At 39.8% G+C, this 72,089-nt stretch overlaps 2 protein-coding genes across 2 annotated transcripts; one reads left to right on the forward strand and one right to left on the reverse strand.

Moving 5' to 3' along the window:
* Window positions 1-11,264: 11,264 nt before the first annotated feature.
* Window positions 11,265-15,274, forward strand: LOC121995514 (disease resistance protein At4g27190-like). Its single transcript, XM_042549238.1, has 5 exons — window positions 11,265-12,701; window positions 12,748-12,819; window positions 13,339-13,811; window positions 14,948-15,089; window positions 15,269-15,274. Exons 1-5 carry the CDS (start codon window positions 11,265-11,267, stop codon window positions 15,272-15,274), a joined length of 2,130 nt encoding a protein of 709 aa, XP_042405172.1.
* Window positions 15,275-18,837: 3,563 nt separating this feature from the next.
* Window positions 18,838-50,881, reverse strand: LOC121998805. The gene is made up of 4 exons (XM_042553868.1): window positions 50,773-50,881; window positions 47,457-47,586; window positions 45,900-46,018; window positions 18,838-19,204 (listed from the first exon to the last, which is right to left on the reverse strand). Exons 2-4 carry the CDS (start codon window positions 47,572-47,574, stop codon window positions 19,064-19,066), a joined length of 378 nt encoding a protein of 125 aa, XP_042409802.1. The 5' UTR covers window positions 47,575-47,586; window positions 50,773-50,881; the 3' UTR covers window positions 18,838-19,063.
* Between the last annotated feature and the right edge of the window lie 21,208 nt (window positions 50,882-72,089).

Raw genomic sequence — 72,089 nt, forward strand, 5'->3', positions numbered from 1 at the left:
GCTGCCCGAGGCTCCTTTTATAGCCTCCACAGATCTGATCCAGATTCTTGAAACTCAGGATCAGGTTTGACCAGAAGCGGATAGGTCGACCGATCCCCATGTTCGGTCGACCGATCAGATGACCTCATCCGATCTGATCACCCCAGCTTCGATCAGGTCACCTCTTACCCTCGGTTCGGTCGACTGATCCCCAGGTTCGGTCGACCGATCTCTCGATTGAACCTGGTCTACCATCTGGAAATCTAATCTTGTTGTACTGGTGTTCGGTGGACTGATCAAGTCGTTCGGTCGACCGATCAAGGCTGAGTCCGAACCTACAGAAACGTTAGTTTCCTACAAAACGGAGTTTAGACAAATAGAAAATATTATTAAACAAATAAGTTGACAACCTTCAGACTGTCCTATTCTGACTTTGAATTTTTTCCGGAAACCGTAGGTCGAACCGACACCTACTGTTCCCTCCCCGAGGAATGTGTCCTCACCTACTCCTCTCAAGAGAAGTTACCCGTTGCCAGTCCGGTCCTCCAGACTGATTGGACTTTTGCTTAGCGCCCCGAAACTTCCGGTCTTCATGTTGGACGTCCGCTTCCCGACCCGTCTAGACTTCCACCTGGTTCGCGACGCCAGGATTGTAAAATATCGAACTAGATAATAATTAAATAATAAGGTTTAATAGGCTAATAGCTTAATGGAATTTTTAGGAATTTTCTGAAATTTTCTGGAAATTTTTCGGAGTTCGTATGGCATATTTAGAGGGGATGTACTTATGGGCTAGAGGAAAAGGTCTGTTTGGAATACCTGGAGGTGGGAGTTGATTGAGGAACTTATCTAGTGTTTAATAAAAAAAAATCCCTAAGTTATAAATTTTCCCCGTGCCCTAGCTTTCCCTGAGCCGACCTCCTCTTCCCCCATGCCCGTGCGTTCCGCTCCCTCTCGCGACAAGCCACAGATGCCGCCCCTGCTTCATCGGTCTTCTTCTTCCCAAGCCATCGCCGATCTTCTTCCCTCTCCCTCGCACGAGGACCCTCAGACGCCGCCGGCCTCTCCTCACACGAGCCCCTCCTCGCGATTTCCTCACCAAATCACTGCCTGTCCTCAGCACGAGATCGCACCGCCGACCCCCGGCCGGGAGGGAGAGCGTCATACTCTTCTTTAACCTAATCAAGCTATTGGTCGCCAGCCCTCTCCTCTACCCCAACTCGGCACCACAGCAGCCACCGGCAGTTCTTCTTCCTTCCGAATCATCACTGTCATCTTCTCTTGCTACTGTACCCTAGAGCCCCATCCGTGCTTTGTCCGGATTCAGAGGGGAGGATGATCGACAGAGACAATGTTTTCTCTTCAGATTTGAAGAGGAGAGCCTCAATTCCACCACAGTATCAGTTGGATTTCGTCCTAGAGGACTTTTGAATTCTGATGTATGGTAAGTTGTTAATTTAGATGTTGCGGATTAAGAAATTGGGTGATGCTTAGCTGTGGATATGTTGATTATGTTCTAGGATTTGTTTGGAGACCTGCGGCTGCACTGTAGCTCCGGCTATAATTTTTTATAGTAGGTTCTCTGGCTGTGAGTCCTACAGCGGAGCATCCAGATCTAGGTGAGTTTTAGAGTTAATTTCATTACTTATTGAATTTCATTTGGTGTGATGATTAGTGGAGATTGATTAATGAGTTAGATTAGTTAGCGGATGGATAACTAACAATTGATTTTGTAGATGCACTATGTATGTTGGGTTCATAATGCTTAATAGTTGATGTGTTGGATTATTCTGTTGTGATATGCGTGTTTGGGTAGATCTTGAATTGATTGGTGGATTGAAGATGAACTTATCATCTAGTTGGATTTGGATTATTGGGTGAAATTAAACAGTTACCTAATCGAATTAGAATTGGGTTTTAGGTTTAGCTAGTTGTTGTATACATGATTAGCTAAATTGTACATCACGTGATTTGCAGGGCGTTCATTCGAGACGAGCGTCACGACGTGGGCTCAGCCTTATACATTCGACAGATAAAGGCGAGTACTTCTTACTTTGATTCTTTAGTTCTTTGAACTTAGTGCATGAACTATTTTGGATAAAAACTACTTTACCTTGACTCCACTCATAGTTTTCCTATGCTTGATACTTCCACTCAAAACCTTTGAGATATTCATTTTTATATCCATACAGTCTCTTGTTGATATCAATGATATTTAGCAGATACTTTATACCAACCTTGTATGTTTTGTTGGTTGTTTACTTATGTACCATATTTAGCATGTTGGCTTCATGTAGCATACCTTATACTAGATTTTAGCTTATGTTTATACGATGACTGCTGCATTGTAAGCATCATGTCATTGCATGCATACAGACGACCACTTCTTCCTTGTGGGGGAGTGAGCCGTTGGGCTGCGCCGCACACTCGGTCACTCATGGGTAGTGGTAGCTGGAGGATATGTCGCTTGTCCTGTCGTGCCGCACTCGACCACTCATGGGTAGTGGTAGCTGGAGTTGTGAGCAGCAGGGATCTCCTTCGCTTGGTAGCTAGATAGCTACTTAACACCTGTCCATCCGGTCACTCGAGAGGAGTGACGGCCTTTGGGTGGTACAGTTGTCATCGATCCGGCCTCTCGACCATACAGGAGTCGTGGTGCTGAGAGGTGGGCGGGGTGACCATCCGTGCATACGCTGTTATTATACTTGTTGTGGCTGCTGCTGTTTGCATATGCTGTTATTGCTTACTTATGCTGCTGTGATATATTTATGCTGCCGTTGCTTCTTGCTGTTGTTCACTTATGCTGATATGCTGCCTTATGTTGAGATATACACTCGTTGTAGGGTTTAGACTGTCGTTTATTTATTGGTAAAATGGATGCATCTCACTTATTACCTCTGTAGTTATGAGCAATATTGTAGCAGGTTAGTACTACTTCTGTCCTTCTATTACCTAGCTTAGGATATGATTTCAGGTATGAGCATATGTTGATTATGATTTATTTTAGTATCTGCTATTTTCTTTATGAGACTGTATACTTTTGGCTCACTTTCTAGTTGTATTTTATGTTCATGCACTATCTTTCCTTACCCGTTGAGTTCCAATACTCACCACCCCACAAAATGGTTTTCTTTCGCCAGGTAACAGGTAGATGAGTCATGGATACTTGGAGAGATGTCGGCTGCTAATCCTGGGTCCCGCGTTATATCGGTTTTATTTCCGCTTTACTTGTATTTTTAGTATACATCGATTGTGGTATTGTATGAATTGGTCTGTGTTTGGAGTTTGATTCGTAGGGTTTTGCTTTCGCGATCTTGTGGTTGTGTAAGCCTAATTGGCTAGTAAACTATAGTTGTGGATTGTGGGTTTTCTCTTCGTTTTTTCGCTGCGTTTTTGATACAGTCGTGTGGGTTAAATATTAACTGCGTGGTTGATTTATTCATTTATGTCCAGCTGGGTAGGCTGTGTATATTAACTGCGTGGTTATGTTGTTCTATTTTATGTATGTTCCAGCCATGTGGGCTGATGTTTATGTTTATATGTTGTGATGTATGTATGTATTGCTTCAATTGTCACCCATACAGTGGAGATGCTGTCGGATTTTTGTCTGGCGGGGACTCCTCTGGGGCGTGACAAGGATTTCAACCTAGGGTTACCATCCCCTAGGATTTTGCCCGAAGCTCTCGACCCGCTAAGACTTTTCGCCTAAAGTTACCACCCCCTAGGACCTAAGGTTACAATCCCCTAGGGTTTTCCCTTTGCCTAATCGCAACTAGGACTTTTCTTCACCTAGGGTTACCACCCCCTAGGACCTAAGGTTACAACCCTCTAGGGTTTTCCCTTTGCCTAATCGCAATTAGGACTTTTCTTCACCTAGGGTTACCACCCTCTAGGACCTAGGGTTACCTCCCCCTATGATTTTTTGCCTGCCTAACCGTAGTTAGGGCTTTTGCCTAACTACACTTAGGACTTTCTTGCAATCTCATTCAAACACCTTAGATCATAAATACCCTTAACTTTGAACTCTTTGCCATTATCAAAACTTAGGTTCGATCGTCGGATGCTTCTCGCACCAACACATAATAATTCATTTAGCTCTTATAAGGTAAACACATATGTAGAAAAAATAAGAAAATACATATACATAAATAGATTCACCAGCTTAGTTTAAAGTCATCTGGTCTTTACAAACTGGTCAAATAATCAGATTTACCATGAAAGAATGTAAGGAAAGTATAATTAATTAAAGGGTAATAATGCAAGTCATACAAAATGCGGAAGAAATTAACATAAACCCATCATCAAAAGGTTCAATAAAAAGTATGGTTACAATTTATTAGTAATTACATCAGCTTAGGGAATAGGTGCGGGGGGTGATTTTTTATTAGTCTCCTTCGAACAGGAAAACTAGCTGGAGAATCAGAAACCAATAACCCCAATTCCTTTAATTGTTCCACTCCACCATCTACCGCATAGTTGATAGCCCTCAGGAGAGAATCTACAATAGGACTAAGGAAGGTCGGGGATTCAAGGAGTGCATTCTTGCGTTGCTCAAAACGGGCTCCTCGTTAGCTTTGTAATATGCTAGTTCTTCTTGAGAAGCCTTTAAAACAGCCTCCTTAAAGCTCAGGGTGGATAAGTATCTTTCAGTGATTGTAATTGGGAAGATAGTTGATCAATCTCAGAGGCTTGCTTCTCCAATTTGGAAGATAACTCATCACTGCGGACAGTGGCCAACCGTAGTTGAGACTAGAGGCTCTCTATGTTAACTTTATACTGGTTGGATTGCTCAGTCTCAGCTTGAAGCGATTGACGGGTCTCTTGTAATTGGGCAGATAGATCATTTATTTTCTCAGTAACTTGGGTAGAGGATAATTCTGAAACTTGCATTATTAGTACCTCATTCTCTTGGACTAAGGTGTATAATAGGTGAGCTATGCTCATATTGGTTATCCAACACTGTAAAAACAATAAACATTAGGAAAACATTTAAGAGAGGGTGATCATAAATATAAGTAGTTTTACCTTAGTTTCATCGAGAGAAAATCTATCAGCCAATTCAGAAGGACTAAGTCCTTCAATCAATTGGGGAATTTCTTCCCAGGCTATGGTGAAAGACCCTCCCAACAGCATAGGGAGAGTAGAGGTAGAGGAAGAAGAAGAAGATAAGGTAGTTTGGATTGAAGGGGGACAAAAAATCAAAAAGGGTGAATCTTGGACTCCTTCCCCTCGAGGAGGCATGGTCATTTGTTCAGGAAATGTCATAACAAAAGCAGGTGAGGAGCTATCACTCTGAATATGTATGTTTACAGCTGAAGAAGGAGCAAGAGTGGGATAAAGGGTAGAGAGGGGAAGATCAAGAGAAGAAGGAGTAATATCTACAAGATTAACGTCTTCAGAGAAGGAGGCAGTCTTTTGTTTGGGAGAAGGAGTGAGAGTTAATTTACGTCATTTCTTGGTGGGGGCTTCTTCAGGGGATTTCTCTGAAGCCACTAGAGAGGTAAGTTTGATGATTGGAGGAAGATCGGTGAAAGTTCATTATAGAGCCACATCCTGAGAACCAGAAGCATCTCCTGTGCCAACAGGAACTTCTGTTAAAGAGGGTTGACCCAATTCAGTGAGAAGTTCTCGCTCCTTGGCACGGACTGTTTCCTCCTCTAGACATAGCTTCTCATCAACTATAGCTTTAAACAAAGCATCCACTGCACAAAGAAAAAAAAATCTTAGTTAGTAAAAAAGAATTTTAACAAACAAATTATAACTTACCAAGAGAGTCGTGAAGCTCTATCTTGACGGGGCTCAAACCAAAAAGATAGAGCAGGTCATTGCGTATCTATTTTGGATAAATAGGCGACAACCTGACAATTTCTCTGAGTAAGTAGTAATAGAAGAGTGTCGATGTAATTCCTTCACGTCTGGGAGAGTAGGAAGAGAGGATTTCCAAGAAGAAGACCAAGGAATGGGTTCAGGAAATTTCATAAAAAAGAAACACGATTTCCATCCCTTGATGGAAGAAGACATCTCCTCAAAAAAGGTCATCTTAGACCTGGATTGAAATAGAAAAACATCAGGATCCGACCTCTTAGGATAGGAAAATATAAAAAAAATCTAAGAGGTTGGAGGAATATCAAAAAGACGAAAAAGCATGAACAAACCACATAGATAACAGAACGCATTAGGAGCAAATTATTGCAAGGGAATATCGAAGTATTGGTTGATTTCTATCAGAAAAGGGGGAATGGGGGAAACATAAGCCGACTGTTAATTGATCTTTGAAAAAGGTAATATAATTGTCAGGGGGAAGATGAGGGCGAGCATCAGGATTAGGAATTGCAATACGATATGCCTTGGGAATTTCGTATTGGGAGCGAAGGGCAGACCTATCAGTTTTACGAAAGGTGGAAGAAGTTCGAGCATACCAAGCGGCAAAAGATTCTTCAGCCATAGAATGATACAAGAATAAGGGAGAAAATAACTTACTGAAGCCTTAAGAAGGAAGAACGACAGAGGGAGACTGGAGGAGGAAGATAAGTTAGCAAAGATTGAAGAAAGGCTAAGTAACAGCACCAGGGAAAAGCGTGAGGAGGAAGACGAAGAAGGTAAGAATATAAAGGGTTTAGGGTTTTTCCGAGAATATTGATAATAAGGATTGTCATTGGATCTTCACGAAGAGAGCCATTGATTTATCAATAGAAGAGATAAGACGCTGTTAAAAAGCTTGCAAGCCATTGCGTCACGAAGAAGAAATAAGTGACACGTGGTGCAAAACCATAAATAGGCATTTATGATGGGCATAACAAAGCAAATCATGCTCGGGTTAATGCCACAACGCCATGCGCCTCTAATAATCTTTTTCCGTTGAAGGGCCAATTAACAGTAAGAGGATTTTGAAGAAAGAGGTTCAGTTTTTTAGGTGTAATAAAGAAAGGAATGAGAAGAAGATATAAAATGATAACAATAAATTATAACTTAACCGAACTCAAAATAATCCCGTCCAATCGTAATTTCAATCGGTCCTATATACAAAATGGAACCTAGAAGCTCAATTGAGTTCATGTTCGCTCGAGCCTATACATAAAATCTTTTGCTTAATCATTTTTCGCACAGTCAATTGCACACTTTCGTATATCATTCTCGGCTCTGACTTTAGATAATCCATTATTTTTCCTAGTTATTATTGAGGCATATTTATGAGTCAAGAAGAATAGCATAATCAAATATAAACACAAAACTCTGATATTTTACAATCATAACTCTGGAACTTCCATAAAATAAGTACATTCCATTGAGCTCGTTTTCTAGAATTATTAGATTGTACTATCCCTCCCAAATAGGGATATATGATATAATAACATCCTGAACAAGTCTTAGGAATACAAGGGATGCATAAACTGATTTATTATCATATTCCTTAAGGGGGAAAATAAGTTTTCCTAGGAGGGTAAATATTCTGCCATGTACTGTTGTCGATTGGAAAATCTGTTATCCAACGAAAGAAATTCCTCTTGTATCCACACGGTTCACCCTCTTGGGTGGGTGTTGAAAAGGTTGACTCTGATTTGACCCTATCTAATTCAGCTTGCAAGAGATTTACCTTAGCTCTCTGATACTCTGATTTGAACTGATCTGGAGCATGTTAAGCCTTTATATCATCTAACCCTTTGGCCTTCTGCTTTAACGCCGAGTAAGCTTTGTTCCTCGAAATTACTTCAGATAGAACTTGAGATTGAGTTACTAGTAGGTGTGCCTCTAATTCTCTTTGGTGTGGATGAGAAAGATCCAAAGCTTGTATGGTTTCAGTTAGAGATTTCTCCCTCTCAGACAATAGTTGATCCCAAAGAGGAAGATGTGGAGCCATAATTCTCAACAATACCTTTGGGAGAAGGTAAAGTGAGATAGGAGATTATGGTCATAGAAATGGGGATTGCAGGCTTATTTAACTTGGTCACGGAGTCTGTGGTAAAGGGATCACAGGATTACTGTAGCAGATATGAGCGGTCCAGAGAAGTTAATATTTAGCAAAAGGACAAAAATGAATTTAGGTCTAGCCAATCGATTACACCTTCTTCGACTAGACTTGAAGGGGAGGCTAATGATACGGGTTATGATAAATGGATTCTTTGTGGTAAGAAGAAGAGGAGGCAAAAGGACAAGGGAAGTAAGATAAACAGAGTAGGATGAGGGCATAGTTATATGCCCGGCAGGCAAAGCTCGGCCGAGTGTAATAGGCCGCTCGAATGAAACGACACTCAACCTTGTGCGATATATGGTCAACCAAGAGAGGTCCAACCGAACATAAGGGTTTAGATACGCTCGGTAGGTACAACCCAGCCGAGCATTAAGGATCGACCGAGCACAAAGGCATTTAGCCTTACACAACTCTTAGCAAATAGTTAGCCAAAGGGCGGCCGACCGAACAAAAGCGTTCGTATACAATCAGTAGGTATATCTCGACCAAACGTGAAGAACCGACCGAGCACAAAGGCATTTAGCCTTACATAACTCTTAGCATATAGTCGGCCAAAGGGCGGTCAACCGAACAAAAGCGTTCATATACAATCGGTAGGTATATCTCGGTCGAACGTGAAGGACCGGCCGAGCATAAAGACATTTGATCTTACATAACTCTCAACATATAACCAACCGAGGGGAGGCTGGCCGAACAGAAGTGTTCGTGTACGCTCGATAGGTAAATAAAGGGCGAGAATAAATGACTGAATGAGTATAAAGATATTTTATCTTATGTAGTCTATAACCTATTACCGACTGGGCGAAGGTAAGTCAAGTAAGAATATTCACACACGCTCGGCAGGCAAAACCCGACCAAGTGTAAAAGATTGATCGAGCATAAAGACATTTAGCCTTATATGTTACTTAACATATTATCAGCCGAATAAGGGTTGACCCAGTACAAGTGTTCATATATGCTTGTTAGATAATCTCGACCGAGTATAAGGGATCGATCGGACACAAAGGTATATATCTTTATGGTAGTCTTAATACTCACTCGGTTGTGTAAGGGCGGATCCAGTGCCAATGCTCGTAAATGTTTAGTAAGTAAATCTCGGACGAACATAAAGAGTCGACCGAGTATCAAGACCTTTAAACTTACTAGATCTCTTGAACATAGCCAGTCGAGATTGATGTAGCAGGAGGTATTCTCAATACGTATAAGATGGGCTTGAATGATTAACTAAATACATGTGATATATGAATAATATGTGGTTATATGACAGCTTGGCTAATTTGGCGGAAAATAGCTTCTGGAAACTTCTGTAGGGATGCTAAACGACAAAGAAGGTACATCTGGGGTAAAAAAAGATTCCTTAAACTATTATTGTAAGTGATACTTACGTCATCTCCTAACAAACTATAATAAACCGGGGTCCACCTCATGACTGTGGAGGTTAAATAAGGTGGTATAAAAAGGAGAATCCTCTTCACTGGCAAGGTACGTGCAACATCACCACTGAAACCCTAGTTCCATTTCAGTTTTACTATTCCTCTTTCTTCTTCCTTTTGTCTTCTTCTTCCTTGGAGTGAGATAACTGACTTGAGCGTCAGAGGGGCTAGCCAGGGATTCCCACCCCGGTCTTAGGTCACTAACACTTTGTTAATTGGTCTCATAGTGCTCAGGAGGAGAGATCGTTCCTGGGAGCATTGATCCACAGTTTTCTTGGTGGTGTTCTCTTCACTAGAGTTTCTTCCAAATCTATTTTGGTTTTCTCAGATCTATGATTGTTCTTCTTCCTAGAAGTCATCACTCATCATCACCCAGTGCTTTATCCCGTAACTTTCAGACAGGATCAATAACCTTAATAGAACAATAATTTGAAATGAGCTTAGTAGTGAAACTAATGTACATTTTAGGTTTACAAATTAAACAAATTAATGAAGAAAATTATGTTTACCAACAAAAGTATATCAAGAAATTACTTAAAAAATTTAGAATGGAAAACACCAAGGAAATAAAAAGACCAATGACAACGAACACAACCTTAGATAATGACCTTAATGAAAAACCCATAGACCTAAAATACTATAGAAGTGCGATACGTAGTCTTCTATACTTAACCACAAGTTAACCTGATATTTCATTTACATTAGTATGTGTGCTAGATATCAAATCTGTGCTAAAGAATCCCACTTAACTAACGTAAAAAGAATTTTCGGATATCTAAAAGGAACATCAAATGTAGGTATTTGGTATCCGAGAACACTCAACTTTGAACTCATAGGTTACTCTGACTCAGACTATGCTAACTATAAACTAGACCGTAAGAGTACATGTGGTGGATGCCAGTTACTTTGACCATCACTTGTCAGCTGGTTTAATATAAAGCAACATTATGTTGCCTTACCTACTACTAAGGTAGAATATATAGCAATAGGAGAATGTGTTGCACAATTATTATGAATGATGCACACTCTAAAAGATTTTAATTTAAATTTTACAAATACAAAAGTACTAATTGATAATGTTAGTTCAATTAATTTAACAAAAAATCCTGTGCATCATTCAAGAACCAAACACATCGAAGTTAGACACCACTTTATCAGGGATCATGTCAGTAAAGGTGACATTGAACTCAAGTACATTAAGTCTAAGTCAAACTTAGCTGACATATTCACCAAATTCCTCCCTGAAAGTGAATTTAGCAACTTACGTCGACAATTATGAATGCGTTTAATAGACTAGGACCACTATTTTCAAATTATTTACAAATTCTAGGGTAAAATTTCTTTTCTTACAAGTTTTCTCAAAATTCCCTTAATTTTAGAATTTTAAATAATTTGCAAATTCTATGGTAAAATTTATTTTATTACAAGTTTTCTCAAAATTCTCTTAATTTTAGAATTTTTAAAATCAATTTTAGCCTTAGTCTAGATCAAATCCATAGAAAGCGTGTTCCTATAGATTTAAGATTTGAGCATCTCGCCAACATATTAGGGCTACCTTGCTTATGTATTGTCAAACTTAGAAAGGGGTGAGATGCATAGGCAAATTATCAGAACTTAAGATGCTTATACCAGTGCATCAACATAAGTCTGAGCGTTAAATACCAAATTTATAGTGATCAGGTTAAGTAATCTAGTTTAATGCCAAAGCGTAAGAACTACTGCATGGAAAGAACTTCCAAACTTTTTCTCATACTCTTGATACATCAACTCTTAATTATCCATTGACCGGAGACTTTGTGAGCTTTAGTGCCACCAAAGAGGCAATACAAAAGGTTATTGACGCACTGAATGATGATAATGTGAATCTGATTGGAATATATGGCATGGGTGGAGTAGGAAAGACTGCATTGTTGGAAGAAATAAGAAGAAAGGTTAAGGAAGCAGAAATGTTTGATCTAGTAATAGATGTGGTTGTGTCACAGAATCCAAACATAGCTCAGATCCAACGCGACGTGGCTGATGCGCTGGGCATGAGTGAATCGTCAAATAAGATGTTGGTCACTAGGTTGAAGCAGGAGAAGAAAGTTTTGATAATGTTGGATGATGTTTGGGCACAACTGGAACTAGTTAAGGAAGTTGGGATTCCATACCAAGAACACAATGGTTGTAAAGTCATACTTACCTCTCGCTCAGCTGAACTATGCAATCTAATGGAAACTGATGTCTCAGTGGAAGTTGCCACCTTGTCTGAAGAAGATTCATGGCAACTTTTCAGGATGAGGGCAGGACAAGTTCTTGAGTCTGATGACATAGAAGTGGTTGCAAGAAAGGTAGCACAAGAATGTTGTGGTTTGCCGCTGGCAATTGTTGTAGTGGGAAGGGCATTACGATCTTACAAAGACTCAAGATATTGGGAAGAAGCCTTGTCCCAACTCAAGCAATCTGTTCCTTCAAACATTGGAAATGTGGAGGAAAAATTGTATAAATCACTAGAACTAAGTTATCAAAATCTGAAGAGTTCTGAACTAAAACAGCTGTTTCTCTACTGCTGTTTGTTCCACAAGGACTATGATATCAGTGAGGAAGAAGTAACTCGATACGCAGTGGGAGAGAATTTATTGAGTAATATCTCGACTTTAGAGGAGGCACGTGGCAGAGTGCATTTTTTGCTCGAGACACTGAAACTTTCATGTTTACTGCTTGATAGTAAGAAACCCAGGTGTGTGAGGCTTCATGGTGTGGTGCGAGATGTTGCTGTGTACATTGGCTCCAAGTACGACAACCATTTCCTTGTTAAAGCTGGACTTCACCTGAGATATTGGCGAGAGCGTGAGAACTTTGCAGCTTGGGACAGAATTTCACTTATGAACAATGACTTGCAAGAAATTCCTGAAAATCCAAATTGCTCTAAACTAGTTCTGTTGTTGCTGAATATGAATCCAATTACCAGTTTGCCAACCAATTTCTTTGAAAACATGGTCACACTAAATGTTCTTGATTTAAGTGATACATACATTACTTGTTTGCCTTTGTCGTCGGCATGCTTAAAAAAACTAGGAACTCTCCGTTTGGACAGATGTAAATGGCTGAATGATATAAATGTGGTAGGGGAACTAAAGACACTCATAATACTTTCTTTGCGGGAATGCATACAGATAAGTGCATTACCGGAAAATATAGTTGCTCTAGTTAAGCTAAAGCTTTTGGATTTGTCTTATTGCACATCACTGCCGATACCCAGAAATTTGATACCAAAGTTAACTAGACTCGAAGAACTTTACTTTAGAGGCTGCAATGTGACTGAAGCACTTTTCATTGAGGTTGCGACTTTGAAATACTTGGCCAGAGTTGATTCGACGATTTCAGAATTCAGATGTAATCAGCTTCTGCACTGGAGTTGTTCCTCCTGGAAGCTTGCATAAGCTCACAACTTTGGAAGTAGTTCATTGTAAAAAGTTATCGGATCTGTTCCCTTAGTCTAATCCATTTTTTTATATAAAAATTATTTTTTTTTTGCTTTTTGTTTCTTCTTTGGATCATAACAAAATAAAAATTTCTCGAATTATCAAAATCTACGATACATTCCTCGATTATTCAACTTAGATGAAATATTTATTATAGTTCTGTTATACTACGAAATTCGAATGAAATCGAATCTGATTTCAATATTTCATCTCTCTCCTTGTCCAATCCAAGCAAAAGGTCAGCGCATGAGGTGTTGCTACAATGAGATATGGGGTTCAAATCTCGGCAAAGTCGAGATAAAATGTCTCCCTTATGTGCTAGTCACTATTCCAAAAGCTAGTAGTTCGGCTAGTAGCCGTCCGTGATTTACCTCATCCGTGTTGGCCCTGGGACGGATTGACGGGGGCGCTGGAGGCGAACGTATTCACCTTTTTGGTCACAAAAGGTCCACATCTTTTTTTTGATAATTAGTCTGTTTTTATTTTCTCGCAGACATTGGACACAATTCATTCACGATTACTACCATCTGATACTTTTAAGAAACTGAAGCAACTAAAGATAATGGGATGCCCATGCCTTAAACATGTTTTCTTGCCGAGCATTGCAAATGAGTTTCAAAGCCTAGAAAAGCTGGAGATGAAAAATAACGGCTCCATTGAGACTATTATCACTGACAAAGAAGTCTGTGATTTGAAGAAGGGGGCTTTCCCCATGCTCCAGCAACTGCTGCTCATTAAATTACCCAGGCTAGGTTGTTTCTTCATAGGAGAACCAGCAAAAACCTTGGATTGGCCATCATTGGAGTACATCCACTTGAGTGACTGTTCGAACCTAGCAAGACTGCCCATTGGACGTGAGAGCGCACAGAAGCTGAAGAAGTTGCATGTTGCAAGCCTCAATGATGTTATCTGGTTCAAAACATTGAAATGGAAAGACAATACGACAAAGTCACGCTTTGACATCATGTAAGAGCCTTCGAGTCATTGTTTTACTTGAAACATTCTACTAATCATTTTAGCCATTTCAATACATACTACAGAACCTGAAACAAAAGACTATTCAGTATCAAGATCTAGTTTTGACCATCAAACTGATATCGTCTGTAATTTGATGCAGTCAATCCATCAATGAAGTCGAGTAGGCTCCAAGTTTGAAGGATTCTTTTTGTGAGGTGTGAAGATTCCGCCAACGCTCTTACAAGAGATTAAGCAACCATTTATATCTCTATATAAACTCTACTCCACCACCTTCCATTTCACTCTTCAAAATAGACTTTTGCATGGATCAAAACAGACTTTTATTATGCTATATAAGATTGCGATGTGGATAGGGTCATAGGGACACGTTAGCATGCTTTTACATTGATCAAAATAGGCTTCCAACAAATTGTTATATATAGATTTGCATTGATTGATGCACATAAGAGAGGTTTAGGTGTTTAGTTTATTATTCCACTTAATTAGTTGGTCATATTGTTTGTTAACCTAATTAATTAGGCTTATACTTCTCTTCATTGATTTAGAAACCCCCAATATGGAAAATAATATAATTCAATTAATTATTTTTAAAAATAAGATAAAAAATATACAATTCAAATCGAATAATAAATTGTAATTCAATAATTAATTTAGGGTTTACGATTAGGAATTAGGATGCTTCCGATCTAGGGTTTATACTTTGGAAGGGTACTAGTTGTGTTTGGTCAGTAGGAACCAGCCATGTGAAGTTTGATTTATATGCATTCAGCAAAGAAACGATCTTTCATTTGATACTTGTAGTATTCCTACTAGGAGAATAAATTTTCGTCTGAGCAGTGTTTTCTTACTCTGCACATGGTGTTGTAATGCCTTCCGGATTTGACATTTATGAGATACCTGTGACTTCTGTCAGTTTGTCTTTAACTAATTCACGTTTCAATTCTTGTTCAATGCTAATGCTAGTCACCACAAATTGTATTCCTAGAAAATTGCTGTTCACTGTCATCCATACTAGTATCTTGTTAGACCAGACGTGATTTTTCACCCATCAATCCCATAATCAAAATTTTAAGTAGTTGGACATTTTCCTAATCAATTTGATGCTTTGTTGTTGATAAATTCAGGAATGAAAGTGATGTTCTTAAAGCTGTTCAGAACGTGCACGCAATGATAGACAAAGAGGTTGACAATGGAGTATTTTATCTGACAGTTCTATCAGTTTTTCCAGCCATAAAGTTGTTAAAAGCTGAATATATTAACCATAGAGTAAATTAAATAGTTTCGTGTAAATTATCTGACAGAACAGGGTGAGATAATTATCGCACTATAACTAGTCCAACTATCTGAATTATAAGAGCACAGTGAATGAATTCTTAGTTCAGACTGGGCAAAGGATGCATTTCTTTAATTCTACCAATCATGTTCACATTTTCTTTTCATGTTAGGTGTAGTTTACTGAACCTGTACCCTACATATCTAGGTAATAAGTGATTCATAGTTGAATGATTCCTGATATCATCTTCAAGGTGTGGCCTAACTAGCTGACAGAACACCGTGCATCAGAGTTAGTCCATCATTTAGACAATCAAATCAACAGAGAATATAAACCTTAACTGTTGGCCGGTAAGAAGGAAGGGATGAATTGCCCGAAAAGAAAAATAATACTCACCTCGCACTTTCAACTATTATTTAAAATGCAACTATAATAACAAAATAGAAATGGCAGAAATAAATAAGAAACGACTCAGGGATTGATTTGGTTACAACTTAGGTAGTTGTTAATCCAATGTGGTTGAAAAAGTTCAGTCAGAATCTCCTTCTCTGAAGACGGAGGAGCCTTTTACACAGCGAAAGTTTAAGTAGTTGCTAGGAGGTTAGTACAAGAGTTGATTTCATATTTCCTAGCTACATGGGCCTTTTTATAATTCTTGGAAATTCTATCTCTAGCTTGAGAGTGTCTCCCAAGCGCATGGAGGGCGCCTCCAGCAAGGTGGGTGGATAAAGTTACTTTATCCACCCGCAAAGAGTCAGTTTTGACTGGCTGAGGGTGCCCTCCGCTTGCTTTGGGCGAAGGTGCAGGCGCTTGCCTTGGAGGCGCCTTCAACCTTTGTTGAGGGCGCCTCCAGCAGGTTTAATTGACACCTTTTACTCTCCTGCTGCTCCGCTCACCTGGGCGATTGGGACCCACCGAAATAGAGCTCACCCGAACCCAATTTCCGACCTTCTCCTCGAGCAGGCTTCCGCCTCGGTTTCTCATCCCTCGAACGTCACGTATGTCCTTCTCATCCATCGGTGTACTCTTCCGCAGCTCTTTCGTCCTTCGGACGCACTGAGCCCGTCTGCTCCCTTCCCGTGCTGTCCTTCTCGCTAGCTGCGTCTTCCGTTCGACTTCCTGTGTTTTTAAGCTCCTGTACATTTAGACACAGGGATTAAAACTAAATAGGACCTAACCTAATTTGGTTGATCACAACAATCATGGGATCAAACATTAACAATTTTGGAACCTAGCCTGCATAAATATGTCCTACTTCCAAATGAGAGAAATACATAAAATAATGATCATGCATTCTACCATCATAGGCTAGCACATTTATATAGAGAGCTGTGAAAGCGGCAATTTATAAAGGGCGTGTATAGATTTTCAAATTAACTAAAAAATGCATACTACTTTGGTATTTACCAAAGGACGCATTTAATTATATGCTCTTCCTGTTTTACCCCTCCTAATAAATCTGCTTTGTTCTATTTCTCTTTTCTATGCAATTTTTCTCTCCTCTTTGTTATCTCTTATCTCCTATAAGTGCAACCTCTCTTCTCTTTCATTTCTTTTTGCATGCATGCATGTATAACATGTGTCTAATATGCAAATCATATTAGGCCACCGCGTTTAGGGCTTAGTTGATTTTTTCGATAGCATTTTAACACCTTCGAAGATTTTCGATAACATTTTAACACTTTTGGAGAAATCAAAATAATCAATGGATGACATCAGTGGACTCATTGTAGTCTCAAAAATTCATGAAACCTAAAATGGTTGCAATCTGATCGATGTCTCTAGATCGATCAGTGGATTTTGATCAAAATCAACTTATGGACCTAGATAGGTTCGATTGGACTCATTTCAGATCTTGTAGATTTATAAGGTTACAATGAGCCCAATGATATCCTCCATTGTTTATTTCGACTTCTCCAGATATGTTAAAATAGTATCTAAAAAAGCAACCCAATGTAGACTTAATATGGTTCCATATCAGACCCTATTAGGTAAAAGAAGCGTGTGAAACCTGAGGTCCTTCAATCCATAAATATGTTCATTCCATCTCCAACTGAAACCAACCAGTCACTCGATCGATCTCATCTATCCCCGTTAGAAAGTTGTTGGAGTTCATTTAAGAGAAATTGGTTTTGCTTTTCGTATCATCTTAGTTTACACTTGACCCCTACATCTTCCCTTTCCCTTATTTGGTTTCGAATTTCGTGTAGAAGCAAACTTTCAAAATTTGTACCAACCTTTCCTTAAGTGATCTTATGATGAACTGGAGTTGTTCCAGTATATAAATGAGTACGAAGCAATCAACGAATTCAGTTGGGCCTGACATAGTTCCATATCATGCCCACATTGGGTTGATTCTTCAGATAATATTTTAATACCACTAGAGAAGTCAAAATAAGTAATGGAGGGTATCGTTGGACTCCTTGCAACATCAGAAATCCATAGGATCTAAAATTGATTAAATCAGACGAGACTCGGAGGATCTGAATCAACACTACCACTGGCTTGATTTGATTCAGATTAGGCCCAACGTTGGCCTAATTTTCCGAATATTAGGATCACATTCTAGTTAACTTTTTGCATAACATTGTACCCCATCTGGAGAAGTCGAATAAACAATAGATGGTACTGTTGGACTTCTTACAGCATCAAAATACCATAAGACTTAAAATGGATTTAATCGAGCTTGTCTAGGTTCATCAATAGGTTTCGGTCCCCTCGGGACGGTCTAGTGGCTAGCTCATGAGGTGTTATCACAATGAGGTCTGGGGTTCAAATCTCGATAAAGTCGAGATAAAATGTCTCCCTTATGTGCTAGTTACTATTTCAAAAGCTAGTAGTCGCTTGTGATTTACCTCCTCCGTGTTGGCCCTAGGACGGGTTGGCAAGGGCGTTGGGAGGGAGCGTATTCACCTTTTACCACAATGAATAGGTTTTGATCAAACCCACTGATAGATCTAAACATATCCAATTAGATTCATTTTAAGTCCTGTGAGTTTATAAGACTGCAAAGAGTCTAATAATATCATGCATTACTTATTTAGACCTCTCCGGAGGTGTCATAATATTATGTTAACTTTCAATTAGAATGTGATCCTGATCTTAGAGAAATCAGGGCCACGTTGAGCCTGATCTGAATTGGACCAGGCTCATGATAGTGCAAAACATCATTAATGGTGTTAATGTAATTAAGTTATAGTATTGATTTTAAATCAACACCATAAGTTATTACAAAAAAGAGAACAAAAAAAATGAGAAGTTGCATGTATATGGTTGAGAAAAAAAAATCAAATTTAGCAAAAGGGCTAAAATGAGAAAAAGATGCGCTTTGAACCATTCTGAAATAAATATGCTTTGCACCTAAAATTTTAATATAATTGAATACATAAAATGCAATCAAGTAAACATTTTTTATTTTATAATTATATAATTCTCATTAACGTTTACAACGAAATGAGTCATCTTTTAATCTTTAATATAGATTGTGAAGTTGTAAAATAGAACTAAGGTACTCTTCATTTACGATACCTTAATGTTAAACAGAGTAATAAATGCAAACGTAAGTTTAAATGTTAAAGAAATAAAAACATTTTTATTCTATTAGCACTATCACTTTCTTTTGATCATTAAAAAATTATTGAATTATATTTCCCCGCGAGTAAGAATTTGACTAGTTTATTGCATAAAATAAAAGGGGCGATCACATTCGAGCATTTTTTACAATATTTTTTATGCCAGCAATTATTCTAAAGAAGATAACAAAAAGAATATATATGAAACCAAGATTCAGGAAAAATAAAGTGCCAATTAGGTTACAATATCCAAATCTAATGGTAAATTATATGGAAACTCTATAATAAACTGTCACCATTAAACAATTGTTCACTTTGGGATGAATACTCAAATTTCTTGAGATATCTATTGCCTCTGAGGTGACTACGAAAAACTTAATGTGGTCAAATGGCAATTATGAATCAGTTTTAGACTTTGGAGGAAGCTTGAACATGTGACCATACATCATCCACCAGTTCACTGACGCTTCCTCCACCGTCCGGTAAGTCCAGATATGTTGCTTTGCTTTCTCTTTCTCTCTAGCTTCTAAAATCTCCTGCATGGATAAGTAACCATTTTAAACATGAATCTTGAATACACAAGAAACCATTTTTTCAGTTATCTTCCCTGAGAACTACATTTGTGATCTTCTTAACAAAGATGGAAAATGATGAGAGGCCTGCAAAATATGCTATCCCGGTTTTTCAGTTTACTCCCTGTCATTTCACTTCTTTCCTAAACAAAGGTGCTGATGCATATGTTGCAAAACTCAAGCAGACAACTTTAAATTGTAGATTAATATACACAAAAATGGTCAGTCAACCTGAACGAATCTACAGGAAATATTTTACACGAGTACAGATAACAACAACAATTGAAAGGGCTGATTAAAGGTAACAAATGATGCAGTCATTTTATACCAAAAGCACGAGTACTAATCCAAAATACTTACGAATTTCCTCAAGCCCGAGGTGTTATATCTATCGGACTTGAAATCCAACAGTAAGAGTTGACTAGCACCAACAAATTAGTCGTGCCCAACCACAAATAATAATAATAATAATCCCACTAATCTGACTCAAGAAATGACAACATCAGCAGTTCCCCTTTGCAAATTTTCATGTACATGCCAGCAGAGTTGTTGGTGCCACCTGTTGATGAAGTGTGCCTTAACCATAGACATGAGTCTTACTCTTACAAAATGTTTCCACCAACTTATCCTCAATGTAATAGCTTGTATATACAGTTTGCAACCAATTCCATCATTGACAATGATATTTGAATTTACTTTTTTAGAAACTATATTATTCAGGCCCGAAGTATTTACATTGTTTGATTAAATGAGCCTAAACCCAAACTCTAAAATTTGAACTTGATTAATAAAGATAGAAGTCAGAAGCTCAGATTATTATTCATCATTAAGGTAGAGCACATAAGGTAGGTGATAATAAAAATTCTAGTTGATGAATGTCTGTTTTCTTGAAACCTCCATTGATTTTAACTAGTATATTCTTACTTTGGAGGCAGCATGATTTAATGCACAAGTATTGGACTCCAAAAAGTGAGCATCTCCAAATTTCATGGTGACTTACCTACCTAGTTCTCTAAATAATGAAAGTTAACACAAGGGTCTCACCAAAAAAAATTAAGATCTTTCCTCAGCTTCTTTAAGTGCTCAAGCTTTCCAGCTTATATTGGCGTAGCAGCAATCATGTGCGTTGATGAATGCTTTCATCACATGAGAGAGAAGTTGGTTAATGATGGCTCAGTGAGGGAAATTGCTTGGTGATGAGAGAGGGACTCATGGCCCCTGGACAAAAGCATGTAATGCGAGCCTCCCTCTCAGTTGCATACTTGCATTTAAAGGTAAACAACACGAAACAATTTGATTGTAGGAGAAAACTATGGCAACCAATTGATGGCTTATCAATAAAGGAAGATGGAGCCCCCAATGCAACGGCAGAACGCCTTTTCAGTTTTCCAGGCCTTCAAGGATTGAGTTCCAACTTCAACGAATTAACGAATGAAATTTTCTTAATGGACAATTGACCTAAGAATGCTGAGTTGATCCTCACGCTGCGAGCGCTTCCTGATTTACCTTAGTAACAGGTGGGAAACTTCCAAGGGTCGAGTCAGTCACCTCAGGATTAGTTAGCGTAAGCGGAATACATAATGCCAACTAAAAAACAGAAGATGAATATGTGGTTCAAATGTTGTCAGGATTGATGTGGTCCAGCTAGAGGGAGCAAAAGTAAGCAACTTACTAAATACAATTTGTGCTTTGTAATCGATATCAAAGTCTAAACATGGTTTAAAATTTCAATTTGTGTTGGAGTACCAATTATAGGATTGGTGTCGAAGTAGGGGGGGGGGGGGGGGGGATTTACTTGGTTCCCAACCCTCATGTCAGTACATCCAAGGCCTAATCACAGGAAGCGCTTGTCCACTAGTAGTTTTTTTTCACGGAACTTTCCGGAGGAGAGAAACCTGTCTTACAGTTTAGAATACAAACATAAATAAGATATAAAAAATAAACGCAACTTGTAAACAAAAAATACAAACAAATTATTACGAGCAATCTGGAAGTCCGGAGCACAGCACACCCTTCCTGGAGCTTCCCCGATCGCAAGTGTATATTTATTAAAAATAAATTTTATTAAAATTTGATTGTTATATATGCACACTATTGATGTTATATTTCAAGTGTTCAACTATTGATTTCAATATTTCCTCATAAGATGTTTGATGCCTATTGAATTTTTGCAACTGCTATAGAAAAATATAAAATTAAAAAATATTTTTAATTATTAAAATATATAATTAATTTTTAAAAATATTTAAAAGATATAAAAGTAATTTTTTAATTAATTAATTTTTAAAAAATGAATCATTCTCAAAATTCAAAACTAAATCTAAAATTATTAATTTTAAAAATATTAAAAAGTTTAAAATAATTCTTAATATCTTATAACTATTATTAATAATATATTATGTTTATAACTATTATATCTAATATATTGTTATATGTGCTATAACAGTTTATATCAATTTATAACACTTTAGATGTATTATAACAGTATATATATATAATAGCTATATATAACAGAATATCATGTTTTATTTTATATATATATAATGCTGATATGCTGCTCGCGGCAGCATGATATGCTGAAGTTTTCTTTTTCTTTTTTTTTTAAGATTTGACTAAAAAAATACAAACCCTAAATATTATACCCCAAACGCTAAATAGTAAACCGAAAACTTTAAAAAAAAAAAAAAATACTTTAAACCTAAAAAAATTACACACCCTTAATACCATATCATAAACACTAAACCTAAGTTTTTTTTTTTTTTAAAAAAAACATTTTTAGCGAAAAAAAAAAAACAACGGCGCATATATATATATATGCGAGGGATGTTACCTTACCTTGTTCGCACCATGCACGCCATGTTTTAAAAAAATTGTTTAGGTTAAATACTATACCCTAAATTCTTTTTAAAAAAAAAATGCTGTGCAAGCACAGTTGTGCACTGTGAGCTGCACAACATATCAATTCAAATAAATAAATATAATTTATTTTCCTTTCCACCCCTCTCGATCTTGATTCCCTTCCGCAACACTAGCGATCGCAATGCATCCGATGATTGCATCCAGCGATCGCCTCCCAATCCCCTCTCAAATCCCAATTACCTTTGAGGCTTTGTGCTGCTGTCGTTGCTTGTCTTCTCCTCGCTGCTGAAGATGAGAAGGAAATCTATTTCTTCTCCTTTTCATAAGCCCTTGACCACTTCTTCTCCTTGCTGATTCCTTCTGTTCGCGACCAACCACTAGGAATTGCATGTAGTATGGTCGGCGATAGCAGCATATGCCTGTCGATACACTTCAGTGTCGGTCCCGTGTCAGAACAATAAAAGCTTCCCATATCTAGCAACACGATTCGGCACCTTAATCTATGAGTGTAAATAAGCATTAAAATATAAAAGACGAGTAATCACAATATTAACACATAAAATATAACTTGGTTCGGAGACTCTTCTCTTACTACGCGACCCATGTCCAATGCATCACCCCCAAATCCATTAAATCACTCATTTATATAATGAAATAGAGTAAACCTCAATATTGCGTACAATATGATGCTAGACCATCGCACATGAATGAACTAAGGTGAAAAGCACCCTCAACTAGATTCTCCCTAGTTGAGTCAACACTTGATCTAGAACCCATCTTAGATCAAGTAAACCCCAAACTAGAGATATCCTCTGTTTGAGTACTGGCTCACTTCCTATGGCCTATGTTATTGCAACAAGCTCCAACCATCACTAGAGATTAGTACAACAATACAATCTGATCTAAATTATTCTGGATACATTCTAGAAGCAAACAACACTTAATAAATCCTTCCATTTGCTTTTGAAGCCCCTTGTGTTCACGTCAAAATATCCACCAAATGGCTTATACACGTAATCATTATTTCCAGACACTTTAGTCTACCAACAACCAACTTGAGTCGACTAAGATTGATAATTTGATCATAATAGACAATGTTCAAGTTTAAAAATATTTAGTTGACCAAATATTAATATTAGCCAACCTAAATTTAAAAAAAAAAAAGATGATTAATCAGGTTAGGTAACGTTGAGCTGGGACGACTGGCTCGGCCCAACGGAAGTTTTCCACTGGCTGCCAAAGTAAATCAGGAAGCACTCGCAGCAAGCGGCCCAGAAGTCCAATATCCCTTGGTTGCGCGTCCCATTTGGATAAAAATCACTACAAATGTGCCGTAGCCACGACTGTCCCATACTATTGGGAGGGACTGTCCAATATCCTCGGCTTTGCCGGGATTCGACCCTTGCTCAATTCTGCAAACCGGTCATGAGATAATCAACCTAAATTTCTAGAACAATATATTAGTGGATATCATCCAAGTTGATCAATTCACCTTCAACTAAAGTTGGTTAAACATAGATCTATGTTTCTCTTAGTTCAGTTGACTATCCAAAAGTTAGGTTCAATTCCACCCTATGACTCAATCATCCAAGCATGATGTCTCAATCTCCAAATTGGATAAATAATTCTACATATTTCATGCATAAGATTAAAACTAACCAAGTAACTTAAATTGTATTGTCAATACACCATGGTCGTACCTCATCCCACACAGAACTATTGTCCAACAATCTCACTTTTTGATGTATAGTAATTGGTTTAAGTTAAAGCCAGTATAACCCCATAATCGTGGCTGAAGACAATCAGACTAACCAAACCTCCCCTTCAACCCTTACTATCTCCCTTGACTTGGATACCATGTTTAAGTTGAGCTACCTTTGAGGTGATGACTTTATTTCCCATTAAGTAGATTCTAACTTAGACATCTACATTTTCTCCCCTTTGTTATATACATCAAAATATTAATCAAGTTAATAGATAATTGTATGAAATTTATGTATGCACGGAAGCTCTCCCCCTGTACATGCATTTTCTCCCCAAAAATGAAATATTATGTATTTTCCCTTTTAAATAGATAGGATCATGTAAAGCATTACATTTGTAAGAAAACATAGGAAATATACAAAGTGAAACATGAGAAGGTAAAACTACAAAAATTAAGTTAATCGAAAAAGTCACCTAAATATGAAAAAAAAAAAAGGCAATTTAGTGAAGCTTACAAGGGATTAGTTGCCTAATAATTTATAAGCGTGCAATTGACCTATGTTTGATCGGTACGATCATGGTTTTGATGTGTGTGTCAAAAAGTTTAAGTTAGGTTTCATATATCTTTGATATGTGTGTTTGAATCATGCAGGACTTGGTGAAACACACATGATGAACTTGGTGCAGCTAAGCTTGGGAAGCTCAACCTAGGGCTCGAGTCTTTGAGTTGGTCAAGGGTGATGTAGAAGACATCCAAGGATCGCCGGACAAGGAGCAACGGAGTGGAGCCGAGGGAAGTGAACTTCAAGGCAATGCAAAGGATGCATAGATAGGAGCCGCGAGCTTAGGTGCATCTGAGGGACGAAGGCCGAGGAAGAAGACTTCAAAGGGCGACCCCAGAGAGGATGAGTGTGAGTGTGTAACCGGGACCGGTCGATTGGTGGAAGTTTCAGTCGACTGGGAGCGAACAGAGGCTCTCTGTTCGCTCAGGTAACCAATCGACTGGTACTTTTACCAGTCGACTGGTAAGCAACCATTTGTGACCGTTGGCAGAATCCCGGATTCTGCAAAGTAGTCGTTGGCTACCTCCAACGGTAGCACCAGTCGACTGGTATATAGGAAATGAGTTGATAAGTGATCAATTCTTTCCTCTCTATTTATAGAGAGCTTGAGGCATTAAAGGAGGTTAAGCTTGGGGCATTAAAGGAGATTACTGATCTTGTTGATACACTCCCAGTCTTGGCCTCCAAGCTTCCAAGTCCCCACTCTATTCCTCCTATTCTAAGTCTTCATCTTGTAAAGAGAAAGAGAGCTTTGTGAGAGGTTTGCTCCACCGAGAAGGAGAAAGCTCTAGCCGAAGATTGCCGGTGACTAATCCACAGAAGGATTGAGGATTCGTCCACCTCAAGGATAAGTCGTGAAGTAGGAGCAAGCAATCTTCGAATCACTTTACATCGATCGTGTTAGCATTTGTGTTCTTTCTTTAATTGTTTTCATTGTGTTTATATTTCCGCTTGCGCAAACTAACAATTGTAGGAAAGTAATCGACTAGGGGTGTTCAAGCTATTCAACCCCCCTTCTAGCCGGTCACGAGATCCGCAACACATTGGTCTTCGAATATTTAAGTTGAACAAAAACAAATGTTGGCACTTTGAACTCTAGCAATCAATATTTAGATATTTTTCAAAAAATTTAGAAAATTCTAATAGGGGCATGTATTTTGATGTCTTCCACATAGGAAAAATACAAAATCATGAAAAAAACAAGTTTGGATGAAAATTAATACAAAGTGTGAGAAGGCTAAAATTCTTAATTATTAAGTCAATTTCATGCATCTCATCGTAGTACAATCATAAAAAAAAATACCCCCAGGGCATGGCTGAGTTGGTTACCATGTGGTAGCATTACTGCAATGGCATGGGTCGAATCTCGATAAAAACCATGTATAACGCCCTCATACGTAGTGACCAACTACGGTTTTCTGATTTACCTCTCTATATATAGCTGTGGCGTTAGCCGTGTGGGACGCCAGTGGTTAGCGTATGACCTTTTGCTACAATCATCAATCAAAATTAATTTAATATTATATAAACAAGTGAAAAAACATTTAGGATCAAGAATACCTTCTATGTGAATTGTAGTCATATGATCAATTTTAAACTTTTACCAACGCCAAAAGTTTTGAAATTGAATCGCTAGATGCCAAGTGTATGCCAAATATCACGAAATGCTTCTAAAATATAACTAAATGATATCTAAGTATATTTTGATGATTTTCTATAACATAATTAAGCATGTAGAAATATACATTTCACAAAAATGAGGTGTATACTTAGAATACGTTAAGCATGTGTTAACCATATGCTAAGTTTGTGTCAAATTTTTAAGTTATCATGAATTCATCTTGTCTTAGCACTCAAATCAATTAACCAGAAATTCATTCATGGTACACAAACACATGAAATCAAGCAAGATTAAGTTTTAGTTTTTGACTGAAACATTAGTGTTCAGGTATCATGACGTCGTTCTAATGTATATTGATGGCGAATTAGAGGCGCTAGTAGGAAGGAGATAAAAAGGAAAAAAAGAAGACAAGACATATATATACTTAGGTTCAACTTTTATTTTTTTTTGGAATGGTACGATTTTGATATTATCTTGTATGAAGAACAGCGAAAAAAAAATTAACATGTCAAGAATTCTCGAGTGTTGGCATGGAACAATATTCATCGACATGATTGACATAACAACAAAGGAGACATTGTCTATGTTGAGTAGTATCGAATTCTATAATTTTTAAGAACATGATGTTTAGATTGTTCAAACTATGCAATAAATTCTATCAATGTTCACCTAAGTAAATAAAAGTAGGTAAATAATGAATTGTATTAGGGAATTTATTGGTGAGACAAACACTTGAAGAAAGAATCAATAACCTCTTCCTCATTTATAGGTGTATTCTAACCTTATATAAAATGATGAAATAATAAATTTAGGTACCTAAATCATGTTGGGACCAACTGAGTTAACTAAGTGTTTCTTAAGGATCTCTCTTAATATTTTTTCTAGATTGTATGCCTTTGGTGGCATCTCAAGCTATGAAATGAAGGGTCTATATATATATGATGTTTCCTTAGTTTTATGTTGAACTTTCATAGTCAATAATGCAATCAAGGTATAAGATTTTGAGTTGTGCCGGCCAATATGGGCAAAATTTATCATTCTGCTCACCTACCAACATGGCACCAAGCTCGGAACCGCGAGCTTGCGACTCCGCGACCTCATGGCAAGTCGCAGAGTCCCCATGACTCTTGTTTTTTTTCTTTCTTTTTCTCCCTATTTCCATTTTTTTGCAAATAATTCTTTTCCTTCTATTAATTTCTTTTTTCTTTGTTATTTTTTTCCTCCATCCGTATATGGTTAATTCATGAGTCAAAAAGAAAAGTCTCTTTAAAAATGAAAAATACATATTGATCCGGATATAGTTTAGGGCATGAGAGGAATTAAGGAGAGGGAAGGGGGCATTTTCGTCCTTTCAGGGGTTAATGCCTTTAGGGTTTTAGTGCTTAAAGCACTGTTCACAGTGTTTACACAAAAACTGTTTTGAATTTGATGAATCTTGTGAAGAGGATGGCATGGCATCGAGTTCTGCTTGCAACTGTCGTCTATATTCCCTTGAACTTCTTAAGTGCCGACGTGTAGTAGCAAAACTTAGCTCCATTGATGGAGGTCCATCTAGTAAATTCATATATGCCTCTTCTTCATAAAATCTGTGTTGCTCTATCGCATACTGCCTAGCCTTTTTCTGCATTGCCAGTAACTGTTCTTCAGGGAAGGGTTTGATTGTCAAAGGTGAAATAGTTTCCTTTTGTTTTTGAGCCTTTGAACGGGTTGCTTCATATTCTTCAGCCTTTGAACAGGTTACTTCATATTCTTCAGCATAATCTTCATCACTACAACAGTAATGACAACCAAGGCATGCAGGATTAGCTTTGTGACTAGAGCAAACCTGGTTCCTCGTTGTTGAGCCAAATCCGGATGTCCCTCTATCCGTTGAACCCAATAATTCAACTTCCCGTACATTTGGCGTAGCAATGTGTTCTATAATAAGTTGAGCAATGCACTCTTGTCTGTTGAGAAATATATCTTCATTTGTTGTGTTAAAGGCCATAATCTTTATCTCTCCTCGATAGTCTGAGTCGATGACGCCTCCCATTATAATAATGCCTCTTAAGGCAGTGCTTGATCTGGGAGCTATTCTTGCATAGGTGTTTTGTGGAATTTGTATACAAATGCCGGTTGATAATAAAGACCTGTTAAGAGCAGGTATATCTTGTGCATGAGTAATAGAAATATCATACCCCGCAGCTCCTGGTGTTCGCCTAATAGGGAGTTGTGCGAGCGAAGATATTCTTTTAACCAGCAATTCAGGAGGACAACTTTCTTCTTCCATAAATACCGCAATAGTATGGCTTGTTAACTCTTCCTCATCTGACTGTATCTCCTCATCTTTTGAATTAAATTTTGGTGGAGATGATGAGGTTGCTGCTTGATACTGATTGAACTGTAGTGAAACACTGCCATCAAGCATGTTTCTTGTATTAACTTCTGTAGGCTGCATAGGCAGGTTGACAGTTGATTGCCTTATAACCCAGTTATGCCCTAAGACATCTCTGGTGTTATAACTTCTTCCTGGAAGAGCCCTTACACCATGGCTTGCCAAATAGTCAACTACATTCTGTATCTCATAAGCAAAGCCTACGTTGGGTGTATTAGATAATCGCCCTACCAGTCCTCGTGTGACCAGTAAGTTAGCTTCTCCATTTTTCCAGTTTTCATATCCTCGTGCAAGTATTGATACCTGTATATTTCTGTAAAAATCAGAAATTGTAAGCATTGTGTCAGGTATAACATAAACCAATTGACTTCCATGTGTCAAGTCAATTTCCATCGCAGCAAAGATGGCTTGATCGCCTTGCCATCTGTTGTCTCTAAAAACAATCAGCGCCAATGTTCCTTCTTCTTGCCTGTGCAGTAATTGGATTCTTACTTGTATTACTCCCATATGAAGGAAACGCATACCATTTCTTTGGAGTTGAGTGAAGCTTTCTGGTTGTATGAATGCTCTATCAACTTGATTGCTGGTGACAAGTATTGCTTCTTCTGACCTATGAACATACACCCTATGGTGTACATCATCTCTTCTTGAATGGTATAAGACTTCAGCTGGTACTATTGAGGCTCTTTCCTGCATTGAAAGTCGAAGCTGAGTCTGAGGGTCAAGCTGTTGCTCTAGGGCATTATTGTAGCTTCTCCCAGCTATCCTTCTTGTCACTCGCTGTATAGCTCTTTGTGCGTTATATCTACGCCTTTGACCTTGTCTATACTCCCGTACTTGGTCTTCAAATAGTGGCGCCCCTTCTGTTCTCGTGATTGTTGTTACAGGAGGATTTCTGTTTTGTGTTGCCATCATTTCCTTGCAGTTTTTGTTTGCTCTTCTTTCAATATTTGAAAGGGGTCAGTAAAAACTCTTAGCCTTCCTTTTGACTCCTTTGGCTTCTCGTTAATAGAGATGGCTTGGATTCTTTCAGAGAGATTTTTGACAATTTCTTCTGGAAGAGCTTGTTGGGCTGGAGCTTCCTTTGCTTCAAGTCTCTTTATTCTTTCTTCTAGAGATTCAAGTTTCTCTAGGATGGTGACTAAAAGCTGGATCTGCGTATTAGCTTGTTTAATAAGAATATTATTACTGCTAATACCTCCTTTGTAGTCAGCAGGTTTACAAAAGCCTACAGCTGGTGCTTCTATGCCTTCAGTAGCTTGAAGTGCCTCTTTGTATGAGTTTGTGGCTTTAGTATTTATATAGCTCATGAAAATACCCAACTTTCAACCTTATGTAACAAGGTTTCTACTTTGTCGACCTTCTGTTTCAATTTTTCTGATAACTGTAGCACTTGTTGTTCTCTCTGCTTTGGCTGCTCAATTATCTTTATGATAAGATCTTCAAGTTGCCTTTTGGTTAATGGCTTATTTTCTAAAACCTCTTTAGTAAGGTTTTTCACGGCCTCATTAAGCTTTTGGTTTTCCTTTTTCAACTCTTCTAGTTGTTCCTGTATTTGTTTGAAGTTTTTGAGGTGGACTCTACAGGAAAGACAAACTCTGTCGTATATTACTGAGATGTTGTGAGCTAATTCTCTTTTGGTAGGTTGTTTCTCTGTTTTTGCTAAATCAAGGTATTCTAGGTTCGAGGTATGGGATTTAGTATACCATTCCTGTATATGTTCTTCCCAACGTCTAGACATAGACACAATTATAACTGTACCCTATGGTCTATCATTCTTACGAATTGTGGCTTACAGCTTAAGAGGCTCTAAAAGCTTTCTTGCTCACACAGGTGTGCTCTTGGATTTATATCGGCATCCCTTGCCTTGTTATCAAGTTAGGACCTGTTCTTTTGCAATCCACTCGTCGTTCCCCGGTCGCCTTATTACCACAAAACTTTCAGTTTGATAAATTTTAGGATTCTGTTATTCAGACACTATATCAGTTCATGTTTTCGCTATAACTGATCAACAATTGCAATTCGCTAGACATGCCTTCGGAGTTCGCTATAACTGATCAACAGTTGCAATTCACTAGATCCGAATTTTAAAGAAAGATGTCTTTTATTGTTTGAGGAAAAACACATAAAGAAAATTACTACTTTTACCCATCCTCTCCCCTGTGAATACCCTGAGTAGGGTTTACTCAGCCATAAAAATTAGCTCTGATACCAAAAATGTGCGGAAACGTCTTCTTTTCAAATAACTTAGATAATGTACCAAAGAGAAAAGTACAGGACTAAATTACAAGAAAAGAATCTTAAGAACTTAAGACTTACAAATTTAGACTTCTCAGAGTAGAACTTGTACCGTGAAGCGGTGTGTGTTCTGCAATGAGCTAACTAGAGGGTTATATAGAAAAGAGAAGGATAGAGATGAGCGCCTATAGTTTTTACAGCTAAGGCTAGATTCTTTTTCATTTAGACGGCTCCCCGAGGCTCAGTCCATGTGAATTGGAATCTGCTTTTATTTAAAGCAAATCTACTTTGGATTTGTTGGGCTCACCACACTCTTATCTTCTTATGGTGGCGTGTCCACCATGCGTTGAATGGTGCTTTGTAGTTGTAAAAAGGAGGAGAATAAGGACTGCTTTACAGCTGTGACGCTGGGTAAGGCATCTTTAAAGTAAAGTCCTTTGGGGTGTTCACTCCTGATGCTGAAGTCTGCTTCCTTGATGTCGTGGATAAGCTTGAGCTCCAGGATATTGTGGATGAGCTGGTCTGCAACGGTCTTTTCAATGTCGGCCAAGTGTCTTCTGGCGTCTTCCTCAAGGATAGTGCATACCCTTGGGCCGTGGAAGACGCCAGAAGACACTTGGCCGACATTGAAAAGACCGTTGCAAACCAGCTCATCCACAACATCCTGGAGCTCAAGCTTATCCACGGCATCAAGGAAGCAGATTTCAGCATCAGGAGTGAACACCCCAAAGGACTTTACTTTAAAGATGTCTTACCCAGCGTCTCAGCTGTAAAGAAGTCCTTATTCACCGCTTTTCTACAATTGCAAGACACCATCCAACATATGGTGGACACACCACCATAAGAAGACAGAGCGTGGTGAGCCCAACAAATCCAAAGTAGATTTGCTTTAATAAAAGCAAATTCGAATTCACATGGACTGTGCCTCGGGGAGCCGTCCAAATGAAAAAGAATCTAGCCTTAGCTGTAAAGACTATAGGCTGCGTTGTAAAGCTTGCAAAGGGATAAGAAAGAGGAACAAAAAAGGATACCCATGAGTGATGACGAGGCCCACAAGTGCACTCAGCTCATCTCTATCCTTCTCTTTTCTATATAACCCTCTAGTTAGCTCATTGCAGAACACACACCGCTTCACGGTACAAGTTCTACTCTGAGAAGTCTAAATTTGTAAGTCTTAAGTTCTTAAGATCCTTTTCTTGTAATTTAGTCCTGTACTTTTCTCTTTGGTACATTATCTAAGTTATTTGAAAAGAAGACGTTTCCGCACCTTTTTGGTATCAGAGCTAATTTTTATGGCTGAGTAAACCCTACTCAGGGTATTCACAGGGGAGAGGATGGGTAAAAGTAGTAATTTTCTTTATGTGTCTTTCCTCAAACAATAAAAGACATCTTTCTTTAAAATTCGGATCTAGTGAATTGCAACTGTTGATCAGTTATAGCGAACTCCGAAGGCATGTCTAGCGAATTGCAACTGTTGATCAGATATAGCGAAAACATGAACTGATATAGTGTCTGAATAACAGAATCCTAAAGTTTATCAAACTGAAAGTTTTGTGGTAATAAGGCGACCGGGGAACGACGAGTGGATTGCAAAAGAACAGGTCCTAACTTGGTAACAAGGCAAGGGATGCCGATATAAATCCAAGGGCACACCTGTGTGAGCAAGAAAGCTTTTAAAACCTCCTAAGCTGTAAGCCACAATTCGTAAGAATGATAGACCATAGGGTACAGTTATAATTGTGTCTATGTCTAGACGTTGGGAAGAACATATACAGGAATGGTATACTAAATCCCATACCTCGAACCTAGAATACCTTGATTTAGCAAAAACAGAGAAACAGCCTACCAAAAGAGAATTAGCTCACAACATCTCAGTAATATACGACAGAGTTTGTCTTTCCTGTAGAGTCCACCTCAAAAACTTCAAACAAATACAGGAACAACTAGAAGAGTTGAAAAAGGAAAACCAAAAGCTTAGTGAGGCCGTGAAAAACCTTACTAAAGAGGTTTTAGAAAATAAACCATTAACCAAAAGGCAACTTGAAGATCTTATCATAAAGATAATTGAGCAGCCAAAGCAGAGAGAACAACAAGTGCTACAGTTATCAGAAAAATTGAAACAGAAGGTCGACAAAGTAGAAACTTTGTTACATAAGATTGAAAGTTGGGTATTTTCATGAGCTATATAAATACTAAAGCCACAAACTCATACAAAGAAGCACTTCAAGCTACTGAAGACATAGAAGCACCAGCTGTAGGCTTTTGTAAACCTGCTGACTACAAAGGAGGTATTAGCAGTAATAATATTCTTATTAAACAAGCTAATACGCAGATCCAGCTTTTAGTCACCATCCTAGAGAAACTTGAATCTCTAGAAGAAAGAATAAAGAGACTTGAAGCAAAGGAAGCTCCAGCCCAACAAGCTCTTCCAGAAGAAATTGTCAAAAATCTCTCTGAAAGAATCCAAGCCATCTCTATTAACGAAAAGCCAAAGGAGTCAAAAGGAAGGCTAAGAGTTTTTACCGACCCCTTTCAAATATTGAAAGAAGAGCAAGCAAAAACGGCAAGGAAATGATGGCAACACAAAACAGAAATCCTCCTGTAACAACAATCACGAGAACAGAAGGGGCGCCACTATTTGAAGACCAAGTACGGGAGTATAGACAAGGTCAAAGGCGTAGATATAACGCACAAAGAGCTATACAGCGAGTGACAAGAAGGATAGCTGGGAGAAGCTACAATAATGCCCTAGAGCAACAGCTTGACCCTCAGACTCAGCTTCGACTTTCAATGCAGGAAAGAGCCTCAATAGTACCAGCTGAAGTCTTATACCATTCAAGAAGAGATGATGTACACCATAGGGTGTATGTTCATAGGTCAGAAGAAGCAATACTTGTCACCAGCAATCAAGTTGATAGAGCATTCATACAACCAGAAAGCTTCACTCAACTCCAAAGAAGTGGTATGCGTTTCCTTCATATGGGAGTAATACAAGTAAGAATCCAAATACTGCACAGGCAAGAAGAAGGAACATTGGCGCTGGTTGTTTTTAGAGACAACAGATGGCAAGGCGATCAAGCCATCTTTGCTACGATGGAAATTGACTTGACACATGGAAGTCAATTGGTTTATGTTATACCTGACACAATGCTTACAATTTCTGATTTTTACAGAAATATACAGGTATCAATACTTGCACGAGGATATGAAAACTGGAGAAATGGAGAAGCCAACTTACTGGTCACACGAGGACTGGTAGGGCGATTATCTAATACACCCAACGTAGGCTTTGCTTATGAGATACAGAATGTAGTTGACTATTTGGCAAGCCATGGTGTAAGGGCTCTTCCAGGAAGAAGTTATAACACCAGAGATGTCTTAGGGCATAACTGGGTTATAAGGCAATCAACTGTCAACCTGCCTATGCAGCCTACAGAAGTTAATACAAGAAACATGCTTGATGGCAGTGTTTCACTACAGTTCAATCAGTATCAAGCAGCAACCTCATCATCTCCACCAAAATTTAATTCAAAAGATGAGGAGATACAGTCAGATGAGGAAGAGTTAATAAGCCATACTATTGCGGTATTTGTGGAAGAAGAAAGTTGTCCTCCTGAATGGCTGGTTAAATGAATATCTTCGCTCGCACAACTCCCTATTAGGCGAACACCAGGAGCTGCGGGGTATGATATTTCTATTACTCATGCACAAGATATACCTGCTCTTAACAGGTCTTTATTATCAACCGGCATTTGTATACAAATTCCACAAAACACCTATGCAAGAATAGCTCCCAGATCAAGCACTGCCTTAAGAGGCATTATTATAATGGGAGGCGTCATCGACTCAGACTATCGAGGAGAGATAAAGATTATGGCCTTTAACACAACAAATGAAGATATATTTCTCAACAGACAAGAGTGCATTGCTCAACTTATTATAGAACACATTGCTACGCCAAATGTACGGGAAGTTGAATTATTGGGTTCAACGGATAGAGGGACATCCGGATTTGGCTCAACAACGAGGAACCAGGTTTGCTCTAGTCACAAAGCTAATCCTGCATGCCTTGGTTGTCATTACTGTTGTAGTGATGAAGATTATGCTGAAGAATATGAAGTAACCTGTTCAAAGGCTGAAGAATATGAAGCAACCCGTTCAAAGGCTCAAAAACAAAAGGAAACTATTTCACCTTTGACAATCAAACCCTTCCCTGAAGAACAGTTACTGGCAATGCAGAAAAAGGTTAGGCAGTATGCGATAGAGCAACACAGATTTTATGAAGAAGAGGCATATCTGAATTTACTAGATGGACCTCCATCAATGGAGCTAAGTTTTGCTACTACACGTCGGCACTTAAGAAGTTCAAGGGAATATAGACGACAGTTGCAAGCAGAACTCGATGCCATGCCATCCTCTTCACAAGATTCATCAAATTCAAAACAGTTTTTGTGTATGTTTACAGAAATACCCACTGATACTGCTAATGATGACTATCTTGATTACCTGCAATATCTAGCTTTGCAAGATTCACCTCATTATCCAACCTCTGAAGATGAATTTATCAATCCATTCGCGGAAGATGGTGGGGAAGAGGAAATAATAGCAGCTGGCAGCAGTAGTGGTATTACAAAACCAACAGCAGACTAGGTTTCTGATTACCCACAATTACAGCAGCTGCAAGAACAAATTTATTCTCAAGCAAAATCTGCATATAGACCACCTGCTGATACAACAATGAATCCTGTTGGTTACCCCCCAAACCGTGCTCCCAAAGATGAGCCCGTAAGCATGACAGTTCCACCTACGACCAAGACAAAATTCAAGCATAATGATCAGAATGAATGGTGGAATTTACCAACAGCTCATCAACAAACAGGGGCGATTCTTACACTCCCACCTCAGCTACATAGAATAGAAGATGTCTTCTTGAGATGGGAAGCAGTTACTAAAAATGTAGTAGCCCTACAGAATTTCACGGACACTCAAGACAAAGCTGATTATATTGAGAATTTACTGGGAGAAACAGAAAGATTAACTTGGATACAATGGCGAATGGCTTATCCAAATGAGTATCAAGAGTTGATCAATTCCAGTGACGGGAGAAATGGCACGCAGAATATTATTTCCCAGATAAGAAGGGTATTCCTGCTAGAAGATCCGTTTCAAGGATCAACTGACATGCAAGATAGGGCATATAGAGATCTGGAAAGACTTAGTTGTCAACAGGTAAAAGATCTTATTCCATTTCTAACTGATTATATGCATCTTGCTTCAAAAACAGGAAGGTTATTCACTGGACTAGAACTATCTGAAAAATTCTGGCTAAAACTTCCTGGAGAATTGGGTCGTCGTATTAAAGCAGCATTCGAAGAAAAATACCAGGGCAATACCATGGGTGTGCATCCCAGGGTTATATTTACCTACAAATATTTAGAAGAAGAATGCAAGAAGGCAGCTTTTAGCAGATCCCTTAAAGATTTATCCTTCTGCAATCAAATGCCCATCCCTGGATATTATAAAGACCCAAAGAAGAAATATGGACTCAGAAAGTCCACCACTTACAAGGGCAAGCCTCACCAGACACATGCAAGAGTAGAGAAAAAGAAGCATCTACTACGAAACAAGAAGTGCAAATGTTTCCTCTGTGGTGAAGAAGGTCATTTTGCACGAGATTGCCCTAAAGAATTCAAAAACACAAAAAGAGTGGCTCTTTTTGAAGGACTGGAAATCCCTGATGACTATGAAATCCTGTCTGTACAGGAAGGAGATGAGCCCTCAGATGCTATATTTAGCATATCAGAAGGAGAAGACCATCAGGTGAACACTGTTCTCAACCAAGAATTTCTATTTGTTTTTATAGAACAAACAAATTCCTATATGATAGGAAAAACAGAAGGGTGGCAACCTATGGTGAAAATATCAAAGGTGCAGCATGACTGCAATCATATATGGGAAATCAATGGAGAGATAGCATCCCCCTACCAAAAATGTACGTGTTGCAAGAGGGAGACTATGCAAAGGCACCGTATACACTGCAGTACTTGCCATATAACTTCATGTGGTATGTGTACAAGAAATTATTTTGACATGAGCATACCTGTGGAAAGGTCAGTACCAGTTCCTTTTTCTCCTACTACCTTTATCCAAGAGCAACAAAATTATATTGCATGGTCAGCAGCGGAGATTGAAAGATTAAAGCAAGAAGTTATCAGCACCAAATTATTAGCAGAAATTCAGATTGAAGCGCTAAAGAAAGAATTTACTGCTGAAAAAGAAGAAATGCTGAGAATTAATAGTGCCAACACATTAGAAGTCTGCACTGAGAATGAAGAACTTCATTTCAAAATTGACCGCCTGGAGTTAGAAAACAAAGATTTACTAAAAAGATTAGAGAAGGGCAAGGAATTCTTCAATCCTGAGGAGGAAGATGAAGAAATATGTGAAGAAGAAATACATGTTCTGATTGATTCAGGAAGAGAGAAAATATTCTCTATAGAAGAGGCAAAACAACCAAGACCCAAAACAAATGGCCTTTTTAACTTGGTTGTAGAACTTTCTATCCCAGGGGTAGATAGTTTCAAAGTAAACGCCATCCTTGACACCGGCGCTACCACCTGCTGTATCGATCAGGTATCCATACCTCCTCTTGCCATTGAAGATAATACTTTTGTTGTTAATTTCAATGGCATTAATTCAAAGACAACAGCCAACAAGAAGTTGAGGTACGGAAATATGAAGATAGAGGATCATCAATTCAGGATACCCTATACTTATGCTTTCCCACTTACATTGGGCGGAAACATCACTATGATCTTAGGCTGTAATTTCATTCGAGCTATGCATGGGGGAGTTCGCATTGAAGGAAATGAGGTAACATTTTACAAAAATGTTACAACTATACATACTCAACAAATTGTTCCTGCAGCCTCTATTATTGAAGAACTAGAGTTAGAAGAAGAAGAATATAATCAAATCCAGGAACAAGTATGTTTATGGCAACCTGGACAGCATCTTCAAGACCTAATTGCAGAATTAACCAATACTGGTTATATTGGGGACAATCCAATGAAATATTGGGAGTCTAATCTAGTGACCTGTAAGCTGGAAATTAAGAATCCAGATCTGATCATTGAGGATCGACCACTTAAGCATGTCACCCCTCAAATGCAAGATTCTTTCCGAAAGCATATCAGATCTCTGCTGGACTTAAAGGTTATTAGACCAAGCAACAGTTGTCATAGAACTACTGCAATTATTGTCTATTCAGGTACCACTGTGGACCCCAAAACAGGGAAGGAAACTAAGGGAAAGGAAAGGATGGTCTTCAACTACAAGCGACTGAATGACAATACCCACAAAGACCAATATAGCCTCCCCGGTATTAACACTATAATACATAGGGTTGGGAGAAGCAAGATCTTTTCCAAATTTGACCGTCCGCCGTCACCCTCCGGACAACCGCAGTCTGAAGTGCTCAGGTTTGTTTACCCCGACCTTCGAGTCGAGATGATGTTCGGCCTGCAAGCCGATGTGGTTCCGACCATCGAGCCGTTGTATTTTACTCTTCATATCGCTATTATGATTGTGAGTTGTTGGTTATCCGGCTTGCGTGTCGTATTATCCGGCTTGTGTGTCGTGCACCGGCCTACGAGCCGCTATCATACCCGGCCTACGTGCCATCTTTCTAGAGCCCTGCCGCACTGGATTCCAGGGCGTCGCTCTTAGATCCGGCTCCCCAACTAGCTCACGTCCATCTACTCATCCGGGCCACGACAACTCGATCAGCATCGCGATCAGCTCACCGACCCATCCGAGGGCGCCCCCCGAGGCCAGGGTACGTTCTCGTACTTCTTATTCGTGCATTTATTTTTCTAGTGTTATCTAGCTGCTCATATGTTCGCGGAACCCACCTCGAGCATCGAGGTACCAAGGATCGAGGTAACCCGGTCGCTGGTTGCAAGTGTTGTTGACCAGAAGACTTCGGACGACTTGGTCAACGCGGAAAACAGCTCACCACCGGGTTATGGGGATGCGGTCAACTTTCCAGACACGTCATTCCGACAGGTTTGTCTTCTCCGCTTCCCGATAGGATCACATATTATTAGGAAAGATAAAAAATAAATATAATATAATTTCTAAACTTATAAAATATACTACTACTAAAGAATTAAATTATTTTATATAAAAAATGAGTTTAATTTTAAAATGATCAAATAAATTCAAATTAAATCTAGTTTAAACCTATTAATCATGTCATGTTGACTTGGTAAACCTCCCTAAATTGACTCACTTAATCAGTATAAAACATTTTACAAGATAATATCAATCTAACTTAATAGTAAACATCTATAACAATTAAATATTAATAAAAATATTTTCAATTAATATATTTTATACTTAAAAAGTATCGAACTTGTATCAGCATAGCATGATCCATTATTGAAACTGTATCTTTCAAGTCATAAAACGAAACTCCAATATGACTCCAAATTTTAAACCTTGAATTCAATAATACACAAGTCTTTTCTTTTAATTTAGATTTGTAACCTAACTTGACGCTGTTGTAAATTGTCCCTTAGCACTACTTTGCTCAGACATTATTGTAGACCATGCACAACAAGCAAAAAGTTAGTATCTAAACAAGCCTAGCTCAGACGGACCATGACAAGTCATTCTGAGTATGCTCTCATCATTGCTAAAGGCCTTGCAAATGATATAATCCAATCTAAATGCTTGTAGATACCCTCTAGAAGTATGCACACTCTCAAGAACCTCAACAACAGTTTGTAGATAAAGATATAACGATATGCAAGAAAAGACTTATTAAAAGAACCAAAACTCCAAGGATAAGCCTTTGTTTTTGCTTCCAAAGTCCTTTGATGTTCTTTTCAACACTTAAGTAAGAAGGAGAAGGTTATACATGTTTTCTTACAAACATGCAAGTGCTTGTAAGTCCCCTACTATTCATTAGACAAGTGTTAGAGATTCCAAGTTCATGAATGTTTGATCAACCAAACTTTAATATTGTGTGATAACTAGAGGGTGGTTTAGATACAGGTTGTAAATTCGCGAACAAACTGAATATTCAGCTCAACAAGCTCGTTTATGTTTGTTCAATAATAAAAGAACATATAAAATTAAAAAAAAAAAGCTTGAACACTAGTAAACTTGGTTAGTTAAGGTTCATGAATTTATAAATAAATTTATTGATTAAAATATGTAAAATCTAATTATAATTTATTTCTTATTTTTTTTATTTAAGTAAATAAAAATATGGTAATTTATCATTTTTTAATGTTAAATGATTCATAATATGCTAAAAACAAGAAAAGAATAGAAATTTTATATATTAGATAAAGGTTTATTCTAATTTTTAAGGATAACAACACTATTAGTTTAGCTTGAGTTTGATTTGAGCTCGATAAGATTTTTAATAAGTAAGCTTGAATAGGTTCGATAAGTAAATAAACAAGCTTGAACATAACTGAGCTCGATTTTGCTTGTTTGCACCCTATTTAGATAGTACTTAACCTGAAATTAAGAGATCTTATTCTTGCTAATGTGTATTAAGGTAAATCAAACAAGTTAATAAAAATACAGGACATAAAAACATAAGCACTAACACAGGATTTACGTGATTCAAAACCCTCAATTTCTACTTCACGAACTATGGTGAGTCACTCCCAAATCCTACTAGCTTTCTCCTTTAAAAAGATGGAGAAACCTTTTACAAGAATCTTACAAGAAAAAGAATAAGGAATACAAGTAAAGCAAGCAAGATAATTATAATGCTATAAAAAAAAGGACAACCCGGTGCACAAAGCTCCCGCCATACAGAATCCCAGGAAAGGATCTATTGTATGCAGTCTTAATCTGCTTTTTGCAAGAGGCAATTTTCAGGATTCGAACCCATGACCTTTTGATCACAAAACACCGTTGCACCAAGCCTACCCTTCCTATAATGCTATATACTATAAAATTGAACAAGAAAGCACAAGAATGTTAGTTTAGCCCAGCTTAATAAGGTCCTCTAATTATAGCCTCTAAGTTGTCTTCAAATAAGTTGCATTTTTTTTTGTCTAAAGTAGGTCAGTTGATTTAACCATTTCCAATCGACTATTTTCACGATTATCAACCTTCTACCTGGCAATTGATCTCTTAGTCAACTCACCTATACTTTAGTCGAGTGCTTTACGTAGCAACAGCTCCTTAAGTTGACTCACTCTAATTCTAATTAAGCTGCATTATCACGTGAACCTTATGATGGTTGTAGCCTTCCTTATCAACCGTCTTGTTTCTGACTTCTGCTAAGGTATCATTCAATTGCCCAGTCAAATGAGTGCTTAATCAACTCAATTTGGTCGGTTGACAGCCAAGTTGATTGTACTCTAAGCATAAATATTTTATTTACTAGCAGACCATCTTAAGTCAACTCACTAATAGACTGAGATCAACCTCTAGTAGATTGGATCGTCAACTACGACTCAAACTATAGGTTGAGTCATCGCCTAAGTAAAATACTACTTGAAATCCCAAAGTACAACTCACTCAACTCTCACAACTTGCTTATAAATTTACCTATAGCTTTACTTTGCCTACAAGGCCATTTCCAGTCATGTCCTCAATCCCTTGGATGCACCAAATTCTCAGCTCATTCCACGTGTCATCCTTCACTTGTTCAATTACAATGTTTATATTTTCAGGCTCCCATCAAAGTTGCTGCAACTTCACTTTGCCTAAGTGATTATCTCCCATTGGAAGATGCACTAATCCCTCAACTAGATCCTCATGTTATCCTTCACTCTTTCACCTACATAGTTCATCGCTTGTGACCAAAGTTGTCACCTTAATGTTCCTCATCCTGTGATAATGTTTTGTACTTCTTCTCTGATCTCCGATGTCCAACGGATCATCATGTCATAGATCCAACATTAACTTGGCGACACTAAGTCAAGATCAACGGTTTCGCCAACACCACTCAATGCTTCTCATCCTTCAACCCATCAAATGTCTCATACATCTTTCTCCAATCTCCAGCGAACCTTGAAGCAATTGAGCAACACCAACTTGGCCACATTGAGTCATAAACCATAACTCAATCTCATCAACTCATAAGATTCACAAGTTTCATGAGTGCATTTAACCAGGCCTCTAATTTTAAACTTCAAATACCGTTCTGTGTCAGGCTACACGTGTTGGTCCCGGTGCGGCCTGTAAGAAAGAGGTGAATTGCCTAAAATGATAAAAATACTATTTCCAAAACTTTTGACTTTGATTAAGAAACACTTTAATAAATGAAACTAAATTGCATAAAATAAGTACGAGACAAAAGGATTTACTTGGTTTGCAACCATGGAGATTGCTAATCCAAAGCAAGTGAAGCTCAACTAGTCGACTCTTTCTTTGACACAAATCGAAGTCGGAGAAGCCTTGTATAGAATGCTGAACGCACAGATCTTTGAAGAACAGAATGAAAATTTTGAATACATAAAGTGTTGTACTAAATGAAGAGGACCAGGGCTCTATTTATAACCCACAGGTCGAAACTAGCCGTTTGCTAACGTGACAACTCTGGGCGTCTGGACCCTCTCCAGGCGCCCCCAGCATGGCAAACTTTATCTCCACACAACGGCTTGAAAATGAAAATTTTCATGTCCGAACGCCTGGACCATGTCCGGACGCTCGGACCGTTGCTGACATGGATCCAAAGACTAATCCACTGCGACGAGGCACCGTTTAGGCACCCTTGGTGGTAAGGGCAACCGAACCATCTTGTCCGAACGATCCGGGCGCCTGGAGCCGTCAGCCTCAGACTAACCGTCCGACACCTTCTCCGGTCACTTGGGTGATCCTCCGACCTTCCAGAGTTGAGCTCACCCGAATCCAACTCCGGTCTTCTCCTCGAGCAGTCTTCCGCTCCGGCTTCTCATCACTCGGAAGCGCCGTACGCATCCTTCTCGCTCCACTTGTGCTCTTCCCCAGCTTCTCGTCCCTCGGATGTATCGAGCCCGTCGACTCCATTCTCGTGTCATCCTTCTCGTATGTTGCGTCTTTTGCTCGACTTCTTGTGATCCTAAGCTCCTGCACATTTAGACACAATAATCAAATACACAAGACCTAAATTGACTTGGTGGATCACATCAAAACTAATCCGAGGACCTTACAGCACAGACGTTTTTTACCATTCCATCGCATGAGCAAAATTGGCACAATAAGCGCCAGTGTTTCGTGCATCATACGACAGAAGGAATTGTGTGTCATGTGACATAAGCCATGGCCATGTCGGAGGCAATACAGGCGTCGCCGACATGTCGCAAGATGCCTACGACGCCGCGCGTCCACTCGCGGTTTCTAACTTTTTGTTTGTCGAGAAAATGAAAAGAATGATCTAATTAATTTAAATATTTCCCAATTAAAGTGTGATATTTCAAATAAGACTTCCTAAATCCTAATTAAATTATCCCGATAAAATATATAAAAAATATTTTTAGATTTTTTAAAAAAAATATTAATTTTTATTTATTAATATTCAAAATTTTATTTAAAATTTTTTTAAAAAGTTTTTATTGTGATAATTTTTTAATTATTTTTTGCTGTTTTCCTATTTAATTGATATTCTCATATTATCATTTTAAATATATATTATTTAAATTAATAATTAATTAAATGAATAAATAGTTAAATTATAAAATTATTATATATAAAGTAGCTTTTTTTGTTAATTTATATACTTATTATAGATAATATTTTTTTGTGTTAATTTATGCAATTATAGTCCCCACCAGTGGGATAAGGCTTGGTTGTTATTGTTGTTGTAAATAAATTTGAAATTTGGATTCATGAATAATAAAATATTTAACTTTTTTGTACTTTTAGGATTATTGCTTCCAAAATATATCATATATTTTTGTCTTAGAACGTCGGATCTGCTTAGGAAATATTAACTGTCTTTTATTTGAGAAATTTTGATAAAGTTATTTGATAATTGAGTTGTTCACTAATTGAAAATTTATATAAAATCAATACACAATTTAGTTTTAAATTATACACAATAAACATATTTATCTAATAATTATTATATTTATATAAATAAAAAATATCGAAACTGTATCGACACACGATACGATACTAAAATCATATCATTTCGGTCTGGACCAAAACCTCAGCACGGATCGAGATTTTAAAGCTTGATATAGGCATTAGAATCACATGCAAACATAAGTCATTTACCCAACACATCAAAACATCTTAGTCAAGCACGACCACTTAGGACATGATTGCACTAAACATTGATTAACCAATAGTTGACCTAGCTTGAAGGTGACCTTGTGGTCACGGGTTCGAGTGGTGGAAATTGCCTCTTGCAATGCATGGTAAGGCTATGTACACTAGACCTAATGTGGTTTGATCCTTTCAAGGGATCCTGCATTAGCAGAAGCTTCATGGCCCGGGTTGTCGTTTTGATCAACCATCCAATAGCTCAAAGTCAACCACAAATCTCAAGACAACCTTCCAAACATTCTTTAAGTCTATAATACTGCTCCTTAAATAACAAACTCTAGCTAGAAGTTAAATTTATCATTACAATCAATCTACTTGAAGTCAAAAATCTTATAATGAGAGAGAACAATGAGGGGAATCCCTTTATAATTGATAATAATTCAATCTCATTGAGACTATTGAAACAATAAAAGTATAAATAAATAAAAAATAATTTTGAATTAGATTATTTTGCTCCGACCTCGTTTTTCTAAAGTATAGTCTTTTATCTATATTTGCATCATTATAATAATACTTGCAAAAGAAAGTATTTTTCTGATTGTCAAAATCAAGTTGACTAAAGTAATTGTTAGACAACTTCAAGATTTTACATTGATTAATTCAATCAGTTTTCTTGAAGAATTTGCATCTTTGGAAATCAAGTTAACTAGGCGGATTGTTTGCCCCAATTAAGTAGTAGTGTTATAAAAATCAGCCTAGGCGCTAAGCGCCAATTAACCGCACTGAAAACATGCTAGTCGGTCAGCCAAGGCGGCCTTGGCGCCTAGGCAGCCCTAGGCGCCAACTAATCAGTCGAATAGTCTAGGCACCGCGAAAATATTACAGGATTTTTATGATTTCTTTTAGTTTAGGCTTTTAAATTGAAAGTCCAATTAAAAAAAACTGAAATACAACACTTTTTTGTGTTGGGCTTAAGTTTTATAAGCTCTAAACTTTGGTCCAACAAGAAAATAGATTTGTTGGCTTGCCCTGACGGCTAGCACCAAACTTCATCTTCATCAGAGCGAATGAAGAACCCACATTTTGGAGAAATTAGAGAGTTAAAAGGCTGGAGAAATCGATTTGAAGAAAATTTGTTGTCTGATCTTTCCTGAGTGCCTTGAAAGGGATTGAATTGAAGAGTGACCAAAGTTTAATCCTTTGGAAAAGTTATTTCATTAAACAAGCCCGAAAAAGCTCTAGAGTGAGAGAACTTCATGTGGATGATTTTGCATCTATTGAGTTTGTGTCCGATGAAGAACAAGTCGTAGAAAATTATAAAAAAGTAGAATAAATTTGTGATATTTTATTAATTGTGTAATTTTGAACGCATTTTAAATTTGATGTTATTGTGTTGGAGTTATAGAATATGATTTATTATGTCATATTTATTGATACCGTGGAATCCGCCTAGTGACGTCTAGTCCTGCCTAGGTGGCCTAGGAACTGGTTTGGTACCCGACTAGCGCCTAGCGAATTTTAGAACCTTGAGTAAAAGTGCAACATATGGATTCATCATATCATTGAGTAAGAAAATTTATTGATACAAATAGTTTTCCTTGGAAAAGAATGTATCTGAGGCATGGAACAACAGTCGTCTGATCCAACTTGAAATAAGTGTTAATCTCTTTCATAAAAACAGTGTTAATCTATTTGATGAAAAAAATGTTTAATCTTTTCATCTGCAACATGCAGCTATCTCCCATAACAAAATTAATTATGTGTCATCCACATGGTCTCTGTCTAAGTGTTTCACAATTACAAATTCAACTTGGAAAATATTTAAGAATGAGCAAGAAAATCATCCTTACTATGATATGACAAGCATTGTCACACAATTTTTAGTTCATCTAAAAACCTCTAAAAATGATCTAACCTTGGAAGAAAATTTACAATATAATTACTAAACTAAGCATAAGAAACTATTAGGAGCCAGAAGTAATATGATTGATTTCAATTGTATTTAGGTTCTTGGAAAAATAAATAAACAAATTCCATAATGAATAATAGCATAAATTTATTCTGACAATAGCGAACCTGCACTTCGGATAACCTTTTTGTCTTCAGGCTAAAACAATCCAAAAGTGCATTCCATTTGCTAAAACAAGTATCAAAGTCGCCGTGTCTGTAATATTGTTGCATCTGGTGAAATGGAGCTGCAGTGCAAATAATGAAGTCTTTGATTAGACCATCAGTTCAAACTGGCATATAATTAATGAAAACCAGGCCTAGGTGAAATTACATACTCTTAAGACGAGAGATAATGTGGGATTAAAATAAAGAAAAAGAAATTTATATCTGAATACATCCAAGATATAGTAGACTTGAATATAGTAGAGAATTATGGCATACATCCAAGTTTCATTTACAGGTTCAGCTGGAATGGTTTCAAACAAACACATAAATGTAAACTCCATGCAATTTAATTTATAGAATATCATAATCGATCATCATTATCATCACACCTTGTATGTGTTGAGTATTTGAGGTCAGCTTCATAATCATATCCCTCCGCTTAGCTATACATGCCTGGAATACTATTAATTAAATTATTCTTTTATTACATTGACTAATTTACTCATTGAACTCGCTGTCTACCCTTTACCCCTTTCTCTCTAATATTCAACTCTAATAGAGTATTAGCAAATGCATAGTTTATGTCACGAAAGATCCATGTCAAATACCTCAATTAACTAGGACTTAGCATTGCCGTTGTGATACTAAAATAAAATTTACACATGAAAAAAAATAACTCAGCAAAAAACCACTTTCAACAAAATAGCGCAAGTCATGATTGTATATAAACCCATCTTACAAATTCATCATCCTTTTAACAAGCATTTTGCACATATTTTAACAAAAACATGTTAAATACTATTGTTGCATTTAAACAATCAAGATTGTTGTTATCTGCATCAGCTTGTTACAAAATGGCTTCCAATCTATTTTGTGGTATAACTATGTTATAAAATATTAGGAATTAGGTGACATCAATGAATCAATTGTTGTAAAAGTTTATGATGAACAATGGGCCATAACATGGTAAGACACAAGAAGAGAAGTTATCTTATATCAACGTGTCATTTGTCTGGGAGATAGAAGACAAATTATTCGCAAAAAGTATCTAAGCTTAGGCATCAAACAACCCGTACCATTGCAACCTCAACAAGTTCCATGGGCAATAATCTAGATAATCCCAAATGCATCATGCAGGCTAGCTATCCGAGATCTAGGAGAATATCGTTCAACCTCATGATTATGCAGATTCACTCAGAAATTAACACAATCAGTTGGATGGCAGAAGAAATCATCCATAATGGACCACTCTAATCTTTGTGGGGCTTTGTGAAGCGGTCGGAGAAGCAACACCATTACTGTTTTATATGGTAGTGTCCCAAATACAACATTGTACTAGAACGATCGGATTTTCTAAACAAGAATTATTAAGGAAATTTCAAAAGCTATGGTCACACCAAGAGCTCTGCCTTCATAATATTTGACATGGATCTACAGGCGACCAACGAGAAGCATCTATGGTTAGGGAGGCACAAAAAAAAGGATTTTGGAAAGAGATATAAAGAGCAAGGATATTACAATAGCAGAACCATAAAGCATCAAAGCATTTGGTGCAGGACAAGTGTCGCGCCTGTTGCAAACTGTTGGTAGTGGCAGAAGTAGAAGTGGCCGCCTGTTTCTCCTCTTTAGGATTCATATCGGTGATAATCTGAGAAGCAAAAAGGAAAAAGGAAGGTGAGCCGAAAGAAGAACCTCCTTTATTCGCAAATCACAAATTAAGATGAGGTCATTTTATTTAAATAAAAAAATTAATATTATTCTCATAAAAATTTAAGTTTCATTGATTTTCCAGTTATTCCTTATTAACTCGATGGCATGGCACCCGCCTAGTAGAACGTTAAATTGCAAAACTTGCAGCCTACCTAAAATCCGATGATTTGTCACAGAATCAAAAATTAAAAAAAATAATAATAATATTCCCTTTGATATTAATTTACTTTTTAAGGTATTTAAAAAAAAATAGATTCTACGACAAATCCACAAATTCGGCGCAAATTTGTGGTGCTAGTTTCTAAAGACCAACATCATTATGGTGCTGGTTTCTTAAGACTCCCACAGGCTGTGGTGCTCGTCTTAGAAAACCAGCACCGGAATTCTGCGACGATGATTCGTTGCAAATCAAAAATAAAAACAAATAATAATTTTTTCTTTAATATTAATTTAATTTTTAAGATATATTTTTAAAAAATTAAATGGATTCTACGAAGTCACATAATTATGGTGATGGTTTCTAAAGACCAACACCACTATGGTGCTAATATTTGAAAACCAGCGCCCCCGGGGCCATGGTGCTACGGTAGGACATCCAGGTTGTCACCACGACACCCGCGGTTCGAACCCTAACTACGACGTATTTGCAGAAATTTTTTCTCCAAATGGAGGGCGTAATCAAAGGATGCTGGGCTTCTGAGCTGGCCGCCACGTGCGCTTCCCAATTTACCCTGATGGCCGGTGGGAAACTTCCATGAGACTAGGTCAGTCACCCCCAGAGATAGTTAATGAGGTAATTGGAATTATCATTTTTTTAGTATTTGAAAACCAGCACCACATGTGCCAACTAGCATAGACTATGGTGTTGGTCTTCAAAAACTAGCACCATAGTTGTGCTGATCTTTAGAAACCAGCACCATAATTCTACGATTATCACAGAATCCATTTAATTTTTTTTAAATACCTTAAAAATTAAATTAATATTGAAAAAAATATCATTAATTGTTTTATTTTTAATTCATCATAGAATTCAAGTGCTGGTTTCCGAAGGCAAGCACCAGTCTGTGCTAGTCTTAAGAAACCAACACCATAACGGTGATGATCTTCAGAAATCAGCACAACAAATCTACGACGAATCCATAGATTCATTACAAAATCCATTTAATTTTTTAAAAATACCTTAGAATTAAATTAATATCAAAGAAAATATTATTGTTTTTTTATTTTTGATTATGCGACAAATCATCGGATTTCAGATAAGGTGTAGGTTTTGCAATTGGTCGTTCTACTAGGTGGGTGGCATGCCATTGAGTTAATAAGGAATAACTGGAAAATAAATGAAACTTTAATTTTTATGAGAATAATATCAATTTTTATTTAAATAAAATGACCTCGTCTTAATTTGTGATTTGCGAATAAAGGAGGTTCTCCTTCCGGCTCAACTTCCTTTTCCTTTCAACTTCCCAAATCACCACCATATAAATCCCAAAGAGGAGAAACAAGCGACAACTTCTACTTCTCCCACTTTAACTACCAACAATTCGCGGCTGCCACGACACTTCGATGTTCTGATCTCCTTGCCCTTTTTTTCTCTTTCCAAAATCTTTTTTTTCTCTCTAACGCATAGATGCTTCTCGTTGGTCGCTTGTAGATCCATGTCAAATATTGTGAAGGCAAAGTTCATGGTGTGACCATAGCTTTTGAAATTTCCTTAATAATTCCTCTTTAGAAAACGCGATCGTTCTAGTACAATGTTATATTTAGGACACTACCATATAAAATGGTATTGGTGTTGCTTCTCTGACCACTTCACAAAGGCCCACGAAGATTAGAGTGGTTCATTATCGATGATTTCTACTGCCATCGAACTGTTTGTGTTACTTAATCATGAGGTGAACAATATTCTCCTAAATCTCAGACAACGGGCCTACATAATGCCCAATTTTGCGGCAATCCATTTAATTTTTGAAAAAAAATAGCTTAAAAATTAAATTAATATTAAAGAAAATATTATTAATTTTTATAATTTTTGATTCTGCGATGAATCCGTGGATTAAAAATACCTTAATTTTTTATAATTTTTAATTTTATTATATATTTTAATTCTACTATAAAGCAATAGCTAGGTGACATCGATGAATCAATTGTTGTAAAAGTTTATGATGAACACTGGGCCACAACATGGTAAGACACAAGAAGAGAAGTTATCTTATATCAACATGACATTTGTCTGGGAAGTAGAAGACAAATTATGCACAAAATGTATCTAAGCTTAGGCATCAAACAACCAGTATCATTACAACCTCACCAAATTTCATGAGGAATAATCTAGATAATCCCAAGGGCATCATGTAGACTAGCTGTCTGAGATCTAGGAGAATATCGTTCATCTCATGATTCAGGAGATTCGCTCGAAAATTAACACAAATAGTTGGATGGCAATAGAAATAGAAATCATCCATAATGGACCACTCTAATCTTCGTAGGGTTTTGTGAAGCGGTCGGAAAAGCAACATCATTACTGTTTTATATGATAGTGTGCCAAATACAACATTGTAGTAGAACGATCACATTTTCTGAAGAGGAATTATTAAGTAAATTTCAAAAGCTATGATCGCAACGTGAGGTCTGCCTTCACAATATTTGACATGGATCTACAGGCGACCAGCGAGAAGCATTTATGCGTTGGGAAGGGAAAAAAGGATTTTGTGAAAGAGAAAAAGAGCAAGGAGATTACAGTAGCAGAATTTTGGATTTTATATCGGTGGTGAACTAAGAAGCAGAAAGGAATAAAGAAGGTGAGCCGAAGGAGAACCTCCTTTGTTAGCAAATAGTAAGTTAAGACGACGTCATTTTAATTAAATAAAAAAAATATTGATATTATTCTCAGCTCTCGAATCATCCAATCTACGGAAACACTAGTAAAGCTCGATTTTTAGCCATCGCACATAAGACGCAAAAAAACAAAAAAAAAAAAAAAACTACAATCTGGCAATTACACGATGGTCGAAAGGTAGTAGATGGGCACACGAGAGTCGATAAAAACATGCAAAGCGACGCGATATCTTTTAGGAGAACCAAAACTATGGAAAAAGGAAAAAGATGTGAACCAACAGATACTCACCTGCCTCAGAGAGAGATCGCTGGAGCGCCGAAGAGATGGGGAAAGAGAGGGCTTGGATTAGCAGATGTGAAGGTTCTTCTCAAAGCGATGAAGAGCCGTAAGAAAAGCGACGGCGGAGGTTCTTATTTGGGGTTTCGTTTGGACCAATTAATTGGGCCGGCAGGGGTGGGTGGGATAATTGGGCCCACGAATGAATCAATGTTGTGAGAGTAAATCTAGCGCTATTTTTCTTAAGCCGAATTCTTCGTGAGATTTAGCATACAATTTTTAATAATTCCAATTTTTTATTTTCAAATTCATTTAAAAGAAATCCGTATTTTAATTGAGAAAAAAAAGGTTACATCATCGTTCTATAATTTTAAAAGTGAATCATGATACTAATTACCATTTAAAGTGGGTAAATTTTAAATATAATGAACACACGAAAATTTATTATCTATGCACACTCAATCCATATTAATTTGTCAATTTCTTTTTCATTAGGACAAGGTATCCAACTTACGTTAATTAATTTTAGAATGACAAGTCTAATCCTACGGATATTTTTCACCGATCACTAGAATAAATCGAGAAACATTTGCAATAGAAGACCCATCAACCCAGCATTTTTTAGGTCAATTGCACATTAAAAAAAACTATGTTTTAATTCGTCGAACCTAAAACTCTATCCTTTAATAAAAATTGTTGGTATAGTTTGTAATAATGATGTAACTCAGGTTTTGATGTATGATAAAGAGTTAAAGTTGGACTTGTGATTTAACTCTTGAACTAAGTGTGTAGGCTAACGACTTGACGAATCTAGAAAACTAGACACCAAGTTGAAGTTAAGTTGGGTCAAGGAGAATCAGACGACTAACAAGAAATCAAGATAGGTCAAGAATAATTAGACATTGATCCGGTAGTAAGAGCGGGCCCCCCCTTCTCTTGCAAAGTCAACGCCAAGTGGAAGTCACCGGAACAGCCGCCCACCCAGAGGAGAGTGTGGTCCGACCGGACGGACGGCCATAGATGGCCGGTCCCACTGGACTGCCGGCCGACCGATGGAATCGAGTACCCGGAAGGGTCCGGCCGGTTTGCACTTATAGTTGGTAGGCACCCTGTCAAATCGGGGTTCCGACGCTCAGTTAAAAAGGTCATGGACCGAGCTGACCTTTTGACCGATCACAGTCATAAAGCACCCCTGTTTGTTAGTCTCCACAAAGCACAAGTAAACCACTGCGGATGTCCGGTCGGATGTTTAGGTATCTTTCCGCTCGGACTACAAGTTTGGAGCAAAGGAAAGGGCCAGAGGATTTCTTTCTCTGACAACCTGTAGGTTTCACGTGTGTGTCATGCTCCAAATCTTGTGACAGGGGATTCTGCTGTCCCATCGAGGGCATGCTCTGACTGTAGCGATATGGGTCAGGTAAACTTTCTGACAGCCGCGTACCTAGGAAAGGACAGGTAAGCTTTCTGACAGCCGCATACCTAGGATAGGACAGGGGACACTTATGCACCTTGGTACGCGTGCCCAAACCTTTCACAGCTCTATATAAAGAACCTCAGGTTTCATCGACAGAGGATGATGGTATGTACTCTGAGACTTCTGGAGCCACCTTGTTCATCGTGATTTACCTGACTTGAGCGTCGGAGGGTCGTCGCTGGGAATCCCCTTCCCGGCTCGACTTCTGTGCAGGATAGCCGGAGCATCTCGACACTAGTTGGAGACCTACATCAGCGAGCCTTGGAGCGTCACGTCCGTCGACTCACTGTTCGGACAGATCAAATTGGCGCCGTCTGGGAACGCACCTGCATCCGAGCATAGACAATGGCGAGGCTGGACGACGGCACACGGTGGCGCTTTCAGGGAGGAACTCGACGCTCTAGTCGAGATAAGGGCCGCCAAACTCGTGGAGCAAAAGCAAAAGCAGCGGCCGGAGCAACAAGCAACGTCCGCGTCGGGGGGCCGAGCGGAACCTCCGACCACCGTCGCATTCCACCGGGCCTTCCCTGGAGCCACGCCACCCGAAGAGATATAGGATCTTCCTCGGATGAAATGCCAAGGCGGGATGGCAGGAAGGGAAAGCTCCCGACGGACTCATCTCCGCGGACCAACCGCCAATTTTCGGAAGCCATTCTGCGAGATCCTTCGCCCAACTACGTGCCCCCTACGATCGGCGAGTATAATGGAACAACGGACCGGATGATCATTTGGGTAAGTTTGATAATACCGCCACGCTCCACCAATACACGGAAGTGTCAGGTCTTCCTTACCACGCTCTCGGGATCGGCTCAGTGGTTGCGGGACGGATCCATCACAAGCTTGAGGACTTCCGAACGGCCTTCCTCCACCACTTCGCCCGCAGTCGGCGTTATCGAAAACAAGCGTTAGCTTGTTCGCCATCAACAAGAACCAAAAGAATCGCCGAGCTTACATCCGACGATTAACCAAGTGGCGATGGACATCCCAGCGCCACATCGGAAACGATGATGAACGCCTTCACACAAGGCCTTGTTGATGGGGACTTCTTCAGTCGCTCATCCGAAAGCCGCCCGAGACTATGATCACATGCTACATCGGGCCAACGAATACATAAACGTGGAAGAAGCGCAAGCCGCTCGGAAAAAAGAAGCGCCACCCAGAGGACCAAGGGCTGAAGCGATTCGATCTCCCCACACCAGATCGCACGTGCAAGAAGTGGCTGCCGCTCGGCCCAAGCCAAAGAAGAGGTGGACCCCAATGTTCTGCAAATTCCACCAAACGGATACGCACAACACGAGGGATTGCCGAAGCCTTCCCTTTGTGTCCAATCCTGTTCCCCGGAGAACCGAACGACGGTCTCCTCCCCTCAACACGAGGCAAAGGACCCAGGAAGCCGACCGGACCCGCATAGAGAGGCGATATCACCATACGTCCGATCGGCATAGATCCCCAAGACAGGAAAGTCGCCGGACGTCCAGGGAACGGTCCCGACCATCCACTCGGGAGGAAGAAAACAGGAGCAATACTTCCCGGGGCGAAATCAACGTTATTGCTGGTGGGCCGACCAGAGGAGACTCCAACCGAGCAAGAAAGGCAGGCGTTCGGCAGCTGCAGATCCATGCAGTCGGCTGCAGCCAATCACTTTCGGGCCCGGGGACTTACAAGGAGTTGAAGTGCCCCACGACGATGCTCTGCTCATTAAAGCGGTAATAGCAAATTACACTATTCACCGCGTATTTGTTGATACAGGGAGCTCGGTCAACATCATATTCAAGAAGGCGTTCGATCAGTTGCAAATTGATCAAGCCGAGCTGCTTCCCATGACGACCCCGCTCTACGGGTTTACGGGCAATGAAGTTCAGCCGGTCGGACAGATCCGGCTGGCTACCTCGCTGGGAGAGGAGCCGCTCAGGAGGACCAGGACAATAAATTTCGTGGTGGTCGACTCTCCCTCATCCTACAACGTCATTTTGGGACGACCGACGCTCGGCGAATTCCGAGCGGTCGTCTCAACCTTCCACCGAAGATAAAATTTCCCGTGGAGGACAAAGTTGGAGAAGTGCGGGAGATCAACTAGCAGCTCGGCATTGCTATATAGAGATGATCCGAGCAGAAGCTTCTTCCGCTCGGAAGGTCCCCCGAATCGAGGTACACGCCATAACCGAGAAACCTCCTGCTTTAATTTATGATGAAAAGGAGGAAGTTCAGATCCATCCGACCCGATCGGAGGCCACCACTTTCATCGCCTCGGATCTAGAGGAAAAACAGAAGAAAAGGCGATCCAATGCCTCGGAAAATCATGATGTCTTTGTTTGGTCGACACACGAGTTGGAATTTCGCCTAGCCTAGCGCAACATGAGTTGCATGTCCGACTGGCCTTCGGCGAAAGCGAAAAAAGAGATTTTAGCGCGGCGAGCGTAATGCCATAATCCGGCGGAGTAGAGAAACTTCGGAGGCCGCCACATCTGTGGTGCAGGTTCCGGTGGCTAATAGCGTGGTATTGGTCTCCAAGGGCGGCAAGTGGCGAGTTGCATTGACTTCGGGACTTAAACAAAGCATGTCCCAAAGATTTTTATCCTCTGCCGGATAGATCAATTTGGTGGACTCTACGGTATGTGAGTTAATTGCATGCTCGGCGCCTACGGGGCTATCACTGGTCAGCTCGCGCGAAGATCAAGAAAGGTGAGCTTCGTAACGTCCGGCACATACTGCTACAATGTGATGCCGTTCGGATTGAAGAATGCCGGGGCCACCTATCAACGCTTGATGAACAAGGTATTCAAGGAGCAGATCGGGCGGAATCTGGAAGTTTACGTGGACGACATTCTTATCAAATCCGTCCGAGCAGCCGATCTTTTCAAGGATATGGAAGAAACCTTCCGAACACTGCGCAAATATGGAGTCAAGCTGAATCCCCAGAAGTGCCTGTTCGGAGCTAAAGGAGGGCGTTTCTTGGGGTATATAGTGACCGAGCGGGGGATCGAAGCAAATCCCAACAAGGTGAAAGCACTGCAAGACATGCCGCCCCCAAGAAATACAAGAGAAGTGCAAAGGTTGACCGGTCGGACAATTGCATTATCCAGATTCATCTCCAAAACTGCCGACCGAGCCTGCCATTCTTCAAGATCCTACGCAGAGCTACTAAGTTCCAGTGGAACGAAGAGTGTGACCGAGCATTTGAAGAGTTGAAAACATATCTGAATTCCCTGCCTGTACTGGCCAAGCCGATCGGAGGTGAGTCACTGTATATGTATTTGTCGTCAACTGAACATGCTTGAGGGCGAACGGCGAAGAGCAGCCGGTGTATTTTCTGAGCCATATTTTGAAAGATGCTGAATCTCGCTACACCGGGCTCGAGAAGTTGGCCTTTGCATTGGTTCTAGCCGCTCGGCGCCTTCGACCGTATTTCTTGGCCCACACAATCATTGTCCGGACGAACAGTCCACTCGGAAGAGTCTGTTGAATCGAGCGTCCGGACGGCTTATCAAGTGGACGACGAATAGCGAGTTTGACATCCAATACCAGCCCGCTCGGCGATTAAAGCCCAATCCTTGGCTGATTTTGTGGCCGAAGTGCAGAGCCGGAAGCTCTGTGGAAGATATATGTGGATGGGTCTTCCACTCGACTCGGAAGCGGGATTGGGATATTACTTATCTCACCGCAAGAAGAAAAGATGCACCTATCCGTCCGGCTGGACTACAAGGCCACCAACAATGAGGCAGAGTATGAGGCCCTTATAGCCGGATTACAGGCGGCACGACATGTGGGGGCCGGTCGGGTAACTCTCCATTCGGATTCACAGTTGGCCGCTCAGCAACTTTCCGGCACCTTTGAAATCAACTGTGTTCGGCTTAAACTCTACGCTGAGGCCTTTGAAAAACTCAAAGCTACTTTCCGAGAGGTGCTTATTCAGAAGATCCCACGAACGGAGAACCAGGCGGCCGATGAGTTAGCCAAACTCGCGAGCTCAATAACGCCGGTCGCCATTCAGCAACCAATTGAAAAAACGCTGCTGGTGGCGCATGTCGACCGGATGCAAGGCCTCGCGTTTCCAAGTGACTGGAGGACACCTATTATAGAATTCCTCCGTTCGGGCACCACACCATCCGATGAATATGCAGCCCGGCTCCTCAGAAGAAGAGCCGGTCGGTTTACACTCATCGGAGATCAGCTTTACAAGAAAGCTTTCTCGCGTCCTCTGCTAAAATGTGTAAGCTCGGAGGACTCAGCTTACATCCTCCAGGAAGTACATCAAGGATCATGTGGAGGTCATCCGGGCGGACGCTCGTTAGCCAAGAAGATCCTTTTGGCCGGATACTTTTGGCCAACTTTACAAGCAGATGCCGCTCGGACAGTATCTACCTGCCTTTCATGCCAGAAGTATCACAACTTCTCCCACCGACCGGCAGAGGAGATGAAGGCATCAACCATCTCATGTCCGTTCGATCAGTGGGGAATGGATATTGTGGGTCCATTTCCGATGGCGACCGGGCAGAGGAAATTTTTACTAGTGGCGGTAGACTATTTCTCCAAGTGGGTGGAGGCCGAGCCGCTGGCAAAGATCACTGAGCAAATGGTTAAAAAATTCATCTGGCAGAACATCATTTGTCGGTTCGGCATCCCTCGCCGATTGGTGTCCGACAACGGGCGGCAGTTCACAGGGAAGATGTTGGAGGATTGGTGCCAAAGCTACGGCATTGAGCAACATTTCACATCCGTGGCCTATCCTCAGAGCAACGGTCAAGCTGAAGTCGCCAACCGGGAAATTCTTCGTATTCTGCGCGCTCGGCTCGACCATTTAGGAGGGAGTTGGCCGGACGAGGTGCCGAGCGTCTTGTGGGCTATCCGAACGACGCCAAAAGAAGGGACGGGAGTCACACCGTTCCATTTGGTATATGGCGGTGAGGCTGTCATACCGGTCGAAGTAGGCGTTGAGTCAGCCAGGATCCAGAACTATGATGATGACAACACCGAACGAAGAAACATAGAGCTGGACTTGGTAGAAGAGGAGAGGGCAAAGGCGTCCGTTCGGCTGATGGCGTACCGTCAGCGGATGAAGCAAAACTACAACCGGCGCGTAATTCCCAGATCGTTCCAAGTCGGCGATCTCGTCTGGAAGAAAGTCAAGCCGGTCGGCGTCGGCAAGCTTGAAGCGCCATGGGCGGGCCCTTTCAAAATCATCGAAGCTCAGCTGCGTATTATCTGGAGGATGAAGACGGACGGCAGCTAGATAGACCGTGGAGCACGAACCACCTCCAACCCGGCGGGGTGAAAGGTGTATCCCTGAAATCACCGTGTATTTCATTTTTCGACTAAATACTTGAAATGCGAGATGAAAAGTCAAAGGAGCGAATATAAGGCATTATCATCGTGGCGCGAAGGCCCCGAGCCGATCGGTAGGGAGGTTTATGTGGTTAGACTTGTCAGAATAACCCGTGCCCAGGAATTAAATTGGTCATGCCAACGCTCGAAGATCGAAGGCCCCGTACCCTTCGAGAGGTATATTATCCGAGCCAAAATACTCGATGAAGTAGATCCCGAGCCGTGCGGCCGGGAGGGCATTATCCAAGCGGGGAAAGGCGAAGAGCAGCGCCGAATGGAAGTGTCAAATTAGCCACGCAGTCTAGCCCAGACGTTAAACCGCAGAGCCGCCGGCTATAAATATCCGCACCGGCGAGCACCGTCGTTAAAATCAAGAGACGAGCGGCGTCTATAAACCCTCCGAGCGGAATACCGACGAGCTCCGTCAAGATCGAGAGCCGACCGGCTATAAATATCCGCCCGACGAGCACCGTCGTTAAAATCAAGAGACGAGGCGTCTATAAACCCTCCGAGCGGAATACCGACGAGCTCCGTCGTTAAAGATCGAGAGCCGCGGCCGACCGCTATAAATATCCGCGCCGACGAGCACCGTCGTTAAAAATCAAGAGACGAGCCGTCTATAAACCCTCCGAGCGGAATACCGACGAGCTCCGTCGTTAAAGATCGAGAGCCGCGCCTCCGGGCTATAAATATCCGCGCCGACGAGCACCGTCGTTAAAAATCAAGAGACGAGCCGGCGTCTATAAACCCTCCGAGCGGAATACCGACGAGCTCCGTCGTTAAAGATCGAGAGCCGCGCCGACCGGCTATAAATATCCGCGCCGACGAGCACCGTCGTTAAAATCAAGAGCCGCGGCTATAAACCTCCGCGGATATCGGCGAGCTCCGTCGTTAAAGATCGAGAGCCGCGCCGACCGGCTATAAATATCCGCGCCGACGAGCACCGTCGTTAAAAATCAAGAGACGAGCCGGCGTCTATAAACCCTCCGAGCGGAATACCGACGAGCTCCGTCGTTAAAGATCGAGAGCCGCGCCGACCGGCTATAAATATCCGCGCCGACGAGCTCCGTCGTTAAAAATCAAGAGACGAGCCGACCTAAATAATCCGAGCGGAATATCGTCGACACTGCGATTATTCGTATTCCCCGCCGATTCAGACCGAAGCTATTTTCCGATCGGACTTGAGGTATAAAAGGTTCGGATCGGCTTATAGCGAGCGATTCTGGCTAGCAGCCCAGATTGATATTCGGCCGGACGGAAGAGCTGGGGAAAACACTTCATTCTGGAAGAATGCACCTCGAATGCCCAAGGTATGATGTGATAGAAGACGAGCGGACCGTACAAGTGTTAGCCAGGGAACAGTGCAAAAAGATAGGGTACACGAAAGGAAAGCATTTCATTAAAATTAGAACCTTAGGTCGAGTGGCCTAAGTACAAAAAGGTGCATATTGAGTGGCGAAATTACAAAAATTACTCGATGTAGTCGTAGAGGTCCCTCGGAATGTTGCTCAGGAGCTCCACTTGATCGCCGGCCGGAATATTGGTGGACTCGGAAGAAGGCCCTTCGACTTCGGATAGGTCATAGTGGCCGTAATTGCCGGGTCGAAGCCGAGTACATCCGCTCGCAAATTTTCTCCGAGAACTCGGGCGATCGGATGTAACTTTGTCGGAGAGCGGCGACTCGGCTCGGCTCGACATCCTGGTATTCCTTGAAGGTTGCCTGGGAGCTTGTGAGGGCCTCATTCAGACGTTCAATCTTCTCCGCATCGGTCGAGCGGCCTGCCTTCTCCCGATCGAGCCGCTCCGTCGGCTCCTTTATCTTCAACTCCAGGCCCCGGGCCTCCACGTTTCTTCTCCGGATCGGAGATGGCTGTGTTCTTCCGAGTGGTGGCGAGAGTCAAGCGACTTGACCATCGCTCGGACTCGGCTAGGCGTGGGCACGATCAATTGTTTTCTTACGCTCGGCTAGCGAGTTTGAGTTTTCTTGACTCTTTTGCAACTCGGAGTAGGAAGGTCCTTGGGAGCCGCTCGGACCACCTGCCGCCCGCAGTTGCCTTATCTCCTCGTCCGCCATAGCCAGACGGTTGGAAACTGCTATCTCTTCCACCCACCTCTGAAACGAGAAGTCGCAGTTGTTAGAAGCCGAGCGGAAATATTTTAGGTAAAACAAAAAACAACGAAGAACTTACCCCCGTAGCCGCTTGCATGTGGCTATTGGCTAAGTTCTGGAGAGGGATCAGTGCTACGCGCGCCCGAGCGTCGGCCCACATCTCGGCGAGGGGCCCTTTCAAAGTAACAGTGTGCTCGGGCACGGTCGTCCGGTCAGCTTCTGGCAGCAACTCTTCAGTCGGAAGATGAAGAGTAACCCGTATTGTGCGACCGTGACCAGGGATCGCCCGACCGGGATCAGAAGCTGGCGCAGAAGACCGCGAATGGATGGTCGAACGTTGGACTGAACGGCGAGCGGGGGGGAGAGTGTCGACCGGAGTGGCCTCGACCGGAGCAGTCAGCTCGTCCCAGTCAGAAGGCGTCCGGTCAGATGAAATGGTCTCAGGCACCGGCGCCTTCCCTTTCGCAGTCGAGGCGGCCCGGTCAGAGGGTTGGACCGCGGAGGTAGCCGAGCGTAGCGGGGTCTCCACTCGGCGTCTCTTTTGCAGCGGCTGATCCTCCTCCCGAACGGACCCTTCCTCGGGGGCCGTTGGTTCCCTGGAGGGGGTAGCGCCGCTGTCCACATGCTGTTGAGAGGCCTGAGCGGCCGATTCAGCCTGGGTGCCGCTTTCTCCTTCGTGAGAACCGACCGGCTGAATACCCAGCGCCTTCATTTCTTTGGCTGCCACGGCCTCCAGCGCCGCTGCCTTTCTCTTTAGAACGCCGGCCATCACCGAGTCCATGACGATGTCAGCTGCAGGAAGAGAAAAAGAAATCAGTTAGCAATTAAAGCAAGTGCCAAAGCAAAGTTCTTACCGAAGCCGGTCGGAAGTGGGGTCCGTATAGGACTCAGCCCAAAAATGTACATCACTCCCTCGTGAAGAAGCTTGTTGATGTCAAGCCGTAGACCGGCTAGTACATTTGCGGCGTGAAGATAGTCCGGTCGGGTCTTGAATTTCTTCAGTTCGGGAGGGGGAGGTAGACGGGCTTGCCACAGGGTCGGAAAGTGTGGATGACGGGGCAAGCGGAGGGAGAAAGAATGGTCGTTCAAATGTTTATAGGAAGTGGGTAGTTTATTGAAGAAGACCAGACCGGGCCGAGCTTGGAACATAAAGGTGCCCGGCTCGGCTTGCTTAGGATAATAGAAATAAAAGAAGACCTCCGGTCGGAGGGGAATGTTGTGAATCTTGAACAAAACGACAACGCCGCAGAGGAGACGGAAGGTGTTTGGTACTAAACTTCCGAGCGGCACGCCAAAATAATTGCAGACGTCTGCTATAAAAGGATGGACGGGGAACCGCAGACCGGCGGTAAATTGGTCGCGAAAGACACAGAAACCACCGCGCGGCGGTCTGTGTGGCCGAGCGGCAGGACCAGCTAGGCGAACTTCGATATCCTCGGGGATTTCGAAATTGTCAGCCAAAATATCAAAATCCCGTTGTTCGAAACGAGATCGCATGGTAGTATACCATGGGCCTAAGGATTGTTCTTCGGGATGAGAAGAACTGGCCATGATCGGGGCAGAAGAAATCAAAAAGGAAGTTCCAAAGACGAAGGAATGGAATTTCAAAGACTCGAGCTAGGGGAAGAAATACGGATTAGATACCGGAAAGGAAGGAGGAGAGATCTAAAACCTTACTGAGGGGAGATGAATCGAGGAAAGGCGCCGGAGAGCGTCAGAAGGCAGCAACAAGATCGCCGGAGCTCCACAGCGCAGAGAGCAACAGTAGAGGTAACGGAGGCGTGTGAAGGCGAGAAGGAAACGAAGAATTTATAGGGTGAGGGCCGGTCGGCCTCCACCGTCGGATCCAGGTCACGGGAATCAATGCATACATCTAGCCGTTTATTTCGAATTGCTTCGGTCACATCAAAATATCATGCAACCGCCTCCGTACTCTGATGGCATTGCTCCACGTGGCAGTCAATCATTCGGAGCATTTAATGAAGGTATGATCGACATTGATGTCGAAGATTGGCGCAGAACGCAAGGAGATCCGGCGAAAGCCATCATTGATTCATTCAAGGATACCTCTGCCGCTGACCGGGCGGAGAAGATTAGCATGGAAGAGCCGTTCGGCTAGACTCACAGTCCAGTCAGTCGGACTATGCGCCTCCTTCGACTAGACTTGAAGGGAAGGCAAGTGATCCGGTAGTAAGAGCGGGCCCCCCCTTCTCTTGCAAAGTCAACGCCAAGTGGAAGTCACCGGAACAGCCGCCCACCCAGAGGAGAGTGTGGTCCGACCGGACGGACGGCCATAGATGGCCGGTCCGACTGGACTTCCGGCCGGCCGGCCGATGGAATCGAGTACCCGGAAGGGTCCGGCCGGTTTGCACTTATAGTTGGTAGGCACCCTGTCAAATCGGGGTTCCGACGCTCAGTTAAAAAGGTCATGGACCGAGCTGACCTTTTGACCGATCACAGTCATAAAGCACCCCTGTTTGTTAGTCTCCACAAAGCACAAGTAAACCACTGCGGATGTCCGGTCGGATGTTTAGGTATCTTTCCGCTCGGACTACAAGTTTGGAGCAAAGGAAAGGGCCAGAGGATTTCTTTCTCTGACAACCTGTAGGTTTCACGTGTGTGTCATGCTCCAAATCTTGTGACAGGGGATTCTGCTGTCCCATCGAGGGCATGCTTTGACTGTAGCGATATGGGTCAGGTAAACTTTCTGACAGCCGCGTACCTAGGAAAGGACAGGTAAGCTTTCTGACAGCCGCATACCTAGGATAGGACAGGGGACACTTATGCACCTTGGTACGCGTGCCCAAACCTTTCACAGCTCTATATAAAGAACCTCAGGTTTCATCGACAGAGGATGATGGTATGTACTCTGAGACTTCTGGAGCCACCTTGTTCATCGTGATTTACCTGACTTGAGCGTCGGAGGGTCGTCGCTGGGAATCCCCTTCCCGGCTCGACTTCTGTGCAGGATAGCCGGAGCATCTCGACACTAGTTGGAGACCTACATCAGCGAGCCTTGGAGCGTCACGTGCCCAGCGTCTGTTGACTTCTGGTTCGGACAGGATCAGACATCTAATAGAAAGTCCAATCAGGTTAAGGAGGATCGGACGACTAGTAGGAAGTCCAGATGTGTCAAGGAGGACTAGACATCTGACAAAAGTTTAGTGGAGTCAGCAAGACCAGATGATTGGCTGAAGTTTAGATGGAATTATGGCAGAAAGTTCTGGTAGGTCAAGAGATCATATGTCAGAGGGTAAGTATGGTAAGTGGAGGTAAGCAAATAGAGGAGAGAGATCCAATGAGGCCAAGTCTCAGTAGAACTATATAGGTGTTGGTCCAATTTAGAATACATATAAGTAAACCAAGTTGAGACACAGACTAAATCTTAATCATGTTAGACAGAATTTAATTCATAATTTTAATTATATATGCTAACTTTGTTTTGCAGGTAGGTATCTTTTGTTAGTTTGGACTAACATATTTGTAAAAGTTAAAGCAAAAAATGGAGTTCAGATGTATAGTGCTCGAGGCATCTCAGATGGTTTGGAAATGCCCTGGAATAAACAGTACTCGATGCGCCCTCAATTAAGTTAAGGGTGTCTTGAGCGAAGGTTTGAGGAGCCTTAAATGTATTGAAGGCACCCCAAAGCAAATAAAGTTCGAGGATAAGAGTTAAGTGCTAGAGGCACCTCAAGCTATTAGAGGCGCCTCATGTGGAGGCGTTGAAGGCCCCCTCAATAGGATAGAGGCGCCATTAGAAGGATAAGATGCAACATTCTCGAATCAGATCAGCTTTCATAGAGGCACCCTGGATGAATTGAGGCACCTCCAATACCCTTTAAAAGAGGGTTCGACCGCATTACTTTAATTCCAAGGAATTTGACACAAGCTTCCAAGTGTGTTGCTTACTTCGAACTGCTTGTTGTGACTCTGCTACGTTCAACTATTGCAGTAAGAATAACATTGACCTTGAGCTATGACCGCCAATCAAAATTATCATCGATAAAAGATTGTTAATTATATTTCATTATTCTTATTAAACTTACATAGGAGAGTATAGGGCGTTACACTTTTCTGATTTCTGTATTCAACTAATTTTAGTAGATTGTCAACGATATAGTCAGAGAGATCGTAGGCCTTAAAGTATAAGTCATCGAAGGGTTCGAACCAAGTAAAAATAAATATACACTTATTTTTCTACCGTATTATTCTTAATTTATCAACTGTGTACTTAGTTTTTTGATAAGTTTTTAAAATTAAAAAGAAAAGGTTTAAAGCAAGATTCATCCCTTATCTCGTTCATTTCAATCCTGCAATTGGTATCAGAGCATGAGAGTTTCATCTTAGTGCAACCACTAATTCAAGACATTTATTTTCGCTTCATTTTGTTTTCATTGCATTATTATTATTATTATTATTATTATTATTATTATTATTATTATTATTATTATTAAGGAGATGAATTTATTGGGATTTAAAAAATCTATTTGAATATTAATTCAGTAGGAGTTGATTGATTCAATTAATCAAAGGTTTCATAAATAAGTATAAATAATAAAGTTTAATTCCTTACCTTAGCCTTCTTCTCTCAATTCCAATTCCAACCGCCCCTTTTCCTCTCATGTTGCTGCGTCGGTGATCCATCTTTGTCGTTTCCTCTTCATCGTCGACACAAATCCACCATCGCCGCCAGCTATGGGAGAGTAAGCCATCACCTCCCCTTCCTCCCGATGCGATGAGGCATTGTTTCACTGTGCAACAGACCCAACCGCTTCTGCCCTACACGCAACTAGCGTCATCGCATCCGCCCCCATCACCTCCAATCGTGGGCTGACCTTCGGCCAAGAGACGAAAGTCCGAGCCTTAGCTTATGTTGGTCCCTTGGCGATCGACTAGAGGGGGTGAATAGCCCTGCAATATTAATAATACCTTTCTTTTTCTTTCCAAATTTACCAAAGATACACTCACATTAGTTAGATAAAAATAACAACATAAGAGACAAAGGGAATTTTACTTGGTTGTAACCTAGGTGGTGGTTAATCAAAAGGCAATGAAAAACTCCACTAATGTTCTCCTTTCAAGTAGGCAGAGTAGCCTCTTACAATTGTTGAAAGCACGAACACTTAAGACAAGAGTTAAAGTAATACAGAGTGTGTTCGATTGACTACTGAGATCAAGAATGTATGTATAGCCTTGCTCCGGGCGCATGGGTGTGGATAAAACTTTATCCATGGCGCAACGAATCACAACAACTCGATCTGGATAGAATTTCTCTAGTTCGGGCACCTGGAACAACTCCGGGCACCCGAACCGCCTTTGCATAGGGACACCTCGCCAAGGCGCCCCGGTTGGACCAAAGCGGTTTGGGCGCCCGGAGTAGCTCCGGGCGCTTGGACCACATTCAACTTCTTGTTGAATTTCTGTCTAATTTTTTTGCTTCGACTCTACTCGCTTGGGTGATTTTGGTCATCCAGAATAAGGCTCGCCCGAACCCATTTTCTAGCCTTCTTGAGCAACATTCCGCTCTAGCTTCTTGTCCCTCGGAAATACTGTGCACTTCCTTCTCGTCCGCCAGCATACTCTTTCGCAGTACCCGTACCTCGGACACACCGAGCCCTTCGACTCTCTCTCGTGTCCTCCTTCTCACTAGCTATGTCTTTCGCTCGACTTCTTGTACTCTTAAGTTCCTGCACACTTAAATACAAGACATCAAACCACAACATGACCTAACTTGACTTGGTTGATCAAATCAAAACAACCTCAGGGTACTTACAATCTCAAACTTTTTGATGTGAACAACCCAAGTTAAGTTAGGATAAAATAAAACCAAATAACAGTAAAAGTACATATTTTGCAATTAAAAAATATGCAAAAATCAAAATGTACTCTCCCTCTAGACTTAACCTCTAATTCTCCCCCTTTGATCACATTAAAAATAGGGGTATAGATTGAAATAAATTCAAAACAGAGTCTAAGGGATAAAACTATAGTGACTATCATCCAGAAAAATTATGAACTTTAAATTTTAAAAATATAGATTTTTATAATTTATAAACCATTTTAAACAAAATAATTTGAAAAAATATATTTATTTGTTGAAAAATTCTGAAAATTTTTGTAATGGTTGAACAAACATATCTAAAGTAGAAATTTTGTTAAAAATAGTTTTTAAGTTCAACAAATCTTGAAAAAATTTTGAAAGTGCAATAGAGTGATTGTTTTGTAAGAATTCTCAAAAATCTACACGTTCAAGAATTTTTAATATTAAAAAACAGTATCTTGATAGAAAATTCAATACCAATCAAAAAATTTCAAAAATACTTTATTGAACTGATAACATGATGAATTTTCACAATAAAAAATAAAGTTTACAAAAACTAACTCTGTGAAATAATTTTAAATTAAAAAATATAATTTTTCAAAACAAATCATAGAAATATAATACAATCACTACAACAAAAATGACTTTTCGCAGTGCGTAAATTCACTTTCTGCGATGTGCATTACACGCTGCACAATAAAAAGTTGTTGAAAGCCCTAGATTATTGCCAGTGTACTTTGCATACCGTGGAAAATATTATTTGCGGTGCGCAATGCACGCCGCGAATATTATTTTTTGCATTGCGAGCTACGGATAATATTTTCCACGGCATGCATTGTATGCTATGGATAATAATTCGCAGCGTGCAAATATATGTTGTTGATGGTCTTATCTATATTAAAAAAATCAATTTCATTAACGAAGATAATAAACCAAAGTTTTACAAGAAGTTTAGTGCAAATAAAATCCACACAAAATTAATAAAAGTCATAGTTTTTCATTATACCAAAACAAAGTCTGAAGATCCAAAACAAGATATGAAATCTCCAACAAACTAGCTATTACATAATCCTATTAAATTCTGCTATTAAATATTGTCTATTAATAAAAGTTATAGTTTGTAAGAACATATTTAAAGAGAAAAACATTATCCTATTGAATTATGAGAAAATATAGTGAAATTTAATGGTACTTGTCCACTATACTTTCCCCTTGTTCAAGCTTCTTCAGCAATTCAATTGCTTGTTCTAGTCTTCCTAAATAGAAGTTAGCCTTTGCCTTCAGGAGCAAACGAGAGTGATATAGCGGAAAAAATTAGAGATTTACAGAGTTATCTTCTTTGTTTGACTATAAATTGGTTCTAGAAGATAAAGCGTTAACTTCAGCATGTCCTATACGCTCATAGAATTTGATTACTTCTACATACCTTTGAAGCTATAAAATTGAAGAACAACATTCAAGATATTAAAATATATCTTCAAAACATGTATATGAGATAATATGAATCCGCTTGCTACTTTCTAATATATATTCAAATAGAAGAGAAGAATGGTCATTATGGTACTAAGGACACTATTCAAGCCATAGACAATTAAATTTTAAATTATAAAACCATGATAAGAGTCTCAACTTTCATTGCCATCATTTTTTTAATGTGTACTTATTATTAAGGACTCAGAGATCAATTGTAAGGCCTTTGTCAGTCCATCAGATGTCCTTTTGAGTAAAAGCTCCTCAGCCTGGCTAATGTGATCAGCCACTTGCTATAGCACCAACGAAATATTTCAGTCTACCAATTTGTGAAGGCAAAGGTAATCGAACAAAAAGTACACACAACTAGCATAACTAAAGTAAACAGAATAATCCAACATAAAAATTTTATTTGTTGAGGATTAACACATATAGCAGCAGTCTAGCAATGCTAATCATCAATTAATTGTGAGAACCAAACCCTCAAAAATCAACATGTAACTCTTTCTTCCAAATATGTTACAATATAGTTAATTATTATGGTTCATATGTGGTTGGAATGAGCCGGCAGCAAAGCATAAATACACATTTTTTCCTTTTTCAAATTACTCAAACCTTTTTTATATATATCTTAAAGACTCAGTGGATTCTTCATATACTTGGACCCTTCGATCAGGTTAAAATATAATTTACAAGAGAAACTAAGTATGACGATTATAAGAATGGTGACTCGCAGGGTCAGATGCATAAGGGGCCAGAAATACAAAAGTTTATCTCCTTGCACCTTTCTCATAATCACAACTATTATTAATTTATGATCAACAAAAAGGATTTTGAGCCAGAAACATAGAAACATAGACAATACATAAGTATAATGAATCACCCCATCTTTATAATTATAATATCAAAATAGAAAAAAAAAACAAACAAACAAACACCTTTCCTCTTCCTCAAAAATGCACATGATCATAGAAATTATGAAGAATCAAGAAACATAGAAATAGCTACAGTTTACACACGGTGATGTGCATATACAAAAATGGAACATAAATTAGAAACATAAGGAGAAAGTGGAAAGGGGATTGGGGGGGGGGGGGGATACATAAACAAAAAATACAAGGAAAATAAATAAAAAGCACATACCATGTATTGGAACAACTAGGTCCAAATATATTATCAAAGTTATATCTTCTTTCTTTAGTCCAATTTTGTATGTGGTCAAGATAGTCTTTTGGAAGGTCAAGATCTAAGACAATTAAGCTCTGTAAAGTAAGAAACAATCATCTAACGGCTAGACTCTAGAGAGAAAATTTTACTTGACAAAGAATAGGGAAAACATAAATAATCGGTAGTTAACACCTTATCATCCATAACTTGAATAATATGCATGCACTGCACTAATGTTCCGCTTCAGTCAATGGCCTACATTTTACTATTGTTGGTGCAGCTTGCACTAATAATCTGATTTTGATGTATAACAAATAGGTTAAAATTAGATGTGTTATAATCTAACTATTTTACCAAGTATGCAGGAGTTGACTGGTCTGAATGACCTGACACCAGGCTGAAATCCAGCTAGGTCCTCAGGATCCGATAGTTGGTACGAAGTCCAAATAGGTTCGCGGGACTATATATCTTGCGGGAAGTCCAGTTGGGTCCACGGGACCTGACAATTGCTTGAAGTCCAGTGGGGTCTGTGGATCTGACAATTGGTAGGAAGACCTGGTGGGTCAAAGGTAAGTCAAGTGATTGCAAGTGGTAACTGGTAAGTGAAGGTAAGTAACTGGAGGAGAGATCCAGTGAAGACGCCTTCCCCGTTGAGAGAACTATAGGCCTCGGTCCAACTTAGGTCCATTTAGAAAACCTAAGCTGAGACCTTGACTAGATCTTGGTCTTGAGAAGACATGATCTAATTACTACTCTTATTTTATTATGTTGTGCTAACTCTATTTTGTAGGATAAATATATTTTCTATTGTCTGGACTAACCCTTTTTGTAGAAAAGGAACTGTTGAAGAAAAGGGGAGTCCGGGCACCTGGAGCAGCTCGCCCGGGCGGGTGATGCGGGCACCCAGAAGGTCCGGGCACCCAGAATCGATCAAGGCGCCTAGACCCGAAAACTCATCCAGAAGCTGAGGTGGAGCGCATCGACTGGCTGAACCACATGGTCCAAGTGCCCGGAGGGGTTTCAAGCGACCAGAATGGGCCTATATAAAGGCCTTCGACCAGGAACTTAAAATCATCAACTACTACGACTTTCACTCTTGTGCGGTGCTCTGGAAAAACTCCTACGACGCTATAAAGCTCCTTCGACAACCGACGATCAAGACTTTCTTATGTTTTTAATTATCAGTGACATTGTTTTTAGTTCTTGTATTTATCTTGTGTAATCGTTCGAGCTATTAGTGGATTACCCAACAAAAGCACTCGACGAGTGTGAGTCTTGGAGTAGGAGTCGTCGAAGACTCTGAACCAAGTAAAACTAACTTGTGTCAGCACTTGGTTTCTCTATTTCTTTTCTTCTTTTATTCTTCTGCTATGTACTTCGATTTAATTCGGTCTCAATTTTTCGACAAATGCTATTCACCTCCCTCTAGCATATTTACGATCCTACAAGTGGTATCAGAGCGGGTATCGCTCTGAATTGGTGTAACCACTAATCATGCAAGAGGTGATTTTTTTTTAACATTTGTCTTTCGGTTCTTGAGCTTTTTTTTGATAAAATTCAAACTAGTGTAATTACCTCTTTGGATACATTTTTCTGTTGCAAACTACTCTGAATTTCTACAACACCAATCGAGTCTTACTATCTTTATTTTCTCCCACATTGCTAATCCAAGACCTAGTCTTGGGACTTCTTTTCTATGTCTCTTTGTGTGCAAGGTCCCTTAAATGACCCAGAACGAGGGATACAACATTGTTCGCCCTCCTCTCTTCAATGGGGATGATTTTCCTTACCGAAACAAGCGGATGGAGGCATACTTGGATGAAACGACGAAGGTACCACTTAGCCTAAAAAGATGGACTCCGGAAGATAAGAAAAAGACCTAGATCGACTCGAAGACAACAAATACAATCCAATGTGGTCTGACTAAGGAAGAACTGAACTGCGACGGCCCATTGAGTGTTGGTTTATACTCGGAAGACCTAATGGTTCCACTGTACAATAATGTTGTACAAGGTCTGAACCTTTCCTAGCTACCATGTGTTCTTTTAAATTAAACTTGAATCGCAAGCGGAACTTAACACTATTAATTTTAAGTTTAACTTATATGTTCTTTTAGGTTTAGACTTGGATCGCCTGCGAAACTTAACACTTTAAATCTAAGTCCTGCCCATGTTACATAGTTAATTAAATATTTATTTCTAAGATCGGTTTCTAGTACTGCATGGTGAGGCACTAGGCCTTCTTGAGTATGAGATCATCCACCACCGACTAGACAAAACCTTTCAGAGAAATTCAATATTTAATTCCCTCATAGTAACATTAGGTTAACCAAGAAGAACAATCGAATCACAAGATCGAAAGAAACAAAAGAACACAACATCGAAACCTAATTCGAAAAACTAGAATCACATGCCTCTTGTATTTGGTATTAAACAAAGAAAACTAGTATGATGCGGAAAATAATTACTAGTTATACCTTTCTTTATTCTCAACGACCTCTTGATCTTCTATCGTATTCCTCTCCTTATCTCGGACGTTGTGTGGGCAACGATCTTCCGAGATTAGAACCACCAAGACTCCTTCCTCTTGTGTGGTGTCACACAGAAGATAATGTTATCAGTTTCTTATAAATTATAAACAGTAGCTCACGACCAAAATGGAAAGGAATAAGCCATTAGAAGGTCGTAGTGCAATTAGGTATTAGTTTATCTTGACTATATAATTATACTAATACACTTAAAGTGTACTGAGTAGGACCATTTAAGGAAAGTTCTTTTTATACTGACTAAATAAAAGAACAAAACCTTGGTTATTATGGAAGTGTATGCTCTTAATTCTAATATAATAACAAGCACATATATTTAGTATATATTTCTTTGACTTATCAATGGGTGAGATTTAGTTCGATAAATCAAAAAGCCCGATAAGTTGGGAAATAATATTACTTATAGTGTGTGTTGTTAATTATAGAAGGAAACTGTGTCATAGTAATCTAGTTTGATAATGTCCCCAAGAGGAGCTCATAAGGATTGTCATGTTAAACCCTGCAGGTGGACTTAGTCTGACATGATGATAAGGTTGAGTGGTACTACTCTTGGAACTAGATATTAATTAAGTGAGTTGTCAGTAACTCATTTAATTAATGGGCATTCGATATCTTAAACACAGGGAGACTAACACACTCATAATAAGATGGAGCCTAAAATATAATTTGGGATTAGTGCGGTAGTTCAATAATAGTTCTTTAGTGGAATGAATTATTATTGATGAAATTAAGTTGGGTGTTCGGGGCGAACATAGGAAGCTTAATTGCATCGGGAGACCAAAACCAATTTCTCCTCTTGGTCCCTATCGTAGTCTCTTAATTATAGAGTATTATACCCACCTATACCCACCTTCTTACCCTTCCTATAGGGGCTGGCCAAGCTAGCTTGGAGCCCAAGCTAGGGCCGGTCAAAGCTAAGCTCAAGGGTGCAAGATAGTGGCCGACCCTAGCTTGAACTCAAGCTTAGGTGGTCGGTCAAATTAAAATAAAAGGAATTTTATTTTTTTAAATTTTTCTGATGTGGAAGACATGATTTAAAAGAGAGTTTAAAAATTAAAATTTTCTTTTATAGCTTTCTACAAAAGATTAAGATAAGGGTTTAATCTCTTTCCTTATTTGTAGATTAAAAGGATGATTTTAATTTTGGCGAAAACTTTCCTTATTTGTAAATCATCCACATGTTAATAAGAGAGGTTTTAATTTATAAAAATTTCCTTTTATAAACCAACCATGAAGGGATTTTAAAAAGAGGAAATTTTATTTTTAAAATTTCCGAAAGCAAATAAGGAAGTTTTAATTTTGTGTTAAAACTTTCCTTATTTGAAGCGTATGAGGTGGCCGACCATGATAAAGAGAATAAGGAAGATTTGATTAATTTTTCCTTATTAGTTCATAGCAAGGAAAATAAGGAGATTTTAAT

Source organism: Zingiber officinale, chromosome 6A (genome assembly GCF_018446385.1).
Source record: "Zingiber officinale cultivar Zhangliang chromosome 6A, Zo_v1.1, whole genome shotgun sequence".
In the NCBI taxonomy this organism is placed as follows: Eukaryota; Viridiplantae; Streptophyta; class Magnoliopsida; order Zingiberales; family Zingiberaceae; genus Zingiber; species Zingiber officinale.

Excerpts from the sequence above, each read along its gene's own strand:
- LOC121995514 (XM_042549238.1), top strand. The coding sequence starts at position 11,265 with ATGGGTGGAGTAGGAAAGACTGCATTGTTGGAAGAAATAAGAAGAAAG. Across the intron at positions 12,702-12,747 it reads CTGAAGCACTTTTCATTGAG|AATTCAGATGTAATCAGCTT; the intron begins GTTGCGACTTTG and ends CGACGATTTCAG. Across the intron at positions 12,820-13,338 it reads ATAAGCTCACAACTTTGGAA|ACATTGGACACAATTCATTC; the intron begins GTAGTTCATTGT and ends ATTTTCTCGCAG.
- LOC121998805 (XM_042553868.1), bottom strand. The coding sequence starts at position 47,574 with ATGAATCCTAAAGAGGAGAAACAGGCGGCCACTTCTACTTCTGCCACT. Across the intron at positions 46,019-47,456 it reads TGCTTTATGGTTCTGCTATT|CTCCATTTCACCAGATGCAA; the intron begins GTAATATCCTTG and ends TTTGCACTGCAG. Across the intron at positions 19,205-45,899 it reads AAAGGTTATCCGAAGTGCAG|GAGATTTTAGAAGCTAGAGA; the intron begins GTTCGCTATTGT and ends TTATCCATGCAG.